Raw genomic sequence first — 61,963 nt, 5'->3', positions numbered from 1 at the left:
GATGTACTCTGCATATAAGTTAAATAAACAGGGTGACAATATATAGCCTTGACGTACTCCTTTTCCTATTTGGAACCAGTCTGTTGTTCCATGTCCAGTTCTAACTGTTGCTTCCTGACATGCATACAAATTTCTTAAGAGGCAGATCAGGTGGTCTGGTATTCCCATCTCTTGCAGAATTTTCCACAATTTATTGTGATCCACACAGTCAAAGGCTTTGACATAGTCAATAAAGCAGAAATAGATGTTTTCCTGGAACTCTCTTGCTTTTTCCATGATCCAGTGGATGTTGGCAATTTGATCTCTGGTTCCTCTGCCTTTTCTAAAACCAGCTTGAACATCAGGAAGTTCACGGTTCACATATTGCTGAAGCCTGGCTTGGAGAACTTTGAGCATTACTTTACTAGCGTGTGAGATGAGTGCAATTGTGCGGTAGTTTGAGCATTCTTTGGCATTGCCTTTACATATTTCAAATCTGTGGTTTTTTCCCCTACTTTTTGGACAAGTTTATCTTGACAAATACATTATTGGGCTGTGTCCTTTAACATGAAAATGACCATAAGTTTTGTTGTAAATATCATTTAACGACTTAATGAAAAAAACTTTTAATTTGTGTGATAAAATCAGATATTTTCTTGGCTGCGGTTACCGATTTCGCGACTTCTGAAATTGATTTCACATCCCGCAAACGGGTCAATTCATAGTCTGAAGTCTGGTCGTGTCTGCCAGGCTACAGGGTTAGCTTGCCTCTAATTGATGCTTTTGAATTTGGGTGTTGGAGAAGACTCTTGCGAGTCCCTTGGACTGCAAGGAGATCCAACCAGTCCATCCTAAAGGAAATCAGTCCTGAATATTCAATGGAAGGGCTGGTGCTGAAGCAGCCACCTGATGTGAAGAACTGACTCATTGGAAAAGACCCTGATGCTGGGAATGATTGAAGGCGGGAGAAGGGGACGACAAAGGATGAGATTGGTTGGATGGCATCACCGACTCAATTGACATGAGTTTGGGTAAACTCCGGGAGTTGGTGATGGACAGGGAGGCCTGGTGTGATGCAGTCCATGGGATGGCAAAGAGTCGGACACGACCGAGCGACAGAACTGAAGTGAACCGATCCCATCCTTTCCCAGATCGCCAGATTCCCGCGGCTTTTCGTAACCTAGCAACCAGGCGAAGCAGGCCGACATTTCCGGAACACCGGGGCGCCGCGATCCAATCAGCTCTGCAGAGTCGCCGCTGAGGCTGACGGGCCGCGGGAGACGGCCTGGCCGCTGGCGTCTGCACCATGGCGACGGGAGGCCGCGGGGCTGTGGTTGCGATGGCCGCTGGGTCCACCCTGTCGTCTGCGAGTGTGACTCTGTTCCTCTTGCTGGTCCTCCCTCGCGTCTCACAAGCTCAGACCTTCTTTTTCCCTTTCCGGCAGCCGGAGACGTGCGGCCACAACCAGTACTTCGATATCTCGGCGCTCTCCTGTGTGGCGTGTGGCTCCAATCAGAGGCAGGATGCCCGAGGTGAGACGTCTCGGGACGGGCCCTGGCCAAAGGAGCAGTCCCGCCTTGATCCCGGCGTCGCTGAAACATCCCCCGCCCCTGCGGAAAGAATGTTTCAGAAAGGTTAACTGCCAACGCCTGAGAGGAGGGTCTCCTTGGAGGATTGAGGCTTAAACACACAACGAAGGAGGTTGGGGAAACCTTGAGTCAGCCACCCGCGAGGCCTCGTAATGAATTTCTTGGCTCCAGTCCCCTCCTCCTCATCAGGAGGGCTTTAGGGAGGCCCGTGGAAAGCTGACTAAGAAAGCGAAAAGAAGTAATCTTTGGGGTCGCAGAGAGTCGGACACGACTGAGCGACTGAACAGCAACCACGACGGTCTGAGGTGCTAAGAGCAGGTGACAGGACCTGTTTGGGAAGGAATGCAAATTAGCGCTTGTAAACTTCGGTAGTTTTTTTTAAAAATCTTCTCAAATCTAGAAATATAGAGCTGGAAGGGACCTTAACCATTTATGGTCCAGCCTTCTCAATTTATGGATTAAAAAATGAAAGTCCAGATGAGGTCAAGTCTTCTTTGTCCTGTAAATTGGAGACAGGAAGAACTCCTATATCTCTTTGCCCTCTTTCTCGATCTCTGTATTTCCACTATACAAAATGTCCATAATAGTATAGATTTCCTTAGGACTTAGCCCTTTCATTGCTGAATATTACTAATTCCCTCCAAAGTCTCTTTATATTAAACTTTTTTTTTTCTTGAGATGTTCATCATTGGTCCTAGTTGTCCTTTGAAACTGCTCAGGATAAGACTTTGCCCATATTCTAAAGTCTAGGATGTTTTTAATCTCAATTTGGTCACCCATGGTATTAACTTTCTTCCATCTTGAAATTTGATTTGTCTTTAAGTCATTGTGTAGGACAAGTCAGGCTTCTCAGGTGAGGAAGTAAGAAGAAAGCATTTCCCAGACTCATTCTATAAAATGTAAGGTTCATAGTCATGCACCCTGTTATCATAAGCATTCTACTACATGGATTCCTATTAAGTATCCACTTAATGCCTTCTTAGAGAATGCTGTCCTTACCTAGCCAGCAAGTTGAATATTCACTATCTTATACAGTTTGTTTTAATCTTTCCAGAGGAAAACAGTGATTTATTTGAATCAAGATAACTTTCCTAATAAGATTTTGTGTTGACAGAATTTGAATTCAGTAAGTATATGTGTATGGTTGGGTGAAATAGACATGTAAAATCTCCCATAGCGGTTAGTCAGTAGTTTGGTTATTAGTTTAATATTTATAATTTAATAATTTATTTATGCTTGCACTTAAAATTACAGCAAACACAATACCTACTGTATGCCAGACACATTGTAAGATGTAAATATAACACTTTTTATACGCTAATAATGACTAATTTAGTACTCATATTAACCCCACAAGGTACGTACTGTTCCTAATTGGAAGCCAAGGCAAAGAACAGTTCCTTGTTCAGGGTCACAAAACTAAGCAGCAGAATCAAGATTAGAACCCAGGCAGTACTGACTCCACTGTCTTGCTCTTAGCTGCTGCTTCTCAAGATCTTAAGAGTTATTAAAATTTTCCTATCTTGGAATTTCATTTATCAAGGTAAAAATTGGCTCTTCTTTTTAGGAACTTCATGTGTGTGTCTACCAGGATTTCAGATGATTTCTAATAATGGAGGACCTGATATTACTTGTAAAAAGTGCCCAGAACACATGGTATGGAGTATTTATTTTTTTAGAAAATCTTACTGTAAAAAATAGCAAATATCATTATTTTTTAAACTGTAATTTAATGCTGTACTCATATATTTTCCCACAGATGTTAAAATTACTAAGCCAGCTTTGTTTTTACTAGAGTAAATCTTGGGAAATCAGTGAAATTTTCTATACTTGGAGAAAATAGAAAGGTATTTTTAAAATCTGAAATTAAAAAAAAAAGCCATGATAATTTATTTCTATTTCATAGAGAAACTACTTTATAAAGGGAAATAGATGAATGAATGATATATAGAGTAAGTTCAGTGTCTTAGACTTACTATGTCAACAGTTTTACGTAATGATTCATGTTCATAATGATAGCTGAGTGATAAGTTCATCAAATGCCAATTTCATCACTAAATTAAATATCTGATGCTGTTTTATTAATCATTTCATTATATCATAATTTTTGGAAAATTAATGTATCAATAGTTACTATATATGATTCTTGATTAACAGAAATGTATCTTCCAATCATTTTGAATAATTAAGAGTCTTAGTGTGGCAGTTCTAACTTTCATAGTAATATTTCTTCTCTTTTTTTCAAAATGCAGTATTACCTCTTCTCATTATTGTATTTAAAAAAATTTAATTTGGGAATTTAGTATTTACCCATTTGTCCTGGTTTATGACTAGTACTTATAGGTTTGATGATCATTTTCATACTTGATGTTTTTAGAAATATTAACCCTAGCTGAATTATGATGAGCAAAACTACTAATATGAAATGGTGCCAAAGCAGACTAATTTTTCAGTGATGTCACTAAGCTTGTGGGGCTTCCCTGATGGCTCAAGTGGTAAAGAATCCACCTACAATACAGGAGACACAGGAGATGCAGTTTCTGTCCCTGGGTTGGGAGGATCCCCTGGAGTAAGAAATGGAAACCCTCTCCAGTATTGTTGCCTGGAAAATCCCATGGATGGAGGAGCCTGGCGGACTACAGTCCATTGAATCATAAAGAATCAGATATGACGAAGCACGCACACACACGCAACTGCTGCTGCTGCTGCTAAGTCACTTCAGTCGTGTCCGACTCTGTGCGACCCCATAGACGGCAGCCCACCAGGCTCCCCTGTCCCTGGGATTCTCCAGGCAATACTGGAGTGGGTTGCCATTTCCTTCTCCAATGCATGAAAGTGAAAAAGTGAAAGTGAAGTTGCTCAGTTGTGTCCGACTCTTCACGACCCCATGGACTGCAGCCCACCAGGCTCCTCGGTCCATGGGCTTTTCCAGGCAACAGTACTGGAGTGGGGTGCCATTGCCTTCTCCGACACACACAGCTAAGCTATCATAATTTTTAAATAGTCCTATATGTATAAATGTATTAACAAATACAGGGGCATTTCTTGATATATCCATTCTTTTCAACCAAAACTTAGCATAATTTGTGTCATTGTTTTGTTATTACCATTGTTTTCTATTTATTTTGTTTATATCCATGTTTGTAATAAAATTACTATATTTTTACCCCAGGTTTTTTTCTAAATCATGTAAGTCCAGTTTTGGATGATGTCATATTTTATCAAATCTTTACTAGTACAAATTATTAGTGGATTAAAAAAGATCTCAATTTAAACAACTTTAAGTATGTTTATCTACCATAAGATTCATCTATTTTGGGTCATAACTTAATTGCTAAAAGCTAATTATTTGAATTTTTAAAAATTAGAATAATTATTTTAGAACAGGTAAGGCTAAACTATTAATTACCTATTTGTTGATTCAATACTGTTGAATTTTGTTGCATTTTATCTTGGTAAATTGAAAATAATTTATTAATTATTAAATAAAATAATAAATTAATAAAATAATTAATAAAATAATTTATTACCATTAATCATGGTAATAAAAGCTCATTTGAATTGAAAATCACAAAGAACTATTGCCTTTAGTTCTTAGTAGTTAATAGTAGTCTGTACATAGTTATAATATATAGCTTAATGTTTGAATATAAGCACAAATTGTCTTTCCAGGAAATTTTTATGTAGCTCATATGTATATAATTTATTTACATATTGCCTACAAATTTTACCCTATTATGACTTTTTAAACCCACGTGATCAATTAAGGAGAACGTTAATTAAGAAAAGGGAAATAATTTTTTTTTTTTTAAATTTAGAAAGGTGTTACTGAAGATGGCTGGAACTGTATTTCTTGCCCTGGTGGTTTAACTGCAGAAGGAAAATGCCACTGTCCCACTGGCCATATTTTAGGTGAGAAGTAGATTCTAGAATGTGTCCTTCTAGACTCTTTTTTTTTTTTTTCTGTTTTTAATGTATACATTGTAACCACAGGAAATATAACTGGTATTTTTTATGTAGCTATTTCATAGGCAAAGACTGTTCTCTACCATACTCTTTTCAGTTAATGGTATGATTAAGATCATACCATTTAGATCTACCTCATTCTTTTTAATCCACTCTGTGGTATTTTATAACTTTTTGCTATTTTAAATATTTAGATTGTTTTCTAATTAGTAATGTTTTGATGAATATTCTTATGTACATAGTCAAGTGTCTCTGTAGGTTAGGTATCTAAAAATGAAGTTATAGTATTATAGAGTGTGTGAATTTATAATACATACCACCAAAAGTCCTCTTAAGTTGAGAAACTTACCAGAAGTCTGTGAAAATACTTGTTTCCCCAAAGCCAGTGTAACAGGAGTATGCAGGTAAGAGGAAAGAAATTTTTTAAGGAAACTATATTAATTTATTATGATGATTTAGAAATTTCTGTATTATTATTTTTTTTAATGTGGGAATGGGGAAGCCTTCACTTTTCAATACTTTATGTAAGGAGTTGACATATGTTTTGTTCTAACAAGGTGTTTTGAGAATTGGAATAATTACAAGTGGGTTTTACTAAGTGTATAGAAGCTTATATATTGATTATGAATTACATCTTATTGTTTCTAAATTGTTTAGTGGAAAGAAATGTTAATGGAACATTGTTGTCTCAAGCAACTTGTGAGCTCTGTGATGAAAGTGAAAACTCTTTTACAGTAGCAAATGCTTTAGGAAACAGGTAAGCAGTATGCTGGGTGCTGTCTTCATTAATATTTATGTAGAATTTGTGTCTTTTGTATCATATTCCTTAGGCTAGAAGTAGGCATTAACAGGTAAAGAAGCTGAGGTCCAAGAATGAGACAGAACAGGATTTAAATGGGCTTCCTTGGTGGCTTAGCTGGTTGAGAATCTGCCTGCATTGTGGGGACCTGGGTTCAATCCCTGGGTTGGAATGATCCCCTGGTGAAGGGAAAGGCCACCCACTCCAGTATTCTGGCCTGGAGAATTCCACGGATTATACAGTCCGTGGGGTCGCAAAGAAGATTTAAATCTTGTTTCTGTCTCTTGCTGGTTGTTTGACCTTTGTTTGTTAAGCCAGTGTTCTTATCTTCAGAAACAGGACATACCATCCACTTCATAGGCTGTTACCACAGCTCAGAAACATACTTTACATACCTAAAGTTTTTAGCTAAGTAGTATAGAGTAAGTGCTCAGTAAAAGGTAGCTATTTTTAGCTATTTTTGTTTTATTATTGATGTTATATAATTTGTACATAATCTATAATATATTGTGAAGTGAAGTCGCTCAGTTGTGTCCAACTGTTTGTGACCCCATGAACTGTAGCCTACCAGGCTCCTCAGTTCATGGTATTTTCCAGGCAAGAGTACTGGAGTGGGTTGCCATTTCCTTCTCCAATAATATATAGTATATAATAATAAATTTTATTTGCAATCTACTTAGTATTTTCTAGGTACTATATTTATATATATTATTGATTTTATTTATACCTTGCCTTATAATACAGAGTAGTGTATACTTTTGATAAGTTTACTTTATTGCAAGTAATTGCTTAGTTGAATGAATCTATTCTAATCTATTAAGTTAGAAAGACAAGCTCTCAATTAAATTAGAGCTAATTCATTAACATTTTAAAAATAATTTTTGTTGTATTGACAGGTGTGTCCGATGTGAACCAGCGTTCATTAATACCAGCAAGTCCTGTGCATGTTCAGAACCTAACATTTTAGTAAGGCTAATTACATTGATAATGTATATATTTTAAAATTGAATTGCTGATATTCTTACATAAACTTTTTTTTTTTTCTTATTTATTTATGAAGACAGGGGGATTGTGTTTGAGCAGCACAGGGAATTTTCCTCTACGTATGATTTCAACTGCACGTTATGGAGAGCTTGTGAGTATGCTTCAGTTTTTTTGTTCTACTAGTTAAGGATATTTCTGCTTTTCTTCCTTTGGTAATTCATTTGGGACTAAAATGAGCTTCAGTTCATTGTTTCCCAAATTGTCATAGGTTTGGCCATTAGAAGCCCTTCGAATTTGTTCCTATGTCTTTTGGACATAACTGTATCTTTATTGGAGCATTTCCTGTCTGGCACCACAAGATTTCCAGGCTCATCTTATACTTTTCCTGCTTCGGTCCTGGAAACAGCTATTTCTCTAAAAAGCTCTTAAGGATAATATTTAGAAACAAAGATTACCATGCTTAGTATGCCCTAATTAGCAGACGTAGCTAGAAGATATCTACACACATTATGTATAAACGTGTGTGTGAGTGTGTGCTCAGTTGCTCAGTCGTGTCTGACTCTTTGAGACCCCATGGGCTTAAGCCCACCAGGTTCCTCTGTTCGTGGAATTTTCCAAGCAAGAATACTGGATTGGGTTGCCATTTCTTACTCCAGGGGATCTTCCTGACCCAGGAATTGAACCCACTGCTCTTGTGTCTGCCACATTGGCAGGCGGATTCTTTACCACTGTACCACCTGGGAAGGGCATGCGTATACATACTCAGATCTATAACTATTTCTGTGTTTATCTTATTGTTTTATGTAATTTCTAAGAGAAATAGCCAATCCTCTATAGTAATATATCAGACAGTCAATAAAGAATTTCCAAATATTTGAGTCAGTGTCTTCACATTCCCTTTCCCCAAAGACAATGAGCTTACATCTTGGTTTGCCTTCCCAGCTTTAATTTTGAAAAATTTTTATTGTAGAAAAGTTAAAAAAAAAAAACAATGACTGTGCATGTATCTTTTACTAGTTTAACCAATTATTAATGTTTTGCCAAATTTGCTTTCTGTGTATGTAAACATGCATACAAACACATACATTCATATTTTTTTCTGAACCACTTGAAAATAAGTTGTAGCTGTGTAACATTTTACTCCTAAATATTTTGTAGCTCCTAAGGAAAATGGCATTTTTCTGGTATCACACCTAAAAAGATTAATAGAATTATTTGATATGCTGTTCATATCCAAATATGCCTACTTGTTTCAATCAAGTCTTTTATCCCTGCCCACTTTTTTTTGGCAAAGGGACCCAGGATCAGCAAAAGATCCCACATTGAAATTAAATCTCTTTGGTCTCCTTTAATTTAGAACAGAGATCTTTATCCTCTTTTGCTTTTTGGATTCTTTTTTTTTTCTTTTTTTCTTCTTTTACGGTCATTGACTCTTGCAGAGTCAAGGCCAGCTTTCTTGTAGAGCATCCCAGAGTCTGCATTTTTCTCATTTTTTTCTTATGATTAGACTCTGTGAAACATCTTTTTGGGAAAATCTGACATCGGTGCTGTGTATAGCCCATTGTATCATAACATGGAGCACATAATGTCAGGATATCCAGTTATTGGTGATGCTAAATTTGACTGGCTGGGCATGGTGCTGTCTGCCATTCCTCCCCCTTGTAAAGGTGCTGTGACTAATAAGTTAGTCTGAGATTTTACTGTGAGACTATATACATATCCTTTTTAGCAGTCATTGATGAACCTTATCTGAATCAGTTATTAAATTGGTTATATCAAGATGGTTTCACAATTTTATTGTTCCTTTTTATATTTTTAAGTTAGCAATCCTCTATAGAGTGCTTTCTTTTCTCTCTGTGCTTTTTTCTCTCTTTAGCTTTACTGCAAATCCCTGGTATCATGAGTATGTTATGAACTGTCACTGTTATTCTTCTTTTTAAAGCTCAGTTCGGTTCAGTTCAGTTGCTCAGTCGTGGCCGACTCTTTGCGACCCCATGGACTGCAGCACGCCAGGCTTCCCTGTCCATCACCAACTCCCAGAGCTTGTTCAAATTCATGTCCATTGAGTCGGTGATGCCATCCAACCATCTCATCCTCTGTCGTCCCCTTCTCCTGCCTTCAATCTTTCTCAGCATCAGGGTCTTTTCCAATGAGTCGGTTCTTTGCATCAGGTGGCCAAAGTATTGGAGCTTGCACTTCAGCATCAGCCCTTCCAATGAATATTTGGGACTGATTTCCTTTAGGATTGATTGGTTTGATGTCCTTGCGGTCCAAGGGACTATCAAGAGTCTTCTCCAACACCACAGCTCAAAAGCATCAATTCTTCGGCACTCAGCTTTCCTTATAGTCCAACTCTCACATTCATACATGACTACTGGAAAAACCATAGCTTTGAGTAGATGTCCTTTGTCGGCAAAGTAATGTGCTGTCTAGGTTGGTCATAGCATTTCTTCCAAGGAGCAAGTGTCTTAATTTCATGGCTGTAGTCATCATCCACAGTGATTTTGGAGCCCACAAATTAAAGTCTGTCACTTCATTTTTATTTCCTTTTATTTCCAACAATTCCATTGTTTCCCCATCTATTTGCCATGAAGAGATAGGACCGGATACCATGATCTTCGTTTTCTGAATGTTGAATTTTAAGCCAACTTCTTCACTGTCTTTGACTTTCATCAAGAGGCTCTTTAGTTCTTTGCTTTATTACATAAGGGTGGTGTCATCTGCATATTTGAGGTTATTAATATTTCTCCTGGCAATATTGATTCCAGCTTGTGCTTCCTCCAGCCCAGCGTTTCTCATGATGTACTCCACATAGAAGTTAAATAAGCAGGGTGACAATATACAGCCTTGACGTACTCCTTTTCCTATTTGGAACCAGTCTGTTGTTCCATGTCTGGTTCTAACTGTTGCTTCTTGACCTGCATACCGATTTCTCAGGAGGCAGGTCAGGTGGTCTGGTAGTCCCATCTCTTCAAAAATTTTTCACAGTTTGTTGTGATCTACACAGTCAAAGTTTCTTGCTTTTTCAGTGATCCAGTGGATATTGGCAATTTGATCTCTAGTTCGTCTGCCTTTTCTAAATCCAGCTTGAACATCTGGAAGTTCATGGCTCATGTACTGTTGAACCCTGGCTTGGAGAATTTTTGAGTATTACTTTGCTAGCCTGTGAGATGAGTGCATTTGTGTGGTAGTTTGAGCATTCTTTGGCATTGCCTTTCCTTGGGATTGGAATGAAAACTGACCTTTTCCAGTCCTGTGGCCACTGCTGAGCTTTCCAGATTTGCTCAGCAGTGGCCAAATTTTCAAAGCTCAAATTGTCCCAAATTTGGACTTCCCTTTGGTATAGCTTCTGTGTTATTTTAACATGTCTCCTTCAATCTTCAGGCACTACCTTGGTTTCTCTATACCATGTTCCAGGCCCAACCAATAATTATAATTTTAAATTGTCACATAATACTCTAGTTTATGCATTGAAATTTATGTAATTGTATGTCTATTGAATATTTAGGTTTTTTGTTAATAATATTGCTGTCAACCATTTTATGCACATAGATGTGTTTTTCCTTTTGGAGAGATTATTGACTTAAGGCACATGTCCTAAGTGTTTTTAAATTCCTGGGTTAAAGTATGTGGATATTGTTTCATAAAGAATCACGCAGCTTTGTCCCTGGCATTTGTCTGTGGCTTCATTTTGCATTGGCCAGTACTGTTGTCGATACTTTCCATTTTTACTAGGTTTCTTGTGTGTGTTAGCCAACGTTCTACACATATGTTTTTTTCTTACAAAATGAGAATTTTTGCTTATTGAAGAGATGAAAATAGTGACTCATAATAATTTTATTTTAGATTTCTTGGACAGTTATGGTGCCATATTTCATATAATTTGGTTTTATCACCTTTGTCCATGTTCAGAGAATTTACTACGGATGGTGTTTCTCTGTGTCTCGTTTTTTAGCAGGATATGCAGATGAGCTTTACAGCAGTGGTTCTTAACTAGAGGGAGACCTGTATCTGCAGTTTTCAGAGGACATGCGTGCCTTGGTCTCATTCTAGAGATTCTGATTCATTTGGTTTAGAATGAAGCCAGGCATTTTCTGTTTTCAGGAAATTACACAGTTGATTCTGATATTCATCATTGTTTGAGAATCACCACTGTGGAGATTTTAAATGTTAATTTCTCTGTGTATCCCCAATCTCCTGTTGCTTAGAAATCATTCACAAATATTTCTATTACTTGCAATTTAATACAGTGTAATATAATCCTAAATCACCAAATATTAACCAAATCTAAGTCAAGATCTAATTTTTCTTTTATTCTTTTGTACTTTGATTTTCATTTTAGTGAAATGGGCATAATAGTTATTATTATTATTATAAACATACTTTATTTCCTTGTATCTTTTGTCTGAGCGATGTGATTTTGTAATTCAGTCCTACTTGTAATTACTGATATTGGTTGGAATTAATTCTTTTATTCTTATTAGAGTCTATTTTTCTGATAACGCTGGGAAAGTAATATTAGTTACTTCCCACTCAGCAGTGTGCACAGTAATGTCTTCCTAAGTGTGTAGGGTTAAGGAATTTCTATTTAAATGTAAAACTAAAATTCATCTTTTTGTTTATAGGGCATATCTTTCACTTCAGAATGGTTTGCAAAGTATTTGCAGTCATCAGCAGCTGCTTGTTGGGTATGTTTGAATTTCTAGAAAGTAGTTTTTATTTCATTTCAAAGAAACTGTGGTACCATTTTTTTTTTCCCCAGTTAATAAAACTTTTCTAAGTAGATATATCTCCTTGGTCATATTCGATTAAAACCCTTTCTAAGTGGACTGAAAGAGACTAATAAAGAATATGTTATTCATTTCACACTTATTACTCATAAATTAAATATGTCCAAACTTACTAAGCTGAAATTGAATGTTAGGGGAAACTGATTCGTACTATCATTTAGTAAATGTTTGTTGATGACTTACTGTATGCCATGCCCTGTTCTGAAACCTTTTAAGTTATCTATTTTAGGAAAAGACAGAGAAAAATCCTGTGTGGAATTGTAAGTAATTGTCAGGTGATGCCAAGTGCTATAAAGACAAACAAATCGGGATAAAGAACATAGAGAGTAGAAGGTGGTCCTAACTTACGGAGGGTGGTCAGGACAGGCATCTCTGAGAGTATGATATTTGAGCAAAGACTTGGAAGTGGAAGTGAGCCATGAAAATACCTAGGGGAAGAGAATTCTAAGCAGAGACCACAGCAAGTGCAGAGGTCCCAAAGCAGGGGTTCTCTGGCATGTTCATGCTAAAGAAACAGGAGGGAGACCTAAGTGGCCAGAGCAGTGAGCAGGGAAGGTGGAGAAATGAGTTGAAGGATGAAGGGAGTGACTATGAGACCTAGAGTTTCCTGGAAGGGATGTAGAGGATTTTGTGCAAAGGTAGACAGTGGTTGGCCTCAGGTTTTGAAAAAGATCATTCTAACATGGAAAGTAGGCTTTGTTAGGGCAAAGACAAGCAGGGGGACCAATTAGGAGGTGATTAGAGTAATCCAAGTGAGAGAAAATGGACCTTTGGACAAGGGTGGTTCCATGGAAATGAAAGAAGTGTTAAGCTTCTGGATATATACGTTTAAAATTGAGCCAACAAGATTTAGTCATGAGTTGAATATGAGAAGGGAGAGAAAGATTACTGTGATGATGTTTTATTTGAATAACTGTAAAAATGAAGTGGTCTTTTCCTTAAAGAGAAAATTGAGAAAGAAGTTTGAGGGTCAAACTCAACAGATTTTGTTGTTCATAAAACAGATTACTTAAAATAGATTAGATTTATATGCAATAGATATAAAATAGATAAAATAAAAATAGCTTAGATTTCTAGTCTAATATTAGGATCCGATTATTCTTTCAAATATAATTATTTCATGTATTAGTTTTTTTAAATGTCACGCTGTAAGTTTTTAGTTGGTTCTTCTTCGTTCAGTTGCTTGTCTTTATATTTTCACCTTAAATTTCAGGTAAAACTTATAAATTATTAACCTGCCATATGGAAAGTTCTTTTCTACTTTAATTAAAGGAGAAGTATTAAAAGCAAAAGAATATCCAAAAAAAGAATTTGCAGAATTCAAATTCTAAGCATAATTAAATTAAAACTAAGCATAATTTTTGTATCAACTTTTGTTTAGGATATTAAAGCCCATATATTTCTTTGTCATTGTTTTCCTGTAGATGTATGGCAATCTAACATCTTGCCAAGCTCTCGGAAATATGTGTGTAATGAACATGAACTGTTATGACTCCTCTACTTTTGATGCATGTGGATTGTTTCAGTTTATCTTTGAAAATACTGCTGCACTGGGCACTGTTCATTCTGTCTCCTTTTGGTAAGGTTATTCTAACTGATTAACTGTCACTGTGACCGAATTCAGTGCAGTTACTTTCACAAATATGTACTAAGACCGTTCCCCCATTATTAAAACAATTGTGATTGTTTATAGGAGACAGAATCTTCCATGGCTGTTCTATGGAGACCAGCTAGGATTAGCACCTCAAATACTTAGTACTACACCTCTTCCTACAAATTTCAGTTTTAAAGGGGAAAACCAGGTACAAATCTCTATATTATTGAAGGTTAACTACATTTTGATTTATAATTTTGAAAGATAACAAGAATATTACTAGACATAATTCTTGATAGATTTAAAAAATTTTAGTGACTAAACTAAATCTAACAATATAGAGTTTAGTTTTCTTACTTGAGTTGTGTGGATACCTCTGGATTTTGTGTTACGGCAGCAAGAAGTACTTGTGGGTTGGGAAGGGTTTCATCACCAAACACAAAGCCTCCTCTGTCCTATATCTCCACATTTTTCATAACGGCTGCCAAAGATTGAGTGGGATTCTATGTGTTTCCTCAGCATGTCACAGGTCCAAATTCTTACCTTCATTTTTTTGACCTTCTAGAATGAAAGAATGGGAGAAGGCAATGGCACCCCACTCCAGTACTGTTGCCCAGAAAATCCCATGGATGGAGAAGCCTGGTAGGCTGCAGTCCATGGGGTCGCTAAGAGTCAGGCACGACTGAGCGACTTCACTTTCACTTTCCACTTTCATGCTTTGGAGAAGGAAATGGCGGCCCACTCCAGTGTTCTTGCCTGGAGAATCCCAGGGACGGGGGAGCCTGGTGGGCTGCCGTCTATGGTGTCACACAGAATCGGACACGACTGAAGTGACTTAGCTGGAGCAGAATGAAAGAATAGATTATTTCCTCCTCTATTCATCCTCCATTCACACACACACACACTCATTTAACAGGTTTGAAAAGAAGTTATCTGTCACTGCCTCTCAATTCTGAAGTAATAGTTTTTGTGCAAAAACCCAGTCCATTTATATTAAGTGTGTTTAATCAGAGAGATACACTGATTAATTTTTCCTCAAAGTAATGATTGATGAATTCAATATTTGGTCTCTAGAAAAAGAAAAGATCATTTGGCAATGAAAAAATTTGTATAGACTATTTTTTTTTTTATCTGTACCAGCAGAGCTTTTATTTTATTTTTTTTATTCTTTTTTTTTTCTTTTAATTTTTATTTTTAAACTTTACATAATTGTATAGACTATTATATATACTCTGAAAGTCTGAACTCTCTAAGTTTTTATAGACCATTATATATATTCATAGACTTTCAGAGTATGTGACATTATTTTATTCTTGTTTTTCTTTAAGCAGAGTACAAAACTGAAGTTTGTTGCTGCTTCCTATGATGTGAAAGGAAATTTTCTCAAGTGGCAAACTTTAGAAGGAGGGATTTTACAGGTGAGTATGATTCTAGAGAGAATTTACTATACTCTAGAATACTATGCTATGCTAAGTCACTTCAGTCGTGTCCGATTCTGTGTGACACCATAGACGGCAGCCCACCAGGCTCCCCCGTCCCTGGGATTCTCCAGGCAAGAACACTGGAGTGGGTTGCCATTTCTTTCTCCAATGCATGAAAGTGAAAAGTGAAAGTGAAGTCTCTCAGTCGTGTCCGACTCTTAGTGACCTCATGGACTGTAGCCTACCAGGCTCCTCCGTCCATGGGATTTTCCAGGCAAGAGTACTGGAGTGGGTGCCATTGCCTTCTCCATATATAGTATATAGTATACAATATATATACTATATATAATATATACACAATATATATACAATGTATTTACTATATACAATATGTATACTATAGAGTATATAGTAGACAATACTCTAGAGAGTATGAATCTAGAGAGAATCCCTAACATGTCATTTTTGACTGTGGCAAAGATGAGGAAAAAACTAGATTATTGCTTGAATAGAGCATCAGTTTGCTTGCTAGAGTTGATTTTTCTTGTTTTGTTTTAAATTGGAATTTCTTAAAAGTACTTTAAGTTATAACAGAGATGCTCTCTTAACTTTTCACTCCCTTGATAACATTAAATAAGTATTATATAAAGTATATATCCATGTTAAGTCTTGAGAACCCTTGACTATAAGCAAAGAAAAGATTCGTGAGAGCTATTTATCAGTTGTGTTCTTTTGCTGTAGCTTTGTCCAGACACAGAGACGAGACTAAATGCTGCTTATTCCTTTGGAACAACTTATCAACAAAGTGTAAGTTGGAACTATTTTAGCCAGTCTACATTTTGGCTTCATTTTTCACATCAGCAATAATTGAAATAATTATTAAATTTTTGAAATTAGTAATTTTTTGCAAAAAGAAAGCGAAAGTGAAGTCGATCAGTCATTTCTGACTCTTTGCAACCCCATGGACTGTAGCCCACCAGGCTCCTCCATGCATGGAATTTTCTAGGCAAGAGTACTAGAGTGGGTTGCCATTTCCTTCTCCAGGGGATCTTCCTGACCCAAGGATCGAACCTGGGACTCCTGCATTGTGGGCTAATGAATAATTTATGAATGATTTTTATTAATAAAATCAGCATGAAAACAGTACCTTGTCGTCCATAGAGTCTTAAACATCATAATTGTGTATTTGCTTCTGGCATATAGGTCTTAAAAATAATCTCTACTTTTGAGCATTTTAGAATGAAGTAGAAGTACTTCATTTTTAATAAACAATAAAGTGTTATCACTGCCTCCTCCCTCCTCCCTCCAGTAGCAAAATGCTTCCTTTTCTCTCCATGCTTGTCTCCCTCCCTGACCTTCCTTCCTTTGGTAATGCATTTTAAAACTACAGTATGGGACAAAGCAATATTATGAGCTGTTAAACATTTGAAAGACCTTCAATAGTCTACAAAAATACTTCTTGATAAAATGCATGTACACACACCACAGAACAAAACTGTGATTCCAGCTTTGTTAAAACAACAAAAAGCACCATTGGGGAAAACAGATGAGAAAAAGAAACATTTTTAACAGTGGTTATCTCTGGATGGTGGGATTACAGATTATTTTCTTTCTTTTCTACATTTTCCAGATTTTCTATCATGAACTTAAATTTGCTTTTATTATCAGAAATGACTTGTGTTACTTTAAAAAACTGTTGTGTATCTACTTTGGGCCAGATAAATCCCACTGCTCTGTCCTCAGCATTTTATCATTTTTATCTCATCTGATCCATGAAATAGCTTTGTAAAATACACACTCGTGTTTTGTGGATGAGGAAATGTTGCTCAATAATATTAGGTAATTTGTTCAAATTCTTTCATCAAGTAAATGTTCTGTTAGGCTTGAAAACTGTGGTTTTTCCATCGAACCCAGTTGCCTTTCAGGGAGTTCACAGCCTAGTAGAGAAAACAGCTATATAGACAAAGAATTGAAAAGAATGTGATGTGTTGGTCTAAAGATATGAACAAGGAACCGTGTTGGTTCAAAGAAGGGTCCTTAACAGTTCCTAGGGAAGTTCAGAAAGGCTTTACACGGTGCGTGACACTTGAGCCTGCAGAATGAATATGAGTTTACAGGGAGCACAGTGGGGAAGGGAATACCAGGCAGGAACACCATTTGCAGTGTCAGAGAGATGTAGAATAGCATAGCATATTTAGAGACTATAAGTAGCTTAGTGTGACTGAACCAGAGACAAAGAGGAAGCAGTGGGAGATAAACCTGGCACTATTAAGGGGAGTCAAATCATAAACAGTGTTTACCAGGAGAAAGAGTTGGGACCTCACCCCACAGGATAGGAGTTTTTAAACCTTTTTATTGCTGTACAGTTACAGTTGAGAATGAATGTATAGCCTCTCCAGCTGGGTTGTTGGACAAGATTCAGGTGGTTCTTTACTGTTATTTTGGCCCTTATAAAAGAATCATACATAGTATTCATGTTTTAAAAGACGTATGAAAATATGTATAAACACCATAACTGGAAGATACTTTGTTTTACAATTACAAATCTTTTAAAGATAATAAATATGCTTTCTAACTTTCAATTTGGGTACTTTTATTTTTAATTTTATTTTTCAGTGTGAGATTCCTGTCCCTAAGATCTTAACTGACTTTCCCACTCCTACGTTTTATGATGTGTACCTTGAATATACTGATGAGAATCAGCACCAATATATTTGGGCTGTGCCTGTGTTAAACTTAAATCTTCAGCACAAGAAAATGTTTGTGAACAAAGGTAAGGCATCCATACACACCACTCTTTCTCTGAGCTGAAATCAATAAATAAGTCAACCAACATAGCTTAATAAGCCACAGATTATAAGAAAAGTCATGGATTCACTATGATGGTAAGCTTGTTTGTTTTTTAAAATATTTATCTATTTAGCTGCGCCAGGCCTTAGTTGCAGCATGTGGGGTCTAAGTTCCGTGACCTCGGATCGAACCTGGGCCCCCTGTCTTGCCGTAGCCACTGGACCACCAGGGACGTCCCTGATTGTAAGGTTTTATATAGCATGCCCCACGGTAAACTGTAAGGGTGTTGGTGTATTTACTCAGTGTGCTTAGTCACTCAGTCGTATCCAACTGTTGCGATGCCACGGACTGTAGCCCGCCAGGCTCCTCTCACCATGGGATTCTCCAAGCAAGAATACTGGAGTGGGTTGCCCTTCCCTTCTCCAGGGGATCTTCCCGACCCAGGGATCAAATTTGTGTCTCCTGCATTGCAGGCAGAGTCTTTACTGTCTAAACCACCAAGGAAGCCTTATTTACTAAATATATCAGGCTTTTTATTAAGAAATTTTATCATTCCTGAAAGTTTATCCTAGAAAAACAGTAGAACTATAAAATAAGGGCTTCTTCAAACCATCCTTGAGCTGCTCTTTGGACAAATTAGTTTCTTTTGTTGTTTCTCATTTTATGAAATCCTGTTTATTCAGGTAATTTGCAGGGAAAATCCTTCCAAACTGATGAAAAGTCAAGACAATCAGAAAACATCAACTGCAGCTGGGGAAGGCTATTACTAGGAATTTCTCACAGCAGGAGTTGTTTTTGCAACCATCTTATTAAAACAAAGTGTACTAATTTTGTGTTTTAAATTTGTCCAGTAATCTTCACTTTGAGTGCCATCTTGAACAAATGAAAGTATATTTTAAACCCATCTTTTTTTTTTTTTTTTTGATAAAAGACAGTAGTTCTGGCAAGTGGCTTCTGACTCGGCGCATTTTCTTAGTGGATACACTAAGTGGACGGGAAAATGACTTAGGAAGCCAGCCAAGATTAATTAGAGTCGCCACCCAAATATCACTGAGGTAAACAAATGTCTAATTTACTGAATGAGGCTTGGAGTATATGGAAAAATGTCATAGTGAAAGTGTTGACCTGTAATTGTCAGATGAAAACAGTAAGAACACCTGAACTGGAATGATACATAATGTATTCTTAGATGTCTATGTAGATTGGGATAGACCAGCCCTGGGATTTCTTTGGAAGGAATGATGCTAAAGCTGAAACTCCAGTACTTTGGCCACCTCATGTGAAGAGTTGACTCATTGGAAAAGACTGATGCTGGGAGGGATTGGGGGCGGGAGGAGAAGGGGACGACAGAGGATGAGATGGCTGGATGGCATCACTGACTCGATGGACGTGAGTCTGGGTGAACTCCAGGAGTTGGTGATGGACAGGGAGGCCTGGCGTGCCGTGATTCATGGGGTCGCAAAGAGTCGGACACGACTGAGCGACTGATCTGATCTGATCTGAATAGAGGAGATAATTACTTCAGAAGGGCTTCAAGAGTTTGCCAAAATCCATATCCTAAGCCCCACTCTAGACTTGCCAAGTTAGAATGAGTTGAGAGGTGGGGAGCAGTGAAGATCCACGGGCCGACGCGGGTGTGTTAGAGTGCGTCAGATCTTTGCAGCAGGCGGGCCTCCTATGGCTCCGTCTCCTTTAGCACCCACTGCTCTAGGTTGGTCCTCGTTAGTTATCAACACCTCGCTCTTCCTCGGATACTTGGATGATGGGCCTGCCTTAGGGTAGTGCCATGCAGCCCTTCTCCGCTGTGAGGTTCCTATCTCTAACCTTATGTGGCTTTTCCACTTCAGTGTCTTATGATGTGCACCTTGAATACAGTGATGAAACCCACACCATCATCTTTATGGTGTTTCAACATACATTACTTTTTCATTGTTTTTTCATTTTGATTTTCACAACAATCTTTCACGAAGTAGGCAGTACAGAAGCTTTGTCCTATCTATACCCTTCTGAAATCTACCTGTGCTGTTTTTAGCATTTCCTCAATCTTCCAGTGTAGATTCCTCAGTGACAATGAAGTTGAAACTAGTCAGGTCTGACTTCATACTGATGAAACCATGTTGGCCGCTGGTACTGGCATTTTCATTTCCGAGTTTACAGACGGTATGTTACTAATGCACTGAATTCAGCAAAATGTACCCTATTATGTGCCATAAATAGTACCAGATATGACGTGTTATCTTTAAGAATTCATCTTTTTTTAATATTTATTTTTATTTTATTTGTTTATTTGGCTGTGCCGGATCTTAGTTGTGGCACGTGGAATCATTAGTTGCGGCATGTGGGATCTAGTTCCGTGATGGGATTGAACCTGGCCCCTGCATCGGGTGTGTGGAATCTTAGCCACTGGACCACCAGGGAAGTCACCAAGAATTCATCTTTTTTTCAAAATCAGGATATTATCTGCCTTTCTCTAGGCAGTACTTTAAGTCCTCAAAAGTGGTACACAGTACTTCATTGATTTTATTTGTAAGCTTTGTAGGACCTAGATCAAGAAACGTTTTTTGAGGGTGTATTTTAATATAAAGTTTTGACCACTTCAGATATCCTGTGTTAGTACCATTAGTTTATGTTTAACCTTCTCTAGTTTTTAATAACTGCTGGTTCTGAGATCACCAAGACTACTCACATCACATTCAGAAGAAACAGTAAGTTAAATATATGTTTAAGGGCCTCAGTGTATTTTTAACTAAAAATGAATTTTCTTTTAAACAGCATCCACCTTGTACCCAACACAAAAAATGGAAACATTTACCCTCCCTTAATTACCATTGCCTACCGTGACATTGATATCAAAGATCCCAGCAGCCAGTCTGTGAAGGTGAGTTCCTTCTTGGTCATTGCCTGTCTATGTGTTAGTGCAAAACTGAGAGAGTTTGCATTATGATCAAAAGACTATTAGTCCTTTTCAGAGTTTTAAATAAACATAGCACTTTATATAGTCAAGACAGTTATTTTTTACTAATGCTGGTAAGAGGTGAGTTCTTATGGATTCTGCATATAAAAAGGCAAGAATTAAGTTTGTCAGCGGATAGTGTCACCAGCCGCTGGGCCTCCCTGTTCTGGATGCCAGGACATGCTGAGCCATATGGCATCTCCTCTCGTTCTCTTTGGCCACCTTGCTTCTGTTAAGACTTTGTCTCCTTGCCTAACTAAACCAGGAACTCAAACCTTAAGAGGGCATGTGTGTTTCTCTTCTCACCAGTCTTGCCCACTTGATAGAGACATACTTAAACAGGCAGAAAGAGAATCTAATTTTTAGCTCTGTAACTAGTAGCACTAAAGTGAAATAGAGAATGCAGTTTGGACCTGCAACCAGTCTTCTGACTGTTTCCCAACTCAGTTAAACTTAACCCCAGAACCCGAGTCCTATCCTGTCTGGAAGGGCCTGTGTGTGGAAGTGAGACCATGTACACACTGAAAGCAGGCTGTACCAAAGAAGGAGCCTGGCAAAGGCCGCGCTCTGCCTCGCCAGGCGATTGAAGCGCCCCTGCCTGAGGACGGGTAGAGAAGAGAGGACGGAGGTCGGGACCAGAGCTAACCGTTCTAGACTTCTTCCTCATCCCCTGTCTCCCCAGAAGCATGACAGTTGGAAGGTGAACACTCCTTACCTCCAAGACTCACTAAAGCTTTTAATTTCTACGGTTTTACTTTTCTGAATTTTAATATTCTAGTTCTTCAGCCAGTGTTTTTGGCCTCTCTGTTGAGCTTGTACTTCTACTCTGCTACTGTTGGATTCAGGCTTTCATAAAGCGAAAAGTAGGCACATGGTATGACTTTTCTCTGAAAGGTTTCCCATCCTCAGTTTTATTACCTGATTTGATATTGAAATTCGTTTCTATTGCCTGAATTTATATACAGTGTAATGAGAAGAGAAAATCCAGGAGCATGCTTAGTAACAACAAAAGACTGCCTTGTTTAAATTTTCCTGGAATGTCATTTTTGGGTAGTTAAGAGTGTATTTATCTTAATATAAAACACTTCTGGGTGTTTTCTTTAAATATTTTTCTTGTCGAAAATATATCTAAACTGTTTTGACAAATTGGAAAATAAGCAATAGGAAAAAAGTTGAGAGAATCATAACTCTCTTGTTATGAGGAAGCCCACCTCAATTGTTCTAATTATAGAATGCAGTTTTCATCATTTCTTAATTTCTCATGACAGCTATTGTAAAAGTTCTACATTCATTTTGAGCATCCAGCTGTATCTCTGCTCTCTTACCATCTCTGCAAATAACCTGTCTTCCTGTTTTTCTGAGCAGATCAAAACCATCCAATATGAATTGCCTCAGACTTCCTCTTTAATACTTCAGTATCTCTGTTTCATTATCTTTCTTGACTCCGGTTCCTATTTCTAAGAATGAAGAACCCTTCCCACTTTCTTAAGCAAATTTTCAACCCTTACTTGTTTAGGATATTTTCTTCTATTTAATTTTATATATTTTATTATAATATATTAATGTGTGTTTTCTCCTGTTTCGCCCCCAGCCTTTTATTCGGCCAGCTTCTCTGCTGGTTCCTTTCCCTTGCCTTTCAGATTGCCCTGTCTTAAAAACAAAGTAGCACAACCAAACCATAAAATCTTCTGTCAACTCTGCCAGCAATTCAGCTTGCTATCATGTGTCTTTCCTTGATTTCCCAACCATTTATTCTTTCATCATTTGCAGTTTGGGTCCTGCCATTTTGCTTCTTTGAAAACCTCTTTCATGAAGTCAGCAAGGTATTCCACATACACTGGCTTTATTTCTTTAACTTTACACTTATACAGTTGACCCTTGAACAACACAGATTTGAACTGCATGGTTCTGCTTATATGTGGACTTTTTTTTTAATAACTAAATATGTACTGCAGCACTCCGCAAAGTTGGTCCAATTCATGGATGTGGAGGACCAACTCTAAAGTTCTATCTGAATTTTTGACTGCGTCGTAATTGATGCCCCTAACCCCTATATTGTTCAAGGGTCAGTTGTACAACAGTTGACTCTACTCGTGACCTCCTCCTCCTTGCCCCTGTTCTGTGACCCTGGTAAGACTTAGGTGTCTTCCCTCTCCTATTCCTCATGCTACTGTTTCTCTTAATCCTTTATGATTCTTCTCTCTCCTGTCTCTGTATAATTGTGTCCCTAAGATTCTTGTTTACACCTTTGATTAATCTGCCTTCTTCCTATTGATTGTTTAACCAGTTGCTGAACTCTTGATACACAAGATAGGTCACATGCCTCAGTTACAGAAACCTATCAGAAAATGAAATATGATTAATTTGACTTGAGTGCTGTTAATGAACCTAATCTACCTTCTAATGAAACCCTCTTTCTTTAATATATGTTCTAAATGGATATTTAAAGTAGTGTGGGTAATTCCCCAAAGTGTATTTATTTATGTATAAGTAAAGGTCAACTCTAGTAATACTGATAGTTTAAAAGTATGATATTTTTAGTAAAAGGCAGCTGTGAATGTATTTTTATAGTAAAAATAGGTTTGTATCATATAACTTCAGTGTGGCTAATTTGCTTTCTTTTAAACATCAGGTTTCTTTCTCAGTCACATATGAAATGGATCAAGGAGAAGCACATGTCCAGACAGATGTGAGTTTCTTTTAACCTGTCAAAATACTTACATTATATTTTTTAATTAAAACAAATTTTTTTTACATGTTCAGGAAAGTTGTCAAAATAAAGAGATTTGGCATATATCCCTCACCAAGTCTCCCTTACCATTAACATCTTACATAACTGTAGTTGTTGTTCCGTCAGTAGTCGTATCTCTTTGTGACCCCGTGGACGGCAGCACGCCAGGCTGCATACTGTAGTACAGTGGTCATAATCAGGAAATTAATGTTGATGTAGTCCTGTTAACTAATCTAGGCTTTCCTGGCGGCTCAGTGGTAAAGAACCCACCTGCCAATGCAGGTTCGATTCCTGGGTTGGGAAGATCCTTTGGAAAAGGTAATGACAACCCACTCTAGTATTCTTACCTGGGAAATCCCACGGACAGAGGAGCCTGGCGGGCTTCAGTCCATGGGGTCGCGAAGAGTTGGACGCTATTTAGTGACTAAACAATAGCAAATTAACTAATGTAAATGCTGTTTGGATTTTACAGATTTTTTTCACTATCCTTTTCTGTTTCAGAACCCAACCATCGTGTGTCTCCTTAGTCTCCTTAGGTCTGTGACAGGTCGTCAGTCATTCTTTGTCTCATGACTGACCCTAACACTGGTATTTTGTCCTTCAGTTGGTTTTATCTGGTATTTTCCCATGATTAAATGTAGTTTTAGCATACATACCGTGAAAGTGATGTTATACCCTTCTCAGTGAGTCATATCAGAAGATACTTGGTGTCAGTATATCTTATTAATGGACTTTCCAGGTGGCGCTAGTGGTAAAGACCCTCCTGCCAATGCAGGAGAGATAAGAGACCTGGGTTTGATCCCTGGGTCAGGAAGATCCCCTGGAAGAGGACAGGGCAACTCACTCCAGTATTCTTGCCTAGAGAAACCCATGGACAGAGAAGTCTGGTAGGTTACGGTCCATAGGATTGCAAAGAGTCAGACACGACCGAAGCTACTTAGCACACACGTATCTTAATAACATTGATGTCAACTTTGATCGTTTGGTTAAGATGGTATCTGCAGTGTTCTCCATTGTATTTTTCCACTTATAATTAATAAGTATCTTGTGGGGAGATACTTGAGATTATGCAAATCTCTTGCTCCTTATTATTCCTTTGCCCTCTAATTTTAGCATCCATTGATAATTCTTGGCCAATAAACAATATTACTGTGATATTTGGTGGTGGTTGTGTTTTTCCATCATTTCTTCTACATTTATTAGAATTCTGTAAAAAGGAATTCTCCCTTTGTCCACGTGGATTTATTTATTCATTTAGGATTAAATCAGTATGGGCTCATGAATATTTATTTATTCTAGTAATTTTAATTCATTACCTTCTATTTTCTTGCTCAAATTGTCCCAGATTTGTCCGTTGGGAGTTTCTTCAGTTTGGCGCCCATGTCCTTTTAGTGTACCTTCTAATTTTTGAGCCTGTTTTTGAGTACTTTGTTACTTTTTATTTACAGTATCTTTGAACACTGATGAAATTGCATTATGAAATTACATAAATCCCCCTTTTTTTTTTTTTACTTTAGATTGCTTTAGGTGTATTGGGTGGACTAGCTGTTTTATCATCTCTTTTGAAGACAGCAGGTTGGAAGAGACGTATTGGGAGTCCCATGATTGATTTACAGGTATAATCACAGGGCTTTTTAAAGTCTATTTTTCTCTTTTGACTATTTTATATCCTTCTAATAAGACACAGCTAGCGGATGAGTAAAAAGTTGCCTGAGCTGCTCTGGGGTATATGACCAGGAGATACACATGAGTAGGAAATGTGCCCTTGTTTCCCTCCAGTGCGCACCACGGCTGGGGCCAGTCTGCACCCTCCAGCAGTGGTCTTGTTTCCTCACATCCTCACCAGCACTTGCTGTTTTCCCACCCTTTCCCATTTTTTGCCGATCTGGTGGGATATGTCATTCTTGATTTAATTTCCATTTCTTTGATTACTCTTCATATACTTTATTAATCATTTGGGCTTCCCCTTCTGTGAACTTCTTGTTTATACCCCTTGCTCATTTTTCTACTGTTTCCAATTTTTCTTGTTTATTTAAACAAGTTTTTTATATTTTATTTTATTTTTTTTTTTTGTATTTTCTAAATGTAAATCTTCTTTTGGTTTTTGACATTGAAGTTTCTTCTCCAAGGGTAAATCCATCTGTTATTTTATCTATATGTTACTTTGTTTAGTAGAAACTCTTGATTTTAATACTGTCAAATCTGAATAGGTTTTCATATTATGGTGTGTGCTTTTAGGATCTTGTTTAAGATATCCTCCCCTATGTCAAGATCAAAAAGATATTCTCCCATATTTTATTCTATTAACTTTATGGTTTCACTTCTCATTTAATTGTTTTTACATTTGTTCTTGTTTTTATTTTCATCTGTCTTTTATTGAGTGTTACTATAAGCCAGATACTTTTTTAACCTTGACACGTGTAATTCATTTAGTCCTCACAATAGCTCTATGAAGTTAGGTATCATGATCATTCCCATTTTATACTTGCTGAAATTGTAGAGATTAAATACATTTCCTATTCATTTAATTTTTACCATATCAAAGTAATAGGTGGTATTTCCATTTAGCTGATTAAGAACACGAGAAAGGCAACACAGTAAACTGGTTTGTCTCCAGAGCTAGTGTGCCTGGAAATCAGAGGAGGGGGCTTGATTTCCTGTTCGGGGAGTCAAGAAAGGCATCCAAAAGAAGTGAAGTTAATCTGAGTTATCTGTGCTGTATCTGAGTCTGAACAAACTCTTGGAGATAGTGAAGGACAGGGAAGCCTGGCATGCTGCAGTTCACGGGGTTGCAAAAAGTCAGACACAACGTAGCAGCTGAACAGCAGCAGCAGTCTTTGCATTCCACAAATAGTCACTGATGGCCTGCTGTCTGAGTGCCAGAGGCTCTATGAGGCGCTGGGGGATGTGATACTGGGCAAAGGGAGACATGGTCTCTGCCCTCAGAGCTCCAGAGAGTTTGCCAGAGAGAAGAAGAGAATATCTGTTGAAATAATACTCATTTCATTCCCAAAACATTTGGGATTAATGTATGGAGTGGTTAATTATTGAACAAGTTGTTGGAACTGACAGATGAGGCTAAAATTTAATTTTGGCCTAGGTTGTAAAGGACCTTGTGGATCAGGAATTTACATTTTAATGAGGCATCACTGTACATTTTTAAGAAAGAGAGTGACACGGTCCAATTTACATTTTAGAAAGCCAATTCTGATGGTATTATGGAGGCTACGTTGGGGAGAAGGACTCCAAACTTGAAGAAAATTAGAAAGCGGTTCTAAAGTTCTTAGTTGGTGAAAGATGAGAAGGGTTGAATAAGATAGAAGTTATTGGAAATGGATCAAAAGGTATCTAGGAAGTGGCTGCAGTCAGTCCTTCTGACTGATCCATGGATACATGAAATAAGACTTCAAGCTTGAGAAACCGGGTTGATAATAATGTTATTAATAATAATATGTTATTAAAGTAGTATAAATGGATTGAGTCTATAACAGCTCTGATTCTCTTTTTAAATTGCAGACAGTTGCGAAATTCTTGGTTTACTATGCTGGTGATCTGGCCAATGTTTTCTTTATCATCACTGTAGGAACAGGTCTTTACTGGCTTATTTTCTTTAAAGTAAGTGATTTTCTGCATTTTACCTTAGTGCCACAACCTGAATAACTTGTAAGCTCTCTTTATGAAGCAACTGTTTTTACTTGAGGGGGTTTCTAATCAAGAGTATTTGGGCAAGTGCTAAACTCCCCATTCCCTGAGCGTGTGGTGTTTATTCTATGCTTTCTTTGGGTTATAACTTGGGCCTCGTAAAAACTGTGTGCGGTCACACTCAGCAGTGTCATTTTCATCCCAGGCACAGAAGTCTGTCTCTGTTTTGCTGCCAGTGCCAGCTCAAGAAAAACGTTTTGTTACTTATGTGGGATGTGGTTTTGCTCTGAAGGTAAGTTTCAGAGCACAGGTTACTGAATTTTAAATGTCTGCTTAAAAAAAAAAAAAGTCTGCTAATAAGCATGTAAGTCTTCAGAGTTAAAATGCTTTCAAAATCTTTGGTGTAAAATTTAGTTTAATTTTAGAAGAAAGTATGAATTGTTCTATTTTACTAGGAAGTCTGCATTTATTTATAATAGGTATCTCATTCTGAAGATCTGCCTTAAGTAATTGTTTATTATTTAATGTAGACTGTTAATCAAGAGTGAATGGTACCACGCTGGCTAAGCGCTGAACTCTTAGCATTGGTTCTCTGCCTCCACGTTCCTTTCCTCCTCTTCCCATGGGAGCCCCCCTCCCTGCTTCACTGTTCTTTCAGGGGATGTGATGTTCTTCACGTGCCTCTGCCGTACATCTCATCCAGTTGTGTTGTGATTATTAAGTGACTATTTTCCCACTGACCTGTGAGCCTCAGGAAGAGAGGAATCATCCCATACTTAGATTTTTAACCTTGTTTGATCGATAATGCACCTTCTCGGAAGAAGCCTCAGTTTAAACATACTCTGTAAATGAAAAGGATATTTTTTTCATCAGAAATCTTAATAGTAGAAATAGAGAAAAAGGCAGTAAGAGCATCCTAAAACTTTCATTAGGACAAACAAATTACAGTTGGAGATACCTTTCCTTATAAAGAAGTTAAAGGCTTTTGGAAACCTTGGGAAAGAGAGTCATTTATGCAAGATCCCTGCATGAGGAGGGAGGTAGTATGTCTACTTTCATATTCCTATTTCTAAGAAAGACAGAAGAAGGAAAGGTGAAATTAATATGTCTGTAAAAAGTCTGTGAATTTGGTGACTGTTATGTGATGAGTTTCTGGTGAGCCCCTGATGGTATGACGACTTTGTCACTTGTGAAACTTAGAGTGAAAATGTTAGTCGCTCTGACTCTTTGTGACCCCATGGACCGTAGCCCGCCAGGCTCCTCTGTCCATGGGATTCTCTGCAGGAATACTGGAGTGGGTTGCCATTCCCTTCTCCAGGGGATCTTCCTGACCCAGGGGTTGACCCTGAGTCTCCCCCATTGCAGGCAGATTGTTTACCATTTGAGCCATCAGGGAAGCCCCATATATCTTCTTGTGATTGCAGATGTTTGGTTCTTAAAGAATCAGTGTTGGTTTCATGAGCAGACTTCATGCCAGTACTTTAAGGTGTTTTTTTGTCATTCTCAGGCTCTACAATTTTTGCATAAGCTCATCTCCCAGATTACCATAGACATATTCTTTATCGATTGGGAGCGGCCTAAAGGAAAGGTTCTTAAAGCTGTTGAAGGTAATGAAAGTAACCATTTGTACCAAGTTTCTTTTGCCACCATTGTAAAGCAGAGAAGGTGAAACGTTTTACTCGTTTTATCTTCCCAACCAGGTGAGGGTGGTGTTCGGAGTGCTACTGTTCCTGTAAGCATATGGAGAACTTATTTTGTGGCAAATGAATGGAACGAAATTCAGACTGTGAGAAAAATTAACCCACTCTTTCAAGTACTTACTGTCCTCTTCCTTTTGGAGGTATAAACTATTTGATATAATTATATGCAACTTATGGGTACCTCATAAATGTTAATTTAATGTAATTCCAGCTAAGTTTTCCTATCAGTGAGTTTTCTAAAGTTTAAAATATTATTATCGAGCCTTTAAAACATACACATAACATGAAATTTATCATTTTAAGTATACAGTTCAGTACTGTTAAGTACACTCGTATTGTCGTACAGTCCATCTCTAGAACTCTTCATCTTGCAAAACTAAAACTCTGTACTTGTCTTTTCCCCTCTCCCCAGACCTGGAACCACCATTCTTTCTGTCCTTGAACACCTACTAAGGACCATGTCCTGTGTTAGGATTTGGGGCTACAGCCTAACAACACACACTGAATGGGTGCATGCTTATGATCCCTTTACAGTTACTTGATGGACCTGGGTAGAATTATCAAAGGAAGTATTCAGAACTGAATATGAGACTGAAATATGGAAACTGTATAAGTAACAGGTTTTCTCTAGAACTAACTGCTTAAGTAAGGTTTGATATAAATTTTGTTGGACTTTTTTGTTTGTCTGCCTTCCTTTTTCCTTCTTTCTTGCTTTTCTCCTTCCTTCCATTTTCTGAACCTAGAAGAACGTGTGTGTCTCTGGGACATAAGAACACTATCTCAAAAACTTACTTATAGTCCAGTTTCTTAAAGCTTAAAAGGGATTGTGTGAGAAAGTCATTTTATAATCAACTAAGTTTGGAAAATACTGGATTCCATAAAATCATGTAACTTCCTTTACCATAAAACTTTCCAGAGCCTTTAATCTATGAGAGTAGAAGGCATAGAGGTGAGTATAACATGATATCTTCCTCAAAAGGCATTTTGGAAAATAGTGTTTTAAAGTATAAAAAGTATTTTGCGTAGTGCCTGGCATGGATTGCTGGTTGTTCATTGGTAGTTTACTGAAAGTGAAAGTTGCTCAGTTGTGTGCGACTCTTTGCTACCCTATGGACTATAGTCTATGAAATTTTCTAGGCCAGAATACTGGAGTGGGTAGCCCTTCCCTTCTCTAGGGGATCTTCCCAACCCTGGGATCGAACCCAAGTCTGCCACACTGCAGGCAGATTCTTAACCAGCTGAGCCACAGCTTTATTTTTTTGACAGAAATTTTTAAGCTTTGTCAGTGTATATGATAATAAAGTTATATTTGGCCTTGAGTCGGAGGGGATGACAGAGGATGAGATGGTTGGATGGCACCACCAACTCGATGGACATGAGTTTGAGCAAGCTCCAGGAGTTGGTGATGAACAGGGAGGCCTGGTGTGCTGCAGTCCATGGGGTCTCAAAGAGTCAGACATGACTGAGCAACTGAACTGAACTGGCCTTGAGTCATATTGAAGAGACTACCTAATGGACTAACTAAAATTTTGTATTAAATACTTTATAATTAAAATACTGGATAATTATTTTTATCTAGATTTTCTACTGTTTGTACAAACTTGAATACTTTAGTTTTTCAAGGGAAGGAGTAGAGAGAAGTGTCTCATTTTCAGACTACAGGGGTTTTCTTTATCCATATCTTTTAAAATTATTTTGTTCTTTTTATTTAAGGTTGTGGGATTTAAGAACTTAGCATTAATGGACTCATCCTCTAGTCTTTCCAGAAGCCCACCTAGCTACATAGCTCCTTACAGCCGCATTTTGAGATACGCGGTATCTTCTGCTCTTTGGCTGGTCATTGGACTTATACAGGTAACAGGAGATTATACTTTTAAGTAACATTACCTGTCTATATTTTTAACTCTGTTTGCATACTGATCGTCAGCTCTTGACCACAACAGGATTTCTGTAGTATAAAGAAGGTGACAGGAACAATAATAAAGATTCCCTGGTGGCTCAGACGGCAAAGAGTCTGCCTGCAATGCAGGAGACCCAGGTTCAATCCCTGGATTGGGAAGATGCCCTGGGGAAGGAAATGGCAACCCACTCCAGTATTCTTGCCTGGGAAATCCCATGGACGGAGGAACCTGGCAGGCTACAGTCCATTGGGTCAGTGTATTAATAATAAAGATAGCAAATAGCTAATTTCTTACATAGTATGCTAACCTAGCACTGTGTTAATTGCATTACACAGATGAACTTACTTAGTAGCCCTCAGAGATAGATTCTTTTAAATATCCTCATTTTATAGATGAGGATGTGGTGGCACAGAAAGGTTAAATATTTGCCCAAATTTTATATTAGAAATCAATTAGAAATGAGCAGAACTGGAATTTGAACCCAGAACAATTAGAAATCAGCAAAACAAAAAAAGAAAAAGAAACCAGCAGAACAGAAATTTGAACTCAGACAATCTGATTTCAGATTTCATTTCTTATCAGTAGTGGGGCTCTGAAGGGTCCTTCAGAGTCTGCAGGATTTAGTTTATATATAATGATAGGAAATTCTAAGGTACCCTCAATCTTTGCTTTTGAAACTAACATTTTGTTTACATCCATTTATATATCATTAAATCTCACTCAAATTACCAGTACCCCTGCTGAAATTTTCTTTGAAATATTAATTGAAATAGCTGAAACTAAAAATAAATCTGAGGACCCACGGCTCTAGCAGAGGATCTTTGCTATGCTTATTTCCTTTATCTTCTTATAGCTAAAAAAAAAATGAAAAGAATGAAAGGAAAAAGAGAGAAGCAGGAGCTACAGCACTTAACTAACTCTAGTCTCTGCATTTCTTTCTCTTGCTTACAGACTCTCCAATGAGTGGGAAAAGCCTTTCAGTTTGATTAAGATTTCTTTAACTTCTTTTTAAGCAAAGGAAGGTGGGACTTCCTATAAACTGGAGAGCTTATATTTGCCTTAAAAACTGAATTTTAAAAGATTTTGGAATTGAAGTCCCCAAATTCCTACAGAATTGGATCTAGGTGTCATTGTTAAGAGTTGTTCAAACTTAAAGTTGCAGAATAGAGCTAGTGAGGGATAGTTTGACAGTCACAGAAGAAAGACAAACAGAAATTAGGATTTGAAATAAAATTAGATTAAAATAATATGGGGTTTGATTTTTTTTTTCCCCTTTCAGTTTTATTGAGATATAACTTACGTGAAAGTTGCTCAGTAATGTCTGACTTTTTGTGACTTCATGGACTGTACAGTCCATGAAATTCTGTAGGCCAGAACACTGGAGTGGGTAGCTATTCCCCTCCAGGGGATCTTCCCAACCCAGGGATCGAACCCAGGGCTCCCACACTACAGGCAGATTCTTTACCAGCTGAGCCACCAGGGAATCCCTGGTGACATACAGCAGTGACAGTGACTGTTGTTTGTCACTGTATGTCACTAATACAGTTTTTGTGAACAGATCAGATTTATCTGGATGTGGAGAAGGCAATGGCACCCCACTCCAGTACTCTTGCCTGGAAAATCCCATGGACGGAGGAGCCTGGTGGGCTGAAGTCCATGGGGTCTCTAAGAGTCGGACACGACTGAGTGACTTCACTCTCACTCTTCACTTTCATGCATTGGAGAAGGAAATGGCAGCCCACTCCAGTGTTCTTGCCTGGAGAATCCCAGGGACTGGGGAACCTGGGGGGCTGCCGTCTATGGGATCACACAGAGTCAGACGCGACTGAAGTGACTTAGCAGCAGCAAGCAGCAGAAAATTTAAAGGAATACCATCTGAAGCTTTTCATATTGGTTGAGTACAACAACTAAAAAAAAAAATCCAGACTGACAGGGCCTGTAATGAAAATAGCTTTTCTCTGTCTCATGAGAAAGAAGAGTAGGGGTCAGCAGTGCAGACCCAGCAGGGTGGCTGCTGTCAGACCTGGAGGCCTGTTGTTCTGCTTTGCCCTTCAGGACTTTACCTCGAAGGTCACCTCATGGTCCATAATGTCTGATGAGGTTGCAGGTGTGAACCAGGGGAGAAGACCTCACCCTTTGCTCTTTTTTTTTTTTTCCACTATGAATTTTAATTGAAAACATTACAACAGCTTAACTACCCATAATGAATTATGAATCTTTAGTAGTTAAATGATTATCATTTATGAGGCATTTATTCTTCCTTATTTTATAGACCTGCAGAAACTTTGCATACTTGTGTTTTCTCCATTTCAGAGGAAGATTGTGAAAACAAAGTCTTATCGTGCCCCATTACAACTTCATGGCTCAGTAAATATATAATTTTTTAATAAATGTACATCTTTCAACATTTGTAACGTTGTGGCAAAAGTTACAGATCTGTTAATACACTTGATGTGTATGGATTATTTATGTTATCAAAATAAATGACTTAAATGGTCTTTTAGCACCTCAAGTTCCAGCTGAAATAATTTTAGCATTACCTTTTTCTTCCCAACGCAGTGTCTCATTTCTTGGCTGTGCAGCAGGTGATGCCATGACATATCTAATAACCAGAAAAATCACTGCTGAACTCTGATTCATGTTTAGCTTCCAAATATTTTTCTAATGTTTTGCTTTTTAAATGGTATCACGGTTAAATGCCACTTCTGTTTTGAGATTATGGCCCCTTATTATTGGCTGCTGGACCCTGGTATATCTATGTTCTTTCTTAAGTACCGAAAAGGGAAGAATGAGGTGGGGTGGGTAGAAAAAAAAGAAGGAAACTTTTCTAAGTGTGTGGCTTAAATTATGTGTATTATTTTAAAAGAAAAGGGAACATGACCCAGGAGTCTAAATTAATCTAATATTGTTAATACTGAACATGCAGGTGCAGGTTGGTATACATTCCACCCTCCAGAAATATTTTCCTACAGTAGATAAGCTGCTCACATTTTGCTCACGTTTTTTGTTTTGAACGAGCATCTCCTAAGGAAATGTAGCATGACATTGGTACTAACTGCATGTGTAAATACATCATATCGGCAAACTATAAAATATAAATTATGTATCATCATTCATGTAGTATCTACAAATTTGTAACAGTGGAAAAAAGATGGTATTTAATAATACAATAAAAATATTCTTATCAAAAAAAAAAAGAAAGTCTAAAAGTTTTATAAATCAAAACCTAATTGAGAAGTAAAACACAAGGAGAACAGAATCTGTATATAGCTGAGCGTAGGTGGTTTTTAGCTCGTATTTTAGGTAAGAAAACTGTTTAGCTCATTCACATGAAACAAGCAGGTGAAGTAGTAAAGCTGAACCGTGAAAACCCCTATCAATTATTTTTAGCATGCCTCTTAATTTTCTTTTTCCCCTGGTTTCTTGTCTTGTGTGCCGGAGTCTTGAACAGGTAACCCCTTGACGGGGTGTCGGCGATAAATGGGCCGTGAAGGAAACATCAGCAAATGCAATAAGGCAAATCCTGCCATAATTATGTAGCCCACCCAGACTGTTGAGCCACATACCCGTAGATAAATCCAAGTGCCGTAGAAAAGAGTCAGATCCTGAAACGTGTGTTCAGTTAGTGTCTGGCCCTTGTAATCCTTGAGTGTGAGCAGTGAGTCCAGATGTTCTGGCATGATGGGGTGAGCGGGCAGGAATGGGGCAAGGGCCCCAGCTTGGGGGCTGTGCGGGGCGGGGGCTGGTCCTTGCAGACTGGAGGGCAGCTGAGCCGGGGAGTGTGATGACCGCTCACCCCCTCCTCCTTGAGAGCCTTTTCAGAAGTGTCTTCAACCTCTCCTTGGCCAGAACTTGGTCACGTGGCCAGTACTCCCCCCACTGTCCGCTGGGCAGCAGCTCGCCCACACAAGGGGGCTGTCCCAGGGAGAGAGGGGAAAGGCTCATTGGAGCAGCAGCTAGCCATCCTGGGCACTGCTGTCTAACCTCATTTTTTGTTTTCCACTCTGCTGTCATTTGATAGAGACATATGTCTCTCCATGGTCACATCCTCAGATTATCAGTGTTTATGCATCCTTAAGAGTTCCTTTAACCATAAAGGTTAAAGGAGTTAACTTTTAGCAGTTCCATAAATTTGTCTGTACAAACACTTCTTGATTCTCATAAGGTTAGGTTTTATTATTCACTCTGCAGCCCAGCTTCTTCAATTTTTAAGTGGTATCTCTTAGTTTTTAAACTGTGTTACTGTTTTTCATGTCATTTAAAGGAGCTTTAAAATATGTGCGTAGTGTATTTAGGAAAGGGTTTTCAGTATTCAGCTGCTGTACATTCATTTATGTATTAATTCCCATATCTGAGTATATTTTATGTGGGAGGCACTGGCGAGCCAAAAGATACGCTATAACAGGAACAAGTTACAAGTTGTGACAAGTGCTGTGAAGAGCGTCAGCAGGCAGATGAGATAGCAAGTAGAGGGAGGTAAGGGGGAGGAAAGTTAGGAGTGGGGACAGCTTTGAATAGGGTGGTTAGGAAGTGCTGTCTTTCTCTGAAGGATATCTAAGCTCTACATTGTAAACTCTTCTCTTTTGATTTATATAACTTCCCTTTGCAGTATTATTAAATCTAAGAAAACACCTGAAACCATTCCATCTGAATGTTTAACACACTATCTGTAGTTGAAACACAATACTTGACATATGCTTTCTATATGCTACTCTATCAGAGATTAATTTGAAAAGCAAAAGCAATTTCTCTAGTAGACTTTGGAATTTAGGAGATGAGCAGAATTGCAGAACTAGACCTAAACTGGCCATAATGCATTGGTTTATCCTAAGGTTTTCAAAGCTCCTTACTTCCTCTCCCTGTGTTTGTCCTATCTTATTTAATGACACAGAAAAGTTTTTAAATTCAAAATAAGCCCCCTCAGTGAATCTTAACAGAATTCCAAAACACTCTTCCTTTGACAGAAGAATAGGAAATGCTAAGTAGGATTTTATCCCACAGGAATCATTATTGGCCCCTATGTTCTTGTTTGGAATTTAGTTATTCTTACTATACTGTGGCTATAAAAGAAAATTAAATCCTAAAATCTAATAAGCATGAACTTGGCTTAATGTTTCAGATTGTGTTCTTTGCCGTCTTCTATGAGAGATTTATAGAAGATAAAATTCGACAGTTTGTTGATTTGTGCTGTATGAGTAATGTAAGTACTTTCTGACTTTATCTTGCAACTGTTATTTCTCTCTTTTTAAAGGTCATGAGTACATTAAAAGAGGCTTTAAAAGTGATTTGGTATGATTGGATTTTTAGTCTGATTTCCACTGGTGGTTAATTCCAGAGATGGTTATAATGAGCTATAAGTTTAATATTTGCTGTCTTAAAATTTCCTTCTCTATTTGCAAGTTCTTAATTATAAATCCCTTATGCTACCAAATTGTTGACTTAGCCTGAAATCCCTGAAAGATTTTCATGTATCAATCCTGTTTCTTCTTTTCTTGGAAGTGTCTTCAGTCTCTTTTCCATCTACTTTTTAAAATAACCTCATTATCCTTTATTACCTTATTATTCCCTTTTTATGTTGTCTAAGAATTCAACTCTCATTATTTTGAGAGAAAGGAAGCAATTTCAAGAAGAACTTAATTTTTATTGTTTTGCAGATGAATTGCTAACTGGTCCTTCTCTTTTTATAGATATCAGTGTTTCTGTTATCCCACAGATGTTTTGGCTACTACATCCATGGTAGATCAGTACATGGGCATGCTGATACTAATATGGAAGAAATGAATATGAATCTTAAAAGAGAAGCGGTATATTTTACATCATTTTGTTTTTTTAAGCTGAGAGGTTTTCATAATCTGGGATTTGTAGTAGTATTTTAAAAAAATCCTCATTGATTACTTTTAAAAGTTGCTAGAATATCGACTCATTACCCTGAACATTAAAAGAGAACAAATCACATATCATCCTGCAGTTCCTTTATGGAGTGTATTTCAAGGTAAACTGAATAGTTCACGAGGGAAAGATCTTCCTGATGGAAGCAAGTAAAAGAATTCTAAGTTAGAAAATTACCATTTTGTATTGACTACTGAATTAATGTATATAGGCTACAATCATCAATGGATGCTAAAACAATTGAATGAAGGATAACAGGGAACTTTATAGTCAGGTTGACATTTTCTGAACACACTGGCTCAATCTTACAACATGAAAAAATTAGGAAGACTGACATGATGTACTTCCTGTTATGATGCAGTGAGGAAATACCTAATATCACCCATGAAATACTCTTGCCTAAGAAAATTGAGCCTGAATGTAATCAAGACTCTAGCTCTAACAGGAAATCAAGTCCCTAGTTTACAGTAAATAGAGGGGATAGAGAGACAAAATAAGTAATACCACAGAAGTGTTTAGCCAGATGCAGAATGTTAGGATGTCTCATAAGACAAATGACCCAGTGTCCCCAACAAATTAGAGGCATGAAAAGAAAAGGAGTGATGGTGGTGGTAGAAGAAAGTTGTTAGATGTTAATTTTAAGGGAAAAAAAAAAAATCAAATACAACGTGTAGACTTTGGATCCTGATTCAAAGAGCCAACTATCAAATTAAAAAAAAAAAAAAAACCTTTGGAAAAAATCTTGGCGATTTAATGGGCTAAATATTAAATTATATTAAGGAAAGATCAATTTTATTAGGTGTGAAAATGGCATATTTTTCAAGGTCTTAATGGTTAGAGATACTAATTTGCAAATGAAATGACATGGTATCTGGAGTCTGCTTTAAAAGAAAAAAGTTAGGAAGATAGATGAAACAAAATTGGTAAAACTGTAATTGTTGAAGTTGAGTGATGGATGGTTCACTGTTCTCTCTACTATATATTTTAGAAAACTTCCATAAGAAAATTTCAAAAAGAAAAATATGTACCTAAGAGGAAAAACCAAGAGGATTTATTGATTAACAGACTATGCCTGTGACTTGCAAGAATTTAAAACATGGTCATAACATCTCAGTTCAGTTCACTCGCTCAGTCATGTCCGACTCTATGCGATCCCATGAACCGCAGCACGCCAGGCTTCCTTGTCCATAAACAACTGCCAGAGTCTACCCAAACCCACGTCCATTGCAACAGGGATGCCATCCAACCATCTCATCCTCTGTCGTCCCCTTCTCCTCCTGCCCTCAATCTTCCTCAGCATCAGGGTCTTTTCAAATGAGTCAGTTCTTCACATCAGGTGGCCAAAGTATTGGAGTTTCAGCTTCAACATCAGTCCTTCCAATGAACACCCAGGACTGGTTTCCTTTCAGATGGACTGGTTGGATCTCCTTGCAGTCCAAGGGACTCTTAAGAGTCTTCTCCAACACCACAGTTCAAAAGCATCAATTCTTCAGTGCTCAGCTTTCTGTATAGTCCAACTTTCATATCCATACATGACCACTGGAAAAACCATAGCCTTGACTAGACAGACCTTTGTTGGCAAAGTAATGTCTCTGCTTTTGAATATGCTATCTAGGTTGGTCATAACTTTCCTTCCAAGGAGTAAGCGTCTTTTAGAGGAACAATTTATTTAATACATTGAACTGAATCAGTTGGTTAACTGTGAGAAATTATACCTGGATTGAAGAGTTAAATTTTAAAAATGAAACTATGAAAACCTAGAAAAGAATATTTCAGTTTGGGAGATGACAAAGTGTAAAATAGAGAAAGTATCAAAGTATTATTTATTGTATAGAATATTTATTATTTATTAATATTTATTAATGTATAGAACACTTATATAGCCACAATTATATAGATAAAAGACATAGGGTAAAATTTCCATAGTAGATATGATAAAGATATTGATCACAATACTGAAAATCATATAAATCAATAAGCAAACTAAGTTAAAAGCTTAATAGAGGGAATTCCCTGGCAATCCAGTGGTTAAGACTCCATGCTTCCTTTGTAGGGGGACTGGTTTGATCCTGGTTGGGAAACTAAGATTCTGCCTATCACATGAGCACAGCCAAGAAAAAGAAAAAACAAGCAAGCAAAAAAAAAAAAAAAAACTCTTCAATGACAAAAAGATTTTTTAAAATAAGTAAATAACAGAATAGACTAAAAACCTCTAAAAATATTAAACTCACAAATCATGGAGGAAATGAATGTGAAAAGAACATTTATTTTCTTCAAATTACCAAATTTATTTTAAAAAGCTAATACTTAGTAGCATCAAGGACAGGGTGTAATGGGCACTGATCTTAGGATACATTTTCATACACCTGCTGGAAAGCATTTGACAGTATATACCAAGAGCTTTCTGAGAGTTCATTATCTTCAACTTACTGATTCTATGAATCTAACTAAAGGAAATAATTAACAATGTGAATAAGTGATTACGTTCAGGATCTTTATCATGGGTTATTTATAAGGACAAAGAATACATAAAAATGAAAGAATATTAAGTAAATTGGCTTATCTATACAGTGAAACCTTCAGTTCAGTTCAGTTCAGTCGCTCAGTCATGTCTGACTCTTTGCGACCCCATGAATTGCAGAACGCCAGGCCTCCCTGTCCATCACCAACTCCCGGAGTTCACTCAGACTCATGTCCATTGAGTCAGTGCTGCCATCCAGCCATCTCATCCTCTGTCTTCCCCTTCTCCTCCTGCCCCCAGTCCCTCCCAGCATCAGAGTCTTTTCCAATGAATCAACTCTTCGCATGTGGTGGCCAAAGTACTGGAGTTTCAGCTTCAGCATCATTCCTTCCAAAGAAATCCCAGGGCTGATCTCCTTCAGAATGGACTGGTTGGATCTCCTTGCAGTCCAAGGGACTCTCAAGAGTCTTCTCCAACACCACAGTTCAAAAGCATCAATTCTTTAGCGCTCAGCCTTCTTCACAGTCCAACTCTCACATCCATACATGACCACTGGAAAAACCATAGCCTTGACTAGACGAACCTTTGTTGGCAAAGTAATGTCTCTGCTTTTGAATATGCTATCTAGGTTGGTCATAACTTTTCCTTCCAAGGAGTAAGCGTCTTTAATTTCATGGCTGCAGTCACCATCTGCAGTGATTTTGGAGCCCAAAAAAATAAAGTCTGACACTGTTTCCACTGTTTTCCCATGTATTTCCCATGAAGTGATGGGGACCAGATGCCATGATCTTTGTTTTCTGAATGTTGAGCTTTAAGCCAACTTCACTTTTCACTCTCCACTTTCACTTTCATCAAGAGGCTTTTTAGTTCCTCTTCACTTTCTGCCATAAGAGTGAAACCTTAGGTAAACATTAAAACTCATGTTTTATAGAACATTTAATGATCCCAAGAGTTGCTCAGAATATAATGTTACATGAAAAAGAAATCAGTATGATCCAGATTTTATACCATCTCTATGCATATGCCTAGACAACAACTAATGAAATACCTTAAAATACTGGTATCTCTTGGTGTTGCAATTATAGACGAATTTTTTTCTTTTTGTATTTCTCTGTGTTTTATAAATTCTCTATAATCAGGATTTTTTTAATAAATTCACTACACATAGACTGCCTTTAAGTCAGTAGAAAACCAAGTGTCATGTTTGCAGCTTAGGTTTAGACAAAGGAGGAGAATGTTAAGCTCCAGAGTAGCCAAATAAAGTTAAGAATGGAGGCAAGAATACTTAAACTGAACCATGAAGCATCTATGAGAATTGGCTAGGTCAGGGGTAGGATAAAATGTTACAGACTTATGGTTCTCGGGAATCAAATTGTGTCAAAGAGACTTGCAGTAGATATCTGATCTGTAACATTAACCATTGGGTCATGTATCACTACCTTTTTAGTGAAATTAATTGAGGAAGTGTATTCATTGTTTAGAGAACAAAAAAAGACCATTTATAAAAGTTGCTAATTCTAAGACTAGACTTTTTATCATTTATTAAAGAGCAATAAATTGATTATAAAGAAAGCTAAGACTATCAATGTATGGTGAACTTAGTAGGAGTTTTTTTTTTTAAGTAGGGAGGAGTAAAGCCACCTGCACAGGGGTATAATGAAGTAGAAATGAGTAAGACCTGGAGCGTAGTGAACCTTGGGTGCTGTTACAATTGCTTTGTCTCAAATAGAGTTTCCGTACAACTTCAGTTGGCTTCCAAGTCTTATAATATTAAATATTGCATCTTCTTTTTTAGATAGGCAGAATTTTTATTATCTTGATCTTAACATAAATTTTTTTAACTTTTCAGGAAAATTTATGTAGCCAAAGAGGTTTGGTACCTAATACAGATGGTCAGACTTTTCAGATTGCAATTTCTAGCCAGATGAGGCAACACTATGACAGAATTCATGAGACACTAACAAGGGTTTGTATAACTATAATTCAGATATATTTTCTCAATATTTCGTATTATTTAGATACTGAGAACGTAAGGCATGTTTCATTTACCCTTGTCTCTTTTTCACATTAGAAAAATGGCCCTGCTAGACTATTGAGTTCCTCAGGAAGTACTTTCGAGCAGAGTGTAAAAGCATATCATACTATGAATAAATTTCTTGGCTCTTTCATCGATCATGTATGTATCATCATTTATTTTTAAGCTAGAGTCAAAATGCAGTATTTAAAAAGGGTAACCAGGAATGTCAGTTATTTCTTCTGTCAACCAAGTCAGTGAACTTAGAACCCTTGTGGGGTTGGTTGGTTGGTTGTTTTGCTGTAAAAACTAATACTGTTTTGGCTGAAAAAATTAATACTTTCTGGATGGAGTTAGGTTATGTAAAAGTAAAACGAGATTTTTACATGTCTGTTAGCATGATGATTACCTTAAAATATGTCTATACTGGAATTTTGTTAGTTACCAAATATTATCAATTATTTGTTGTAGAAATATGCTATGGTGTATTCATGAAAAGTTCATTATAAACTGATTTTCAGTACATCTAGCCCTAAGTACTACTATCAGCATTTAAAATTTAAAACATTCTTAAAGAGAATTTTGTTATAAAGTCCAGTGTAATAAATTGTCTTGGAAGAACCAAACCCAAAGATTTTCTTTGGGTACTTTCATTTTTATTTTTCTTTCCTTCTGATTTTGTAAAAATTGGGAAGCATTTATTTCACTGCTATTTTCAAATGATTCTTATTTTTTCTATTAGGTTCATAAGGAAATGGACTACTTTATAAAAGATAAATTGCTTCTTGAAAGAATTCTTGGCATGGAATTCATGGAACCAATGGAAAAAAGCATCTTTTACAATGGTATCCTTCAAATGCCTTTGCTGAACTTTATTTTTATTTCCCAAGCTTGAAAGAACATAATTGTAGTTATTTTCTTTTGATTTTATACCTTTATCTAGGAAACTTAGTAAACTTTAAGGAATTATAGGAGTTTTCTATGTCCCATTTTATTATAGGTCATGTAGGAAGAAATATATATATATACAAGATAATTATTCTACAAAAAAGTAAAAAATGAAGCTGAATTTTAAAATCAGTTGTACACATGGAAGAGATAGTAAAACAAATACATAGAAGTTTATGTATTGAAATATTCATTCAGTGGCACACTTATGAAACATTTAAAGAAGAAGAATGTTTATGATTTATCTTAAGTTTTCATTTTATCCAGCTTCTTAAGAATGGCACATATGTATGACAGGAGTAGTGACTAAAATGGTTATTTTATCATTAAAAAGAAAGTATATATGTCACTTTTAATATATATGTTAATAACCGCTTGTGTGGCTTGGAAGAATGGAAATGGTATGCTATACCCAGTGTCCTGGCCTGGATATCACTCACCCTGGTGTTATTGAGAAGTACATGTTGTGCCAGTCCTGGGATACACAGACCAATGGTCCCTCCCTTGGGCATCTTGATAGCAGATTGTGGAAGGCAGGCATGTGATGGATGAGTGGAGTGATGCTGGGATAGAAGTGTGTGCAGACACGAGTTATACTGGGTGTGGAAAGGAAACTTAGCTAGACGCAGAGTGAAGCCAGATGACAACATGGTGAAGTTTGAACTGGGTCTTAAAAATAAGTTAGTTGTCAAACAGGAGGGTCCAGGGAAGAGAGGTGAAGATATTTGTGCAGAAGGGGGAAAGGGCATTATGTACTTAATGAACTTTATGATTGAAGCCTGGAATGGAGTGAGAGAGTTGCATGAATGATAAAGAAGGCAGAGACTGAATCCCAAAGGCCTTGTCTCACACCTTAAGGAGTTTTGCTTTATTTTATCTGTAGAGCACTTGTTTTCAAAAACATTTTTAAAAAATGTTTTGTCCTACAGGACATGCACTGGTTGCTCCATGAAGGTATGAGAAGAAAATATTAAAATGTCTATTTGTATATTTGCAATTCCATCATTCTTAATTTATATATTTTTAAAATTATATGCAGTAGTAATTCATAAACTATGCCTATTCTGAGATGCATGCTCAACATCTTATTCTGATAGGGATACATGGTCAAAATAATTTGGAAACCACTTCTAATGAACATGGATGTCATCAGAAAGCCTTCATATCTGATTGATAAATTGGAAGAATTATTTTGACGGGAGTTAAACAGATGCAAGACTATAATAATATAACTTAGTCATTAAGAATATAGCTTTCAGAGTCTTCTGGTCTTGGGTTTGAAATCTGCTCCTAGTTTTGTGAACTTGAGAAAGTTGTTTTCCTTTCTGAACTTTAATTATTAAACTTCTGTAAAGTATAACCTTCTAAAGGTTGTTGTGTTTACATATGTGTAATCATTGGGTAAAGAACCTGGTGTGGGTGGGCACTCAGTAAAGTGATGTTGTTAGCATTTCTAATAATAATACAGTCATCATCACCATCTTCATCTCTTTTGGGAAATGAGAATATGAGCAAAGGCAGTAGCGATGGGGATAAAGAGGAAGAGATGGCCAGAAATGTTAAGGGAAAGAAGGGGTAGGAGAGAAAGAGCAGTCAAAAATGATGAGGAGTTCTAGCTTGACGAGGTGGCTGGCGGTGGTGCCACCCTTCACCGAGACACAGAGTGCAGGTGGAGGATCAGGTTGTGAGGGGAAGAGGATGAGTTTGGTTTTGAGTATGTGGTGTCTATGGTACCTTTGGGACATCTCGGAAGAGATGTCCAGTCAGCCATTAAATGTAAGGGACTGGGGGACTGGATCTGAGGGGAAAGTGAAAGTGCACAGTAAGTTGGGAAATCTCATCAGAGGAGGTCATTGCTCCTTTCAACAGCAGTGAAAGATTGCTCAGGAAGAGTCTACAGAGCTGGCTTGTTTGTTAGAATATGTATACAAGTATATGTACAGAAGTGCACGTCTTGTAAGGATATAGCTTAATGCTCAGTGAATTTTCACAAACTGAATATATTCCTGTAACTAGCATCCTGATCAAAAAAGAGTGTTATAAACAAGCCAGATGCCCTCTTGTATAAAAACAAGGGTCCTAACTGAGTGTTCGTGGGCCGCTGCATTGCTGAAGAGGCTCTGGCCCTCCCTGAAATTGTGTGCGAGAATCATATGTGTGTGCTTTCCCCACTGCCTCTTGTGAAAGGGCCTGTACCTTTCATTAGAATCTTAAAAGGGTGTTCACATCCCCAAAAGGATGAAGCCACCCCAGCTTGGAGAATGAAAAGAGGTCTCAGAGCAGAACCTAAATTGTAACACTCTTCTAGTCCTTGCTGGTTTTGTTTTGCCTTAAAAAAAAATTGAAATATAGTTGATTTACAATGCTGTGTTTTTATTTACAATGCTGTGCTATACAAGAGAGTGTGTTTTGCTTTTTAAATTTCATCTATCTTCAAGAATTTTTCTAAGATTCTTTAACCTTTAGTTATATAAACAAATAGAGAAAGGACCATTACCTGGTCATTGAAAATATAGACTGTATACTTAAATTAGTAACAGTTACCAAGCTTTTGCTGCAAATGTTAAAACTACTTTCCTTGGTTAACCTTTTATATTAGCAAATTTAATACCCCTTGTTTATTTTTTATAAGTCATGAAGTATTTTTTCTTTTTTTTAAATTCAAGTATAATTGACATATAATACCATGGAGTATTATAGTAACTAGTTGTTTTTAAATATCCAAGTTTTATCACCAGAAATTTACCACATGTTTATTATTCTATTTTTAAATTTCTAATTTACATCTTCTAAATTGCCTTTTTTTTTTAATAGATGAAGGATATTCTTTCAGCAGTGTTCTGTATTATGGAAATGAAGCTACTCTTCTTATTTATGATCTGATGTTCTTCTGTGTTGTGGATTTGGCTTGCCAAAATTTTATTTTAGCAGCCTTCCTTACATACCTACAACAAGAGGTAAATTTAAGAATTTTTTGTGGATTTCTTTGAAGAGAAATATGTGAGAAGTAGATATTTATTTTTATTGCAGAGAGTAACAATGTCTACTTTCACTCAGAATTTATAAAGATTTAGAATTTGATTAGCCCTGCCAAAGAAAGGAAAAACATTTCAACCAAGTTCATTCTACACTCTCCTTCAGAGTCAGTGAAATACCAAGGACTCGTGGAGGGCATAAGTTGCTTGAGCAAATGTGAAAGAAATCCAGTAGGAAGACATTTAAGTTACCTTTCTCTCTTAGATGCCAGCATTGAGCAGAATTAGAATTGCGTTTACCATCTGCACCAGATGTTACCATTACAAAAAGGCAAACTCTGAGATCTAGCTCAGGGCTCAGCCAGTGTAACTTTCAATTCACACATCACCTGCCTGCTTGGATGAAAAAACAGCTGCGTGGATCAGTGTGGAACCTGAAACGGAGACTTCAAGAAAAGCCAAGTTTGTTCTAGAAATGTTAGCATTCGTATCACCCACATGTTCCCCACTTAGGTCAAAGTAGTGTATGAGTTAGTGGTGTGATGGGTTAGTTCTTGATAGAGACCTAGAATTATGAACAAATTTTGTTCATAACAGTTCTTTTGATATTTCCATAGATTTTAGAGCTAGGGGAAACTTGTCTTGCCAAATATTTAAAAGTATATTCTTATGAACATAAGGGAATTTGTATTAATTTATTAAAACATATTCTGAATAGGGACATATGCTGCTTCAGTATTATGAAAGATGATAGTCTTGAAATAGTTTTGTGTATCACCATAGAATTCAGGTGTCTGATACATGAAAATAAATAGTTGCAAGAATTGGCTAGTTTAATTTAGATATTTTAACTGACATACACATTTAATTTCCTTTATATATATTTTCCCTCTGAATTGTTTTTACTTTTTTTTTCAGATTTTTAGATTTATTCGTAATGCAGTAGGACAGAAGAATTTGGCATCCAAAACACTGGTGGATCAAAGATTCCTGATTTAATTTACTGAATAGATAAAGGCAATTATGATCATGGCAAAAAAAGGTCATGATTATCAAGTTAGTTTGCCATATTTTTTAAAACTTGTAATACAAATTATTCTATTTTTATTTGTTTTTTAATCTATAGGAAGATTTATTTTTATAACTCATAGAAACATAAACTTGCTTTGTGAATATGTAATATGATACAATGAAAAATATTGTTTTCCTGTTATGCATGGTATTTAATTTACCAGCTTGTAAACTAGATAGCTCTGACAATGGGACCAAAAAAAAAGTCTAAATTGCTTTCAGCATAACATTTTTTAAATGATAATCAAAACAGTCCCTATCATTTGTGTCTGTAAGACTATTTTATAACTAGATTTGTGTATATTTTCTCACATTGAAAAAAAAAATTGATTCCAGTTCAAGCCTAGTTTTCAGTGCATTTTGTTTTACATATTTTATGGTTAAATAAATGTTGAAAGTATTTTCACATTTGCTTAGATATTTGAAATTGTATGTGGGCTGACTCAGTTGCTCACCCTGGCAGCGAACTGATTCACTGTTGGATTAATAGGCAGTTTGTGAAATGGTACATTCTCATTCCTTTGTTTCTCTGCATTATTAGGTCAATATGCAGTTTCCATGAAGTATATTTATGTCTATAATATATAAATATCATTTATATTATTGAGCTGTAATATGTGACATTTCCCCCAAGATAGTTTTTTATATATTTTAATTACTCAACATTCTAAAAGCACTTCCAAACTTTTGCTCTTTAATTGTGTTTAAAGATTATAAGTAACAGGTGAACTGTAAGTTATCATGTTATGTGAAAGTGGTTTATTGAAAGCAAACTTAGGCCTGAGCCATGTAGCCAATAATTCTCTGATACCATTTTTTTCCAAAATACTCTTTAATAATCCTTTTCATTGGATACTATGAACTTAAAAGTCACCTTATTCAAGTATAATGGTCATTAATGCCCAAAGCAACATTTCTTTCTGCCTTCTGGTTAATGCTGTGTAAATACTTAAATGTATTGCTATGTAAATATTGTTTATATTACTAAATTGAAAATATAGAATAAAGCATTTAGTGTTTCTCTTTCCTGTTTGATTTAGTATATATTTTGTGAAATAGCATTTAGGAATACACTACTGGATCTGGTGTCCCCAGCCACTGCTGAAGTTGAATCCTTTAAAAAAGTTACTGGAACTTTGAGGATGACTGAGGAGAAAGAGGGGAGGCTAATAAGTTGAGGATCTGAAACTCCGCTTTCTTAAGGGTCAGCGTACAGAGATGCCTTTCTAAAAGGCTCAGAGATAAATAAACATAACAGCCTGGATTTGTAAAGCCACCTACTCAGAAGCTTATGAAAAAAATGACAACTCTCATTCCACATATGAGAAGTTAATATTCATGTGAATGTTTGTAAGTGGAAATTTCAAAAAACAGGTCAGTTGGCTCATCTGCTGATAAATTAAGGCAGAGAAAAGACATTTGAAGTAGTTTTGTACAGTATTATTTTTACTTTGGTTAGGTACATAAGAGTGCGTTCGGGTTTTCCTGTATTGTTGACTACTGTGTTCATATTGCATGATTTAAACTTTGGGATCACGTGCTTAATTCTCTGCTAGACCTGTAGTCTTTTGTCCGTTTCTGTAACACCAACCCACTGTGTGTGTGTGCTCAGTCACTCAGTCGTGTCCAGCTCTTTTGTGACCCCGTGGACTGTACCCTGCCAGGCTCATCTGTCCACGGGATTATCCAGGCAAGAATACTGGAGTGGGTTGAAATTACCTCCTCAGGGGAATCTTCTCAACCCAGGGATCGAGCCTGCGTCTCATGTGTCTCTTGCGTTAGCAGGCAGATTCTTGGGAAGCTCCCCACCCACTGTACTTTGTATCTTATATCCCTAATTTTTCTGATTACATGGAAACATATGGTAAATCTCTTGGTCATTTCATCATGAAGCAACCCTAGGTTCACCTAGAGGCCCTTTACAAGCTCCTGTGTGCTTTGTACCCTCCTTAGCAATGCACAGGCCCTGAAAAGAAGTCTGCACACAGTCTCTAGTATGTGAGGTCTACATTTGCTTCCTTCTTGGACTGCTTCCCTACCAAACTGCCTTTTGAGAAGGTCTGCTGTTTACCTAGATTGAGCAGCATTCAAAGTGCCCATTAATTCAGTGCTTGCAGGCATGAAACAGGTAAACGGATACTTTTTTGTTGTCTGTAAACATTGACAATAAAAGCTGAGAGGAAATAAATATAAATGGAAGAGCAGTGTGGCTTAATGGAAAATGCTTCAAATTTAATAGCAGATGCTACATATTTGAATTAAAATTTTGCCCTTTGTCACTCACTAGCTTTGTGACTTTACACCAAGTCATTTGGCATCTTTGAGCTTCATTCCACATCTTTACAGTGGACATGATATCTTTTGCTTACCACTTGTGTCGATTAATTCATTAGGATAGACTTATAATAACCATAAACACTGGGATTTTTATGTACTTTAGTTTGAAATTTGTGCCTTCTTGCTAATAAATTCTATGATGCTAAAACTGTGGTTACTGATTTCAGTAAGTAACCAATGAAGATGCTGGGCCTTCTGCTTCAGTCACCCCAGCCTCAGTGAGGAAGAGGCCTCGGTTGATGTCACAGCCTTTAATGAAAGGAGGCAAGAAGGAGCTTTTACACCATGTTGTGAGTGTGCTTTGTGGTACACATTAGAAAAAAGGAGTAGAGAGTGTAATATCGTCTCTGGAAAGGAGGGTTTCTCTCTTACATGTTCATTCAAGCGACACTGCTTCCCATTCCCACTCCGGAGGTGCTCAGAAGGGTAAGACAGTAGAGGAAACAGGCGTGTTAACCAATTATTACAGCAATCTGAAAAGTGCTACAGCCACCAGAATGTGATGTGGGGAAAGCTCTTAGGTCTATCTGGTCATCAGGGCTTTGACCTGACAAAGTATTTGATCTAAGTTTAGACGAGTGCAGTCAAAGGAAAGTATAAGCTCTGAGATGAAGCACATGGCCATTGAGTACTATAGGTAGTTTGAATAGGTATATTTATGCTTTTTACAAATACTCTGTATATTACATTTTAACATCTTAATTTTTTTTTTTTTCCTGGCTAGGGAGAGACTGCCCTATTGGGACTAGCCAATTCTTAGAGGTAGCAAAAGGCTCAGCCAGAAGCAGGCCTCTGATAGCAAAACTCACCAATCCAGAGCCATACCTGCACCATCTGGCCCTAATCCCCCAGAAAGCAGCATCCCTCTGCCTTCATAATCCAGGCAACCAGGGAACTCCTTTAGCCTAGGGCCTGCTGGAGTGATTCGAGCTAGCCAGTCCCAAGTCATTACCCTACCCTGCCTTGCCTTTCCTGCAGAATGCAGAACCTGATAAAGGCCAGGACCCAGGCTCACCCCTCGCTCCTCCCGTCGGTCTCTGTCTCCCGACCGACGCTGGTGCTTCCCCACATGGCTCTGCATGGCGTGGGTCCTATTCCTAGGACCTGCGAGTACAATAAACTCTGTTTTCCTGAGCCTCTCCTGTTCCTCTTGGTGCTGAACCTGACTGATTCCCATAAAAGAACCCAGGACAGTGCATTTGGGGATTTTGGAGGGAGACGGTAGGAAAGGAAAATAGGAGCCGTGTCTCTAAAAGTCTTTATATCAAGCCCTGGTGTGTGGAGAGTTAGCCAAGCTAAGTTTCCCGGTCTGCCTTCAAATGAATACTCAGCACCCCAGCGAATGATTGAATGGACGGGGCAAGAGAGGGCCTTCCACAGTCAGATTGCTCTGGTATTATTGATGCTCTGAGGCTGGGACACTGGTGCTCCTGCCCCTCTGTTGCCTGGCTGCATGTTAACAAGAAAATATATTGCCTAAGAGAGGCGGTAAGGCAGTAAAGGGTAGTTGCTGCTGCTAAGTTGCTGCTAAGTCTCTTCAGTCATGTCTGACTCTGTGTGACCTCATAGACAGCAGCCCACCAGGCTCCCCCGTCCCTGGGATTCTCTAGGCAAGAACACTGAAGTGGGTTGCCATTTCCTTCTCCAATGCATGAAAGTGAAAAGTGAAAGGGAAGTCACTCAGTCATGTCCGACTCTTCGTGACTCCATGGACTGCAGCCCACCAGGCTCTTCCATCCATGGGATTTTCCAGGCAAGAGTACTGAAGTGGGTAACCTAACTAAGGGGTAGTTAGTGGTTGAGAATACAGACTCTGGGGCCTACTGCCTGTGTTCAAGTCCTGGCTCCACCACTTACTAGTTGGGTAATTTGGAATGGCTTCCTCAGCTGTTGTTCAGTTGCTCAGTCGTGTCTGACTCTTTGTGACTCTATGAACTGCAGCATGCCAGGCCTCCTTGTCCTTCACTTATCTCCCAGAGTCTGCTCAAACTCATGTCCATCGAGTCCATGATGCCATCCAACCATCTCATCCTCATCTATACCTATTTCATAGAGCTATGGGGAAGGTTAAATGAGTTTAATGTGTGTACAGTGCTTAGAAGAGTACCTGGCACATAGTAAATACTATGTAGTGGTAGTCGGTCAGTTCAGTCACTCAGTCGTATCCAACTCTTTGTGACCCCATGGACTACAGCACACCAGGCCTCCCTGTTCATCACCAACTCCCGGAGTTTGCTCAAACTCATGTCCATCGAGTCAGTGATGCCATCCAACCATCTCTTCCTCTGTCGTCCCCTTCTCCTGCTTTCAATCTATCCCAGAATCAAGGTCTTTTCAAATGAGCCTGCTTTCAATCTATCCCAGCATCAGGGTCTCTTCAAATGAGTCCGTTCTTTGCATCAGGTGGCCAAAGTATTGGAGTTTCAGCTTCAGTATCAGTCCTTCCAGTGAATATTCAGGACTTTTTTCCTTTATGATTGACTGGTTTGATCTCCTTGCAGTCCAAGGGACTCAAGAGTCTTCTCCAACACTACAATTCAAAAGCATCAGTTATTCAGCACTCAGCCTTCTTTACGGTCCAACTCTCACATCCATATGTGGCTATTGGAAAACCCATAGCTTTAACTATGAGGACCTTTGTTAGCAAAGTGATGTCTCTACTTTTTAATACATTGCCCAGGTTTGTCATAGCTTTTCTTCCAAGGAGCAAGTGTCTTAATTTCATGGCTGCAGTCACCATCAGCAGTGATTTTGGAGCCCCCCAAAATAAAATCTCTCACTGTTTCCATTGCTTCCCCATCTATTTGCCATGAAGTGATGGGACTGGATGCCATGATCTTAGTTTTCTGAATGTTGAGTTTTAAGCCAACCTTTTCACTCTCCTCTTCCACTTTCATCAAGAGGCTCTTTAGCACTTTAATAGTAGTAAATCCCATTAATATTTAATTCTGAAAGAAAGACCTAGATTAGTTCCTCAGGAATCTCCATTAAGACACTGTCACATTGCTGGGAATGCTAGAAGTAACAGCAGACAAACTATGGATCTTAAAAAATAACTTTGCTTCTATTATAGTTACATTACAAAAGAAATACATGTCTGTGGCCCAAGGATAAACAAATGACAGTGAGGCAGAGACTAGAAACAGAGCCACAGGCACACGTACAGTCACTTGATTTATGACAAGGGCAGCACCGTGAGGAAAGGGTGGTTCCTCAGTGGTCGACTGAATAGTGCAGCAGAAAAAATCGAATCTTTACCCCAGTGTCATACTCACACGAAAATCAGTTTCAGGTAGATGGCAGATCTAAATGTGAAAGGTTAAATGATAAGGCTTCTAGAAAATAGCATTGGACAATACGTTCATAACATTTGTGTAGGCCAAGATTTCTTAAACAAGACCCAGAAAAGACTGACCGTGAAGGCAGACACTGTTAAGTTGGACTTCACAATTTACAGTAAGTTTACAACTGTGCCTATTTGCAATAAATGTAAAATTTCCATTTACATTGAAATGAGGAACTCTGTTCATCAAAAGATACTGTTATAAGAATGAAAAGAGAAACTTCAAGTATGAGGGAAAAAAATTTTTTAACTTGTATCTAACAAAGTGCTCCCACTCAGAATTAAAGAACTCAAACCAGTAAGGAAAAGACAGACAACCCAATGGAAAAATGGGTAAAAAAACTGAAGTATGCATCTCCCAAAAGAGGGATTTCAGTGAACAACGGGCACACGTGAACAGGGCTCAACTGTAGTCATCGTGAGAAGGCAAAATAAAGTCAAGGAGGTACCACCAGCTACCAAGCCACCAAAATGGTTAAGCCTTAAAATAGCAAGCACGGCAAGGAAGTGGAGCGAATGACCGTTGACACTCTATTTATTATAAAAAGTGAGAGGACTTGTTTTACTGGGTTGTTTTCCAAGTCTCTCAAGGATGTGGAGACTCGACGTCTCTGCCGGTGCACTGAGCCCCGCCGCCCGCAGGGGGCGGCAGAGCGCACGCCGGGCCCGCCGGCCGCCCTCCGGCGCGCGTCCGCGCTGCGGGGCTGCGGGCTGCGCGGCCTCGACCTGGTGACCGCTCCTCACTCCTACTGTCCCTCCTGAATAGGTAATGCTGAGGTTTTTCCCAACCCAGGTTTAGGAACTGGATGCTAAAAATAGAAATAGAAGGGAGAGACTCACAAAACAGCTTATGTTCCAGGGTAGAAAAAAGAGCTCATTAAAAATCTAATGATTATAGAATCCCCCTCCCATCATTTTTAATAAGCTACACCTTCACATTAAAATCTTAAAATCAAACCATTTTCCAGAGTATGTAAGGTCTCTTTTATACATACAGTCTCATCAAATGGGACTCTATATGGTATTTTCCTTGTATGCTATATGATATATGACAAGGTAAAATATGACATATGTAAATAATATATGTTATATACTTTAATTGTGGCAACGTCAAACCTTCAGCAAAAGGCAATATAGTTTCCAAAATTGTGCAGCCCACTGTTTTTACGTGAGGCCCCTATATTAAGCAAGATAACAAGCTGCTGCTGCTGCTGCTGCTGCTAAGTCGCTTCAGTTGTGTCCAACTCTGTGCGACCTCAGACGGCAGCCCACCAGGCTCCCCTGTCCCTGGGATTCTCCAGGCAAGAACACTAGAGTGGGTTGCCATTTCCTTCTCCAATGCATGCATGTATGATAAGTCGCTTCAGTCATGTCCGACTCTGTGCGACCCTATGGACAGCAGCCCACCAGGTTCCTCTGTCCACAGGATTCTCCAGGCAAGAATACTGGAGTGGGTTGCCATTTCCTCCTCCAAGAGAGGTTTTTCAGCAAGTATGCAGCATGTTGACATGTGTATGCTTCCCCCCTACTTTTTGCTTATGCAATATTTGTACTTTCTAATACTATTATCCCATCACTTCATGGGAAATAGATGGGGAAACAGTGGAAACAGTGTCAGACTTTATTTTGGGGGGCTCCAAAATCACTACAGATGGTGATTGCAGCCATGAAATTAAAAGACACTTACTCCTTGGAAGGAAAGTTATGACCAACCTAGACAGCATATTCAAAAGCAGAGACATTACTTTGCCAACAAAGGTCTATCTAGTCAAGGCTATGGTTTTTCCAGTGGTCATGTATGGATGTGAGAGTTGGACTGTGAAGAAAGCTGAGCGCCGAAGAATTGATGCTTTTGAACTGTGGTGTTGGAGAAGACTCTTGAGAGTCCCTTGGACTGCAAGGAGATCCAACCAGTCCATCCCAAAGGAGATCAGTCCTGGGTGTTCATTGGAAGGACTGATGCTAAAGCTGAAACTCCAATACTTTGGCTACCTCATGAGGAGTTGACTCATTGGAAAAGACCCTAATGCTGGGAGGGATTGGGGGCAGGAGGAGAAGGGGATGACGGAAGATGAGATGGCTGGATGGCATCACTGACTCGATGGACGTGAGTCTGAGTGAACTCCGGGAGTTGGTGATGGACAGGGAGGCCTGGTGTGCTGTGATTCATGGGGTCGTAAAGAGTCAGACATGACTATGACTGAGCAACTGAACTGAACTGAATACTATTATACTGTTACTTTTCTACTTTATATCTAATATTCTTTTACCTGATGGAATCAGAAAAAAATAATCACACAAAGTCTTGACCTGAATGAGAGAGACATGGTCAGTGCTGTTACTGGGCCTGATCTCTACCAATTTGATCATCTTTAACTTGTACCTGTTTATTTTCCATGGGGAGAGAATAATGGAGTTTACATCAATATATAATTGATATAATTTTACTGCATTCACTAAAACTATATCCTGTAACTCTTCAGTTCAGTCACTCAATCATGTCCAACTCTTTGCGACCCCATGAATCGCAGCACGCCAGGCCTCCCTGTCCATCACCAACTCCCGGAGTTCACTCAGACTCACGTCCATCGAGTCAGTGATGCCATTCAGCCATCTCATCCTCTGTCTTCCCCTTCTCCTCCTGCCCCCAATCCCTCCCAGCATCAGAGTCTTTTCCAATGAGTCAACTCTTCGAATGAGGTGGCCAAAGTACTGGAGTTTCAGCTTTAGCATCATTCCTTCCAAAGAAATCCCAGGGCTGATCTCCTTCAGAATGGACTGGTTGGATCTCCTTGCAGTCCAAGGGACTCTCAAGAGTCTTCTCCAACACCACAGTTCAAAAGCATCAATTCTTCAGCCTATAACTGTATGAACTTACAAACAACTTTCTTATGTACATCTTCCAATTACAAATCCATGTTTAAATGACATAGCAAATATAAACAAGCTTTTTCACCAAAGATCTGGACTACCTCCCCACCAACAATCAGTTATTTTGGCTACTTGGGCACAACCGTGAGACATAAAAGAAAGCTCTTGGGTAGCAAGAAGCACCACTTAAATTCATCTTAAGCGAAAGATCAGGTCTGTTTTGATTACTTTCTTATCCTAATTGTCTGACATTGCACCTCGAAAATAATAGCAAATGTGTGAAGGGATGAAAATGGATGAATGAATGAATGGGCATTCTGGTCAGGGTTATTGTCTATTGTCACAAAGACCGGGGAAGATCTCATGATGCCATTACTGCTTGCCCCTGTGGAGCAAAATCAATTTTCAAGTATTTATCCAGTGCTTATATATGTCAGATACTGGGCTCTACTTTTATAGAACTTAAAGGTGAACAAAAAAGGCAGAATAACAAAAAAAACACAACTGTAATAAGTATTCTATTAGTCTCCTATAGCAGCTATAACAAATTACCACAATTTAGTGGCTTAAAACAACATAAACTTAAGATGTCACAGTTCTAGACAGCAGAAGTCTGAAATGGGTCTCACTAGGCTAAAACAAAGTTGTCAGCAGGGCTGTGTTCCTTGTGGAGACGCAAACGCACACTCTGCTTCCTTGCCTTTTCCAGTTTCTGGAATGCCACCCGTATCCTTTGCCTCTTGGCTCCTTCCTCTTTTTTCAAGGTCACCAGCATAGCATCTTCAAATCCCTCTAGGACTCTGAATCTCCTGCCTCCTTCTTTCACTTATAAGGACTCCTGTGATTATTGGGCCCACCAGATAATTCCCACTTTAAGGTCCTTAACCTAATCATATCTTCAGAGTCCCTTTTACCATGTAAGGTCATGTATTCAGAGATTCTAGGGATTAGAATGTGACTATCTTTGGGGGCAGGGGGCATTATTCTGCCTATCACAAACAATTAAATCTATAGGGAATAAGAACATAGAACTTAAAATACCTAAAATTGTTTTGTAGCCTAGTAAGGCCTTGTGTAGGAGGAATATTTTAACTTGGACATAAACAATGAGCAGGAATCAGCCAGGATGATGGGGTAGGGATGAGGGTGAAGATTTGCAGAGAGAAGGAACGTGAGCAAAGGACCTGTTGTTCGTCAGTAGCTCAGTTGAGTCTGACTCATTGTAACCCCATGGGCTGCAGCACGCTAGGCTTCCCTGTCCTTCACTATCTCCCACAGTTTGCTCAAACTCATGTCCCTTGAGTTGGTGATGCCATCCAACCATCTCAACCTCTGTGACCCTCTTCTCCTCCTGCCCTCAATCTTTCCCAATATCAGAGTCTTTTCCAGTGAGTCCGTTCTTCACATCAGGTGGCCAAAAGTATTGAAATGTCAGCATCAGTCCTTCCAGTGAATATTCAGGACTGATTTCCTTTAGGACTGACTGGTTAGATCTCCTTGCTGTCCAAGGGACTCTCAAGACTCTTCTCCAACACCACAGATCAAAAGCATTAATTCTTTGACACTCAGCCTCCTTTATGGTCCAACTCTCACATGCATACATGACTATTGGAAAAACCATAGCTTTGACCATGTGGACCTTTGTCAGCAAAGTGATGTCTCTACTTTTAAATACACTGTCTAGTTTTGTCATAGCTTTTCTTCCAAGGAGGAAGTGTCTTTTAATCTCATGGCTTCAATCACTGTCCACAGTGATTTTAGAGCCCAAGAAAATAAAGTCTGTCATTGTTTCCATTTTTTCCCCCATCTATTTGCCATGAAGTGGTGGAACCAGATGCCATGATCTTAGTTTTCTGAATGTTGAGTTTTAAGACAGCTTTTTCACTCTCATCACTTTCACCCTCATCAAGAGGCTCTTTTAGTTCCTCTTCACTTTCTGCCATTAGGGTGTTATCATCTGCATATCTGAGATTGTTTGATATTTCTCCCAGCAATCTTGATTCCAACTTGTGATTCCTCCAGTGTGGCATTTCACATGATGTACTCTGCATAGAAGTTAAATAAGCAGGGTGAAAATATACAGCCTTGATGTATTCCTTTCCCAATTTTGAGACAGTCTGTTGTTTGATGTCCGGTTCTAACTGTTGCTTCTTGTACTGTATACAAGTTTCTCAGGAGGTAAGGTGGTCAGGCATTCCCATCTCTTAAGAATTTTCCACAGTTTGTTGTTATCCACACAGTCAAAGGCTCTAACATAGTCAATGAAGCAGAAGTAGATGTTTTTCTGGAATTCTCTTGCTTTTTCTATGATCTAATGGATGTTGGCAATTTGATCTCTGATTCCTCTGCCTTTTCTAAACCCAACTTGAACATCTGAAAGTTCTCGTTTCACAACCTGTTGAAGCCTAGTTTGAAGGATCTGAGCATTACCTTGCTAGCACGTGAAATAAGTGCAATTGCATGGCAGTTTGAACATTCTTTGGCATTGCCCTTCTTTGGGATTGGAATAAAAACTGACCTTTTCCATTCCTGTGGCCACTGCTGAGTTTTCCAAGTTTACTGGCATATTGAGTGCAGCACTTTAACAGCATCATCTTTTTGGATTTGAAATAGCTCAGTTGGAATCACATCACCTCCACTAGCTCTGTTCCTAGTAATGATTCCTAAGGCCCACTTGACCTCACACTCCAGGATGTCTGACTCTTGGTGGGTGACCACACCATCCTGGTTATGCAGGTTACTGAGAACTTTTCTGTACAGCTCTTTTGTGTATTCTTGACACCTCTTCTCAACCTCTTCTGCTTTGTTAGGTCCTTACCTTTTCTGTTCTTTATTGTACCCAACTTTGCATGAAATGTTCCCTTGGTATCTCCAATTTTCTTGAAGACATCTCTAGTCTTTCACATTCTATTGTTTTCCTCTGTTTCTTTGCATTGCTCGCTTAAGAAGGCTTTCATATCTCTCCTTGCCATTCTCAGAAACTGCATTTAGATGGGTGCATCTTTCCTTTTCTCCTTTGCCTTCTGCTTCTCTTCTTTTCTCAGCTATTTGTAGGGCCTCCTCAGACAGCCATTTTGCTTTGTTGCATTTTTTTTTTCTTGGAGATGGCTTTCATTGCCGCCTCCTGTACAATGCTACAAACCTCTGTCCATAGTTCTTCAGGCACTCTGTCTATCAGATCAAATCCCTTGAATCTATTTGTCACTTCTACTGTATAATCATAAGGGATTTGATTTAGGTCATACCTGAATGGCCTAGTGGTTTTCCTTACTTTCTTCAATTTAAGTCTGAATTTTGCAATAAAAAGTTCATGATCTAAGCCACAGTCAGCTCCCAGTCTTGCTTTTGCTGACTGTTAGAGCGTCAGCAAAGGCCCTGAGGTAGGAGTAACTGTTTACAGAAGCTCAGGGTTGGCCATTTGACAGAACTGACCAGCGGTAGAGAGAGGATTTGCTTAGAGTCCAAGAAGAAAAACCTAAGTTCTAGATTCCATCTACATTCCCATTGCGGAAACCAGCACAAGATTTCAGGGTTTTTGTTTTAGCTAGAATTCCATGGACAGAGGAGCCTGGCAGGCTGCAGTCCATGGGGTCGCTAAGAGTCAGACATGACTGAGTGACTTCACTTTCACTTTTCACTTTCATGCATTGGAGAAGGAAATGGCAACCCACTTCAGTGTTCTTGCCTGGAGAATGTCAGGGACAGAGGAGCCTGTCGGGTGGCCGTCTATGGGGTCGCACAGAGTCGGACACGACTGCCGCGACTTAGCAGCAGCAGCAGCTTCATTCTAACTTCATTCTAGCTACTTCTAGCTTCGTCTACTTCTGCTTCATTGACTATGTTAGAGCCTTTGACTGTGTGGATCACAACAAACTGTGGAAAATTCTTAAGAGATGGGAATACCTGACCACCTTGCCTGTTTTTGTCCCATGATTCCATCCACGGAACAGTTTTTGTTTTCTGGAGCCTTTCTTGAAGCCATCATTACAGAGTTTCAAAGTTTATTGTCACTTAGAAGTGAGAGAGACCAAGGTCACAAAGTCAAAGCCAAGGCCCCACTACTACTTGGGGATGGTCTGCTCCTCGCTGGGGCTCTATTATTCTGATCATGTTTTCGTGTTGGCCTTTTTCTTTTTGCAGCCATTCTCTGTCTCTGAAGCACAGAACTGACACAGCAGGAAAAAACAGCTATTAGTAGACCGGGGCATTTAAAAAATAGCTTTAAAATAAATCATAGAGCTTTTTCCCCTTACATCACTATTGAACTTTTCTCAAGCCAGCTTTCATTGGGAATAATTATAACCAGTGTTTGCATGACATTTTGATTCCCAATATTTTAATTAATATTTGGGTGTCATTCCATGTATCCTTTTTAGCTGCCTTGTATCATACGAGAACAGCACTGCCAGCTTCCCAGGAAACTCATTAAATTGACATTTTCAAAACTTCTGTAACTTACTAGACCACTGGAGCTCTAACCCCTAGCGTGTAGAGAATTAGGAGATATTACAACCAGAGTGTATATCCTGGATACTAACAAAACCAGACTTCAAACCTATTTCTCTTATCATGTTCTCTCCCTTTGGTTCTCATAAAGTGATAGAAAGAGGCCTCATTTAATGCTTTTTCTTTTTAGTTTTTTTGTGTGCTTAGCATAAAGAGGCAGAATAGAATTGTAGCAAAGAGCAAAAGCTTTGAATTCTGCGTGATCTGAATCTGAACTCCCCGCTCCTCCGTCTCCTTTGTGTGGGATCACAGGTAGACCCTTTGGGTCTGTTCTGCATCTGTCAGACTCGATGATCACTGTCTCAAGAGGGTCATTGTGACGATCAAAGGAGGTAACAGATGTCAAGTTGTTAGCACAGAGCCTGGAACAGGTAAGTGCACAGTGAGTGTACATCACTCTGACTTTATTATTGTCCTGACAACCTCAAGACAAATTGATGTGACATGTTCACGTCTCTGAATGCTTCTGTGTATATCTAAGGTGAGTGTAGAGATGACAATCCAGAGGGCAAGACCTGGCCACACAGTGGTACTCCAGAAAAAGAGAAAGAGCTCAGATGGACCAGTAAGCTCCAGAGGCAGCAACACCGGGAGGAGGTGGTTAGTGCAGGTTCTGGCCGCTTCAGTTGAGCATCCAAAAGGAAGGAGGAAATGGCCCTACTGTGTGCCACGCGTCTTCTCCATGGCATCTAGTTCTAAATGTACCCAGTTCTTAGGGACCCCGACAAACTGGATTTTATTTGGAGGCTGGTGATTAGGATGATGAAGGATCTAGAAATGCCCCAGGAAGAATCACAGAAGGGACTGAAAAAGATTAACCAGGACCCCGGTGAGATACTTCTTCAAATATTTGTCCCCTGGAAGATGGAGTTAACTTCCACTGAGCTCCCAGCCACTGACTTGAAATCAGTGAATGGAAGCTATGAAACAGTGGGTTTCAGCTCAAGTGAGGGAAGAACTTTCAGATAATTTAGAGCTGCCTGAATAACAGTGGCTTCTCATCATTCAGGTCTTCCTGCAGGTGCCTATGGCAACAGTCTGGGATGCAGGGAGAGGTTACCTTCCTTGGGAAAAGTATGGACCATGTGGATTCCATGGTCCTTTCCCAGTCTGCCACTTCTGTGTGTGCACACAAAACCTATATAACTGTGTGTATATATATATATATATAGTAACAATATATATATTACTGTACTATGTAGCAGAAACTAATCAGATCAGATCAGATCAGATCAGTCGCTCAGTCGTGTCTGACTCTTTGCGACACCATGAATCGCAGCACACCAGGCCTCCCTGTCCAACACCAACTCCCGGAGTTCACTCAGACTCAAGTCCATCGAGTCAGTGATGCCATCCAGCCATCTCATCCTCTGTCATCCCCTTCTCCTCCTGCCCACAATCCCCCCAGCATCAGAGTCTTTTCCAATGAGTCAACTCTTCACATGAGGTGGCCAAAATACTGGAGTTTCAGCTTTAGCATCATTCCTTCCAAAGAAATCCCAGGGCTGATCTCCTTCAGAATGGACTGGTTGGATCTCCTTGCAGTCCAAGGGACTCTCAAGAGTCTTCTCCAACACCACAGTTCAAAAGCATCAATTCTTCAGCGCTCAGCATTCTTCATAGTCCAACTCTCACATCCATACATGACCACAGGAAAAACCATAGCCTTGACTAGACGAACCTTTGTTGGCAAAGTAATGTCTCTGCTTTTGAATATGCTATCTAGGTTGGTCATAACTTTCCTTCCAAGGAGTAAGCGTCTTTTAACTCATGGCTGCAGTCACCATCTGCAGTGATTTTGGAGCCCAGAAAAATAAAGTCTGACACTGTTTCCACTGTTTCCCCATCTATTTCCCATGAAGTGATGGGACCAGATGCAGAAACTAATACAACATTGTAAATCAACTGTACTCCAATAAAAATTAATTTAAAAAAAAAGGCCTTCCCAGACAAAATCATCATATCAAAGGAGGGTGTCTCTTTGGCTTGTTGGGTAGTGACCTTGAGAACTAAAATACTAAAGAACAGTTATTCTTGCACATAGCATAAATTCAAAGGTAAGAGACTAACTGGATTATTTTTATGGTCCTACTGTTTTGGGAAGTAGAATTTATCCCATGATGTATGTGTCTAAGTCCGTAAAGTAACAAGCCTTGTTCTTAGGGTTGTCTTGGGGAGGTCTCTATAAATAAGAACTGGTTTAGGAGGGTCTGAAATGGATGAAGATCAAGTTAAAGGTCTGAAACTCACTTCTTCTTCCTCACAAAAGAAAGAAACTTGAAGGTTAGATGAATATTTTTCAGGCAGATCTTGGAAAATATGTGAGACTGAGGTCAAAAGGTTTGGGTTTGGACTTCCCTGGTGGTCCAGTGGTTAAGAGTCCATTTGGCAATGCAGGAAACACGAGTTTGATTCCTGGTCTGGGAAGATCCTACATGCCACGGGACAACGAAGCCCATGCACCACAACTCCTGAGCTGGTGGGCATCTAGAGCCTGTGCCCCACAACAGGAGAAGCCACCACAATGAGAAGCCCATCGCCAGGAGGGGTGGGCGTGAGGCACTCAGCCCGTGGCAAAGGTCATGAGGAAGGAGGCTCGACATACGCAAAGGCGGGATCGAGCCTCAGGAGTCCCCCTGGAAATCCTCGAGCATCTACCCCCAAAACCAGAGCCTGCCTACTTTACTAGCTTGTGCTCTCACCTACACC

At 38.5% G+C, this 61,963-nt stretch overlaps 1 protein-coding gene and 1 pseudogene across 7 annotated transcripts; one reads left to right on the top strand and one right to left on the bottom strand.

Annotated features, from left to right (window-relative positions):
- Positions 1–1,225: 1,225 nt before the first annotated feature.
- Positions 1,226–47,223, top strand: TMEM67 (transmembrane protein 67). Of its 7 annotated transcripts, none has more exons than XM_061439377.1 (29): positions 1,227–1,511; positions 3,136–3,224; positions 5,387–5,480; positions 6,192–6,291; positions 7,230–7,299; positions 7,394–7,468; positions 11,943–12,005; positions 13,532–13,686; positions 13,801–13,909; positions 15,033–15,119; positions 15,864–15,929; positions 17,739–17,895; positions 18,844–18,967; positions 20,685–20,790; positions 23,498–23,554; positions 25,114–25,212; positions 27,113–27,211; positions 27,444–27,530; positions 28,746–28,845; positions 28,939–29,078; positions 30,652–30,792; positions 33,153–33,206; positions 35,959–36,039; positions 36,527–36,643; positions 41,039–41,155; positions 41,261–41,365; positions 41,946–42,048; positions 44,966–45,108; positions 46,045–47,223. In XM_061439377.1, exons 1-29 carry the CDS (start codon positions 1,286–1,288, stop codon positions 46,123–46,125), a joined length of 3,045 nt encoding a protein of 1,014 aa, XP_061295361.1. In that variant the 5' UTR covers positions 1,227–1,285; the 3' UTR covers positions 46,126–47,223. The 7 variants fall into 7 exon arrangements, 6 of the variants coding, with proteins under 6 accessions (XP_061295361.1, XP_061295360.1, XP_061295363.1 ...); XM_061439376.1 differs by having other exon boundaries at positions 15,030–15,119; XM_061439379.1 differs by lacking the exon at positions 33,153–33,206.
- Positions 34,086–35,264, bottom strand: LOC133260724 (signal peptidase complex subunit 1-like; annotated as a pseudogene).
- Positions 47,224–61,963: the final 14,740 nt, after the last annotated feature.

Source organism: Bos javanicus, chromosome 14 (assembly GCF_032452875.1).
Source record: "Bos javanicus breed banteng chromosome 14, ARS-OSU_banteng_1.0, whole genome shotgun sequence".
NCBI lineage: Eukaryota > Metazoa > Chordata > Mammalia > Artiodactyla > Bovidae > Bos > Bos javanicus.
This window is presented reverse-complemented; position numbering and strand designations above follow the sequence as displayed.

Bases quoted from the DNA above. Each gene is read 5' to 3' on its own strand.
- TMEM67 (XM_061439376.1), top strand. From the start codon at position 1,286: ATGGCGACGGGAGGCCGCGGGGCTGTGGTTGCGATGGCCGCTGGGTCC. The intron at 17,896-18,843 runs GTAAGGCATCCA...TTTTGATAAAAG, and splicing joins GAAAATGTTTGTGAACAAAG to ACAGTAGTTCTGGCAAGTGG. The intron at 30,793-33,152 runs GTAACAGGAGAT...TCTCCATTTCAG, and splicing joins TGGTCATTGGACTTATACAG to AGGAAGATTGTGAAAACAAA.